The sequence below is a fragment of the Artemia franciscana genome, chromosome 21, assembly GCF_032884065.1.
Source record: "Artemia franciscana chromosome 21, ASM3288406v1, whole genome shotgun sequence".
Taxonomy (NCBI): domain Eukaryota; kingdom Metazoa; phylum Arthropoda; class Branchiopoda; order Anostraca; family Artemiidae; genus Artemia; species Artemia franciscana.
Window position 1 is genome coordinate 21,328,587 of NC_088883.1, and position 63,378 is coordinate 21,391,964.

A 63,378-nucleotide genomic window follows, 5' to 3' on the forward strand; every position below is an offset into this window, starting at 1 on the left:
AAAGACAAATTAATTGTAAGAAGATCGTGGACGGAAAAATTCCTCGGCAACAGCCGAGGAAGCTGCTCAAAGAGTCTATGCCAAAAAACTTGCTGCTGATAGAGAAAGTAAGAAAAGAAAGCGTGCCGAGGAATCACAACAACAGCAAGAAAGCAGGCTTGCGGCTGATAGAGAAAGTAAGAACAGAAAGCGTGCCGAGGAATCACAAGAGCAACGTGAAAACAGGCTTGCGGCTTCAAGAGATAATGCCAGATTAAGAATGTGCAATTTCCGTCAACTAAGGCGTGTCGAGGAACTACCAGAACAACGCGTAACCAGACTTGCTGCTAAAAGAGAAAGTGAAAAAAGAATGGCGTGCCGAGGAATCACAAGAGCAACGTGAAAACAGGCTTGCGGCTTCAAGAGATAATGCCAAGAGAAATCGTGCCGAGGAATCACAAGAGCAACGTGAAAATTGTCGCATGGCATTCAGGTACAGCCCAGTCGATGATTATAGTAGATGTGTTCAAATCGGGACTATGTCTAAAATTTGTCCCTACTGCAAGGCATTGAAATTTAATGGTGAAACAATGGGAATGTGTTGCGCCTCAGGAAAAGTTAAACTTCCTCAACTGGCTGCACCCCCAGAGCCATTGAAGACTTTGCTTACTGGAACTACGTCAGAATCTAAGCGTTTTTTTTTTTTTTTATCAAAAATCAGAAAAATATAACTCATGTTTCCAAAAGACGTCGTTTGGTGCCCAAATCGAAAATCCAGATCAATTTATGCCTACTTTCAAAGTAAAAGGGAAAATTTATCATAGAGCAGGGTCCTTTCTATCATTCTCAGGCGAGAATCATAAATTTTTACAATTGTACTTCATCAGTGATGGAAATTCTGAATTGAATGCACGTTGCGAAATTTCTCCTGGCGTTGAAAGGACAATCGTTTCCCAATTGCAACATCTTTTCCACGAAAATAATAATTTTGTGCGTCTATTCAAAACAGCCATCGATGTGATGCCTACTGATACGCAAAAAATTGTTATTTCCGCTGACAAAACGCCTCTTGGCCAACATGTGCGTAGATACGATGCTCCAACTATCGACGAAGTGGCAATCTATGGTTGGTGATCAGTTTTTACCTCGAGATATTATTCTTCATAAGCGAAACGCTCAGTTTGTAAGAATTGCTGAAACTCATCGATGCTACGATGCCTTACAATATTCTATCATTTTTTGGGATTGAGCCGACGGCTATCACTTTAATATTAAATTGATAAATCCAGCCACTAACAAAGAAATGAATAAGACATAGTGTAACAGACATAACACACATACCACTTATTTTTATACTAGCTATTGGGGTGGCGCCGAGCGCCACCCCAACACCTAGTTGGTGGGGGCACTTTGCGCCCCCCAAGCCCCCCCCCCACGCGCGTAAGTCGCTACCCGCCATTGTAGTTGTGTCCCTGTGTCCCACCTGTGAATATAGATATATATATATATATATATATATATATATATATATATATATATATATATATATATATATATATATATATATATATATATATATATATATATATATATATATATATATATTCAACTACGTAAAACTCGCGAATATACAACATTCTTCGCTGTCCCATTGTCTGTACATATAAATAGATTGTCAGGTTTACCGACTCTTGAACATGCAACATATAATTGTCCATGGGAAAAACAATCAGTGTTCAGATCTATACCTCATTATTCTAATGATTGTCCTTGAGCTTAGTTAATGGTGATTGCTAATCAAAAATTCCCCGTGTCCCCATTGTCATTTATATATCCCCCTGTGCCCCCCGGCGTCCCCGTTGTAGTTGTGTCCCTGTGTCCCAGTCGTCATTTATAGTCGACAAACATGACGTCAGTCGACGCACAAAAATGACGTCAGTCGACACACACGTCCCAGTCGTCATTTGTGTCCCAGTGTCCCAGTCTGTAATTTCTCTTTGAGTGTCCCGGTCGTCATTTATATTCCCTGTGTCCCGGTCTGTATATACATTCGTTTTTGAACATTCGTTCATACATTTTTGAACATTTTGTATATACATTCGTTCTTTTTAGTTTTTTTTGTTTATACCTTTTTTTAGCTTTTTAGTTTTTTATTTTTTCTTTTTAGTTCTTTTTGTAGTTTTTATCTTTTTTATTTTTTTTTATTTTTATTTTTTTTAGTTGTCTTTTTCTCCTTTATTTTTCAGTTTTTTCCTTTTTTAGGTTTTTTTTCTTTTTCAGTTTTTAGTTTTTTTATTAGTTTTTAGTTTTTTTCTTTTTAGTTTTTTTGCTGTTTTTACCCTTTTTTGTTTTTTTTAGTTTTTTTTCTTTTTTAGTTTTTAGTTTTTTACCTTTTTTTTAGTTTTTTTAGATTTTTAGCTTTTTTAGTTTTTTTTAGCAGTTTTTACCTGTTTTTTTTTAGTTTTTTTTTCTTTTTCAGTTTTTTTTCTTCTTTTGTATTAATGCTAAAGCCAAGGTTCGAACCTGTAACCTCTCGGACCTAGAACCTGGAACATAACGCTTAACCAACTCAGCTACTTCGGCTTGAATACATTTACCTTTTTTATTATTTTTAGTTTTCTTTTTCTCCTTTATTTGTAGGTTTTTTTCCTTTTTTTAGTTTTTTTTCTCTTTTTCAGTTTTTAGTTTTTTCAGGTTTTTTTTTTAGTTTTTCTTATTAGTTTTTAGTTTTTTTTCTTTTTAGTTTTTTTTGTAGTTTTTCCTTTTTTTATTTTTTTTTTTATTTTTTTACTTTTTAGTTTTTTACCCTTTTTTATTTTTTTTTTTGTTTTTTAGCTTTTTTAGTTTTTTTAGTATTTTCTTTTTAGTTTTTTTGTAGTTTTTATCTTTTTTAGTATTGTTTCTTCTTTTGTATAAATGCTAAAGCCAAGGTTCGAGCCTGGAACCTCTCTGACCTAGAACCTGGAACATAACGCTTTACCAACTGAGCTACTGTATTTGTATTTGTATCGGATTGACGACACTTCTTGACTACTAAGGTCCCTGCGTCGGCCCTGTAGTGCATTCCTGCAGCATGGTTCGATCTTTGGGTCCCGTATTACCACGCTAAGGTCAAACCCACTGCGCCAACACAGGTGGTTATATAACTGAGCTACTTCGGCTTGAATACATTCGTTTTTGAATTGGTATGTGATGAAATAATTCAGACGTCATATGCGGACAGTGACGTCACTCGACAGACACACAGACAACTTATTTATATATATATATATATATATATATATATATATATATATATATATATATATATATATACTAGCTGTTGGGGTGGCGCTTCGCGCCACCCCAACACCTACTTGGTGGGGTGCTTCGAGCCACCCCCAAGCCCCCCCCCGCGCGTAAGTCGTTATGCGCCATATTAGTTACTCGCCATTGTAGTTGTGTCCCTGTGTCCCACCTGTAAACAGATATATATATATATATATATATATATATATATATATATATATATATATATATATATATATATATATATATATATATATATATATATATATATATATATATATATATATATATATATATATATATATATATATATATATATATATATATATATATATATATATATATATATATATATATATATATATATATATATATATACAACTAATTGGGGGGGGGGGGCTAGGGGGCGCAAAGTGCCCCCACCAACTAGGTGTTGGGGTGGCGCTCGGCGCCACCCCAACAGCTAGTATAAAAATAAGTGGTATGTGTGTTATGTCTGTTACACTATGTCTTATTCATTTCTTTGTTAGTGGCTGGATTTATCAATTTAATATTAAAGTGATAGCCGTCGGCTCAATCCCAAAAAATGATAGGATATTGTAAGGCATCGTAGCATCGATGAGTTTCAGCAATTCTTACTTACTTACTTGTACTTGTTTCAGGACACAAGCTCTTCAGCTCTCCCTGGCGCTATGATCTGGCAGACGGTTGAGTGCCAAGCCGCTCGGTCGTGTGTGTGTGGTGCACATATTTCAAGCCACTGCTTGTCCCATCTTCGGCCTTGTCGTCGGAAACCACCAATCGGCTCTAGGTCCGCCTTGAGTGTGTTAAGCCAGGTCTTGACTTGTCCACCTCGCTTCTTCTTCCAGTGTGCGAGGGGTTTGCAGTATAGCGCCTTTTTAGTGAGGGTGTCATCTGACCTCCGACAAACATGGCCAAACCAAGTTAGGCGGCGTTTTTTTATTAGGGCTTCAATGTCATGCTTCTGGTGGCATCGTCTACGAATTTCGACGTTGCTAATTCTGTCTCGGAGGGAGACACCGAGGATTTGTCTCAGGCAGGAGTGGTCGAATACTTTGAGAGCATGAACATCCGCTGCTTTCAGGGGCCATGTCTCGCATCCGTAAAGGAGTACGGAGCGGACGGTTGCTTCAAAGATCTGGATTTTTGTTTTTAGTAGGACGTCTCTTTGTCTCCACAGGTTCTTCCTAAGTTGAGCAAAGACTATCGATGCTGATGATATTCTGCTCTGGACTTCCGTACTGCGGCCGCCGGAAATGTCGATGAGGGATCCCAGGTACTTGAACTGGTCAACGACCTCTAAACGGGAGTTGTCGATAGAGATGCCCCTTGTGAGTACATCCTCAGAATTTGTCAGAATTTTGGTTTTATCCTTACTGATCTTCAGCCCAACCAAATCTGCAGTAGCAGCAACATTACACAGCATTGCTTGCGCATGATCTATATCGTTTTCTAGCAAGGCAATGTCATCCGCGTAGTCAAGGTCTTTGATGGAGAAGTCAGGGCTTACTTCAACGCCTCTGGGCGATTGCATGGCGCGCTTCATGATCCAATCGATAACAAAGTTGAAGAGGATGGGGGACAGGATGCAGCCCTGTCTCACCCCGAAATCGATGTCGAAGAGGGAGGACAGCTCTCCATCAGCTTGTATACAGGCACGAACGTGTTGGTAGTATGCCTGAATAAGGCGTATCAGCTTATCAGGGACGCCGTCCTCTTGCATCGCAGCCCATATGCCATCTCTAACGATCGAGTCAAAGGCCGTTATAAAATCTATGAAGACGGCTATAGTAATCTGATAGTGTTTCATGCGGTGTTCGAGAATTTGCCGGAGTGTAAAGAGCTGATCAATGCAGCCCATTCCTGGCCGAAAGCCCGCCTGGTTTGGGCGTGTGGTCGTGTTTCTGATTGAGCTGAAGCGGTTGAGTAAAATCATGGCAAATATTTTGGCAGCGATGCTTATGAGCGATATCCCCCGGTAATTCTTGCATTCAGCTTTATCCCCTTTTTTATACAGGGGGATGATAATTGAAACTTTCCAATCGTCTGGGAGAACCTCCTGTACCCAAATTTTCTTGAGCAGTTTTTCTAGGTTCTGTGCAAGAAGCCTGGGGCTTGCCTTGTAGATTTCTGCTGGTATGGCGTCAATTCCCGGCGCTTTATGATTCTTCAGCTTCTTTATTGCTGCCAGGATTTCCTCTTCGTCAGGGAGCTCTATTTTGACTCCTGCGTATTGGTTAATGAGCGTTGATGAAGGAGGTGGGGGAGGTTGGGTCACTTGAAGATTTGGAGCAGGTGATGAAGGGTCGACTTGGGGATTTAGGAGTTTCTGGAAATGGCGCTTCCAACGGTCAACGACTTCGTCACGACTCGTTAGGATGTTACCGTGTTCGTCTCTTACAGAGGCCGAGTTCTTCGACCTCTTCCCAGTGGACTCTTTAAGCAGCTGATACAGTTTCCTAGTATCAGACAGGCTAGCTGCTTTTTGCATCTCCACCGCCATATTCTCCCAGTACTTCCTTCTGTCTTTTCTGCCCGACTGGTGACATAGCTTGCGTAGCTGTTTGAATTCAGCTGAGTGGCGTGATGGTTTCAGCAATTCTTACCAACTGAGCGTTTCGCTTATGAAGAATAATATCTCAAGGTAAAAACTGATCACCAACCATAGATTGCCACTTCGTCGATAGTCGGAGCATCGTATCTACGCACATGTTGGCCAAGAGGCGTTTTGTCAGCGGAAATAACAATTTTTTGCGTATCAGTAGGCATCATATCGATGGCTGTTTTGAATAGACGCACAAAATTATTATTTTCGTGGAAAAGATGTTGCAATTGGGAAACGATTGTCCTTTCAACGTCAGGAGAAATTTCGCAACGTGCATTCAATTCAGAATTTCCATCACTGATGAAGTACAATTGTAAAAATTTATGATTCTCGCCTGAGAATGATAGAAGGGACCCTGCTCTATGATAAATTTTCCCTTTTACTTTGAAAGTAGGCATAAATTGATCTGGATTTTCGATTTGGGCACCAAACGACGTCTTTTGGAAACATGAGTTATATTTTTCTGATTTTTGATAAAAAAAAAAAAAAAACGCTTAGATTCTGACGTAGTTCCAGTAAGCAAAGTCTTCAATGGCTCTGGGGGTGCAGCCAGTTGAGAAAGTTTAACTTTTCCTGAGGCGCAACACATTCCCATTGTTTCACCATTAAATTTTAATGCCTTGCAGTAGGGACAAATTTTAGACATAGTCCCGATTTGAACACATCTACTATAATCATCGACTGGGCTGTACCTGAATGCCATGCGACAATTTTCACGTTGCTCTTGTGATTCCTCGGCACGATTTCTCTTGGCATTATCTCTTGAAGCCGCAAGCCTGTTTTCACGTTGCTCTTGTGATTCCTCGGCACGCCATTCTTTTTTCACTTTCTCTTTTAGCAGCAAGTCTGGTTACGCGTTGTTCTGGTAGTTCCTCGACACGCCTTAATTGACGGAAATTGCACATTCCTAATCTGGCTTGAAGCCGCAAGCCTGTTTTCACGTTGCTCTTGTGATTCCTCGGCACGCTTTCTGTTCTTACTTTCTCTATCAGCCGCAAGCCTGCTTTCTTGCTGTTCTTGTGATTCCTCGGCACGCTTTCTTTTCTTACTTTCTCTATCAGCAGCAAGTTTTTTGGCATAGACTCTTTGAGCAGCTTCCTCGGCTATTGCCGAGGAATTTTTCCGTCCACGATCTTCTTACAATTAATTTGTCTTTGAACGAATTTCTTAAATACCTTCAATGACATCATCGTCATAACAAACATGACGACAACTAACTTCATGACGACATGATGACATGACGTCACTCGACAGATATAACACACATACAACTTATTTTTACATATATACTTATTTTTATATATATATATATAGATTCTAAAGAAAGATGTTCCAATGAAGACAGATATACTTGCCCGCTTTGGAGAGTTTAAAGGGATTATTTAGTGCATTGCTTGAGCCGGTGCCAGGGGCTCTCTACGATAAGGGAAGGGGTATTTGGAAATAATAACTTGATACTTCCAGGTGTCTTTAATAGTATATCGCCTCAGTTTATTTTTAGAGTGGCAACGTATCTGGAAATTTTGTTAAATAAAAAAAAATAATAAATAAATAAATAAATAAAAAATGTCAGCACAAAGTAAATGTAATGTTTTATTTATGTCTTTTTCGGAGTGTTAAGCTTTTTTTTCAATGACCTTTTATCAAGTATTAAGTACTAATATTAGATTAATGTAGTTTCATTTAAGTGTTTGATGATGATCGCTGATTTTATGTTATTCGTGTCTTTCGTTTATATTATTGTACTGTGTTCATGGCTGTAAATTTGGCTTTAAAATACACTTATCTATCTATCCATCTATATTTCAATTTTATTACTGAAAATTAATTAAAAAATAAACTTTTTCAACAAAATACGTTTTTCAAGGAAATTGAAGAGCTCCATTAAACCTAAAATGAGCAAAAATAAAATAATCTACAAGCGTAAACCTACCACAAATCAGAATCAATAAATAAACCATACCAAAAACTGACCGAAATTGCAATAAATAACTGAGTCGAAATCAAAACGAGCAGAAATTAACATGATTAGGGCTCAAAACCCCTATGACTTTTCAAGGCCAGAACACAATTTGCACTCTACTGAAAAAAATATAAATGAATGTGTATCGTCAGTTTAATATCCATATATTCATATTCATTCTTTAAATCTTAATGATTTCGTGTTTATTAAAGTTATTACTGTGAAAACATTAAATTTTTTCTTTAAAGCGCAAATTATGTTCAGGTCTTTGAGTAGGCATAAGGGTTGTGAGCCCTAATCATGTTATTTTCTGTTCGTTTTAAGTTTGACTCGGTTATTTATTGTAATCTCTATTTGTTCTGGGTTTCATTTACACATTGATGCTGATGTGTGGTAGTTTTACGCTTGGTAGATTATTTGATACTATTTTTGCTAATTTTTGGTTAATGGAGCTCTTTACTTTTCCTTGAAAAACTTAATTTGTGGGAAACGTTTTTTAGTTAATTGTCAGTAATAAACAAATATTTATTGGGAGATAAAATATTTCTTTGGATCCTTTTTATTATAGAAACAATAAGACCTATGCTTATCAACATCTGTGAAGGGTGGGACAGTTTTTTTTTTTACCATGAACATATAAAAAACATCATTTTCAAAATTGTTTCTGGTGTTCCTGTAATTATTCTGTACTTGAGAGTTTTTTTTCCATTTTTTAGTTGGAAACCTGGAAAAATTACACCGAAGTTTATTTTTCTGTGAATCAGGGTGTTTGGAGTATATATTTTCGGAAGGTGCAGGGCATATTGAATGTCATTTTATTTCTGAAATTGTTCTCACAATACAAAGCTTGGTCTCCTAGTAATGCTTATTAAGACTAGTGAGCATAGAAAAAGAGCATAGGTTGATACCGCTTATATATGCGTATAGTTTTGGAACCTTTCAACTATGCTGAACAAATGGCTATCTCAAAAAAATATTTTGGAAAAAGGGGGTGCGTGACGGGGGCTAATAGCCCTCCAATTCTGTAAGTCACACAAAAAAGAGAACTAGAAATTTTAATTTGCATTCAAATGAGCCCTCTCCTGGTGTTCTAGGACTATTGGTTCGATGCAATCATCCATGGTAAAAAAAAAACACAAATCCATGATCTTTCTTCTGGCAAAAATGCAAATCCAGTATTTTGTGCATCTAAGAATTTGGAACCTATATAGAATAGGAAGTTATTCGTGCTTATTAGGCATTTCAATTACAAACAAGAGAATTTAGAGAATTATTTGAAATTGATTAGGTATTAGAAGCAAAATCTAAAACCATTAAACTATCCCTAGATACCCCATCCCCTTAGTCCCTACCGACTTCAATGATCGAACTATAATCTATTAAACCTATCTAGTTATATTACACATCCTATTGTGAAAAGTACTAAGTCCTATTTTCCTTTTCAATAATTTATTGTTTTTCGTTCGGAAAATTATATGTAATTTACACCTACCTTTTTTTCAATGACTCCATTTCTGATCTGTTTGCGGATGTAGAGGGTGTATTCATATCCAATCTACTTTCAAAGGTTTCAACAGAAGAAGATCTAATTTGGAACTGATAGATTATAGAGAGTAATAAACATTGAATATGAAGAAAAAAATCGACCCTAGCAAATGTTGTGAAATAAGAAGTATAGAACATATTTGCAATTTTTGTTTCACTATGTTCGCTTATCCTCTTAATGATAACGCTCTGAGATCTATATCTGATATAGTGAGAAATCGGAAGTTTCAAAGGCGGTATATTTGCATAAATGCTAATTTGGCACGTATTGGGAGGTGTAATGGACCACTATTTAAAAAAAAAATTATAGTTAGCTTTCTGTATGATGTATTCGATTGAATTTTTTTTTTAGTTAGCTTCCTGTATGATTTATTCGATTGAAAAATATTTGTTTTAGTTAGCTTCCTGTATGATTTATTTTATTGACTAATGAATCTATGAAAATCGCTATTATATTGTGGAAAATCACTAGATTTAGAAAAAAAAGTAGAAATTCCTTAAAACCTCCAAGACTTGCATAAATCCCTAAAAATCCCCAAATCCCTAAATGAAAAAGTTTGCCCTTAAAAGACCTCAAAAATCCTAAAATAGGGGGGAAATCCCTAGAATGGAAACACTGGTACCATCGGCTCCGAGCAAAAATAATCTTTTATTCGCGTCACATCTTTCTCCACCCACTCATATAGTATTCTTGATTTTACCAAGGCAGTGCTACCCGTTCCTGTTCCAAATGTCTGATACTTAAGTTTTTCTCTTTTCCGCTGATTTTACTATTATTTGTAAACTGAAAATAAGAAATTAAGGGAAAATGGTCAGAACCAGCAAAATGCACTACCTCAAGGTTTGGGGACTCAGGTGCGAGCCTACTGTCCACCAAAACATAATCAATAACACTAAAATTCATTCCGGAAATACAAGTAAACTCACAACGTCCCACATCATTTTCAAACCTTCCATTTCCAATGACTAGACCAAATTCTCCGCAAATGCCCAACAACTTCCTTCCCCATTGGTTAACTTTTCTTTTCACATCTTGGCTAGTTCTTGGAATTTTGTAGCTTTCTGGAATCCTCCATAAAACTATGTTTAACACTATGTTTCCTCCGTAACTGTTCTAACTCATTTTCAATCCAAGTCTACGTATCTTCTTTCCTATAACTACTATTCTGTGGAGCAACATATATGCAACCTAGGACTATCTTCAATCCATCATGACACTTAAGGTTTACCCAAATAATGTTCTCAAATTTACTTTCTATTCTATGACAAACTTCGAAACTCTGTTTTTCATAAAAACCGCGACTCCAACGTAAAAACGTACGCTATGGGAAATTTGCCGGTCAGCACGAAAAACTGTGTAATCTTTAACCGACAGATCCTCCGAAGGCGGGGACAATGTCTCAATTAAACATGTTACATCACACTTCAAAAAAGACTCATTTAGACACTGTTGTTTTCTACTCATTAGGCCTTGGACGTTCCATGTCATAAACTGAATTTGTTGTGCACGGCCTACTTCCTATTCCTCGAAGTTGAAAGGGCTCTATCGTCTATTTCTGAGTGAGCGGCGGGGAGGTTCTCGACCAAGGCCCCGATTTGGTGGGTCACGAGTTACGTTCCTACGATCCTGCCTGTGACGATCTTCGGGGCTGATTATCTCTTCTAAACCTCCTTTGCTGGTGACTCTGCTACTTCCGGGTTTCTTACCGTCTGCCTGGCTAACAGCCTGGTTGTGTGTGAAACTATCGCAACGAATATCCGAGTTTACCTCTGATATTTGATCCTCGCCTTTGCTTTCCATTTCCGCGTTAGAGTCAGTGTACTCTTGCACTTGAGATCGTGCTAACTCTTTTGTTTTATTTCTTCCATTTTTTCTAACTTTTCCTGATTCATGTTCGCACGTGAACAATTCGCCGTCCACAAATAAATGAGGGCCCCTGAATTTCACCTCACGGTCCTCTTTGATTGCTTTCTGCAAAAGGGGTTTCAGAGGGTTGCGAGCGATTCTCTAGGCCCGTGTTTAGCCCGGAGCTAGGGAGATACATCAACTCTCGAAGCGAACCGAGTTTCACAAAATCAAATCTCGCAAATATCTTGTTGTGAACTTCGCGAAAACTGGAAGGATTTCTCCCTGTTTTTTAGTGTTCAAGCGGAATGCGTCATTTATGTCCCATCTCCTGATCTCAATCTGTGGCAAACAGCCGGAAATAACCTCATTTATTTTCTCTGCGAGTGATCCGCTAGGTGGGTTGAGGGGTTTAAAGTTATGAGAAATCAGGTTTGCCTGTTTTGCTTCTTTTTCTAACCACTCTGTGCACCTCTGTGATTCATCTATCTTTTTTTTCTGGATGTACTCCGTGGTTTTCGATTGTGACGCCTCATTTTGCTCCATTTGGAAGGAAATAATCTGCAGTTCTTCCGCTATCGACGCGAGCTTAGAAGGGCCCCCAAGCTGATTTTCTATATTTTTAAACGCTCTAAAATATTCAGTTTTTTTTCCTGCTGAACATACATTTTCGCTATTTAAAACTAATACTTATCTCGAATAGGGACAGACCTACGCAAGCAGTGGCAATCACTTTGTGGTCAGTGGCTCGATGGGACGTTGGACCTGCCTGGCTTATTTCCCACCATACTCCGACATCCAACAAATCTGGTCTAGAATTTCAGAATTATTCGGAAACAGAAAAAGTCGTTCTGCAATTTCCAAGCCTTCTTTATTACGTATATATTTCACTTGTTGCGAAACTTTAATAATCACTGACAGTCACCGTATTCCAAATGTAATTTATTCCAAAGTTAAATCCTGTTTAAAAATTATATTGATGCTCACAGGTCAAATGCCAAACGATAACTGGATAACAATAGAATTTTTCAAAACAATATCTCCCCTCTTGCATAACAGGCTAACTTCTACGAAACTTTAACTTGTAAATAAGATTATATTTTAGATACATCTTTGTATAAGAGAAAAGGGACATTTATCTGAAAAGAAAGGATCACGGGCCCCAATACCCCTCTATAGGATACTTGGCTACTCATTACATAAAAATCAAGATAAATGCCAAATTACTAACAAAAGGCCCATTTCAGTTTTATCGGTAGTTTCTGAACTATTTGAAAGAGTAATTCATAATTGAATGACAAAATTTTTAAATAAATATATAATTTTGCTATTTAGCAATACGGTTTTTGTGAAAGTCATTCCACTGCACATGCTGTATATCATTTTATTATCAAGATTAAGGAATTTTTGAATTTCGGATTCACGACGTCGGCAAGTTCTATGGATTTATCAAATACTTTTGATACTGTGAATCACCAGGTATTTATATCAAAACTGAATAGAATGCCTTTTCTGGATTTTGATAGTAAAATGGTTAATTGCATTTGGGAGATAGACTGCAAACTGCAGTTGTCAGATCATTGACAACACTAGAAAGAAAAATAGAAAGCATGGTTCCTCAAGATTCAATCCTAGGGTCACTACTTTTCTTATGTACGTTCTGGAATTAAAATGATTTGTAATTAATTGTTTACTTATAACATATGCTGATAACACATTAATGTTGTTTAAGTTATATACGGTGGATGACTTATTTGCTGTTATGGAGACCACTTTAGCTCAATTGTCTAGTTTTTTACGAATGAACCATCTATTATTGGATGTTTCGAAAATAGGATATATGATTTTTTCGAATCTACAACATTTTAAAACAAATAAAATACTTTCAGTTGGAAATTTAGTGATTGAAAGGATAACCAGTCTCAAGTATTTGTGAATGGTTATTGATGAAATGATTACATGGAAAGATCATTTGAGGGTGCTATCCATTAAAATTTCCGGAGTGACAGGTAGTGTAAATAGACTAAAGTACTTTTTCCTCATGGAGCACTCAAAACCCTATAAAATACTCTAGTTTCTTAATATTTAGAGCCGGGATGCGCTCTCCAGTCTAATTTCTTTAGTTACAACCAACGCAAAATCCATATAAAAAAACACAAGTTGAGGTAGCAAAAACTCTATTTTCAAAAAAAAAACTCTAGAAATGATTCATTGCGCCTGGGGAAAGGTTTGAATGTTTCCAAAATCTCTATGGTCCAAGTTGCAAGTTTGGTTTACTCTTGTAACTTGCTTATATTAGAAATGCATCAAAGTCATAGAGGTACATTGTCATTACATTGTTGGTGCAGAGGTACATGTTGGTGTAGAGGTGTGGAACATGTTGCCCAACTATATAAAAGAATCATTTTTGTTAATTTCGTTCTGAAAAAAATGTAAAGAAATATCTTATTGAGCAGATTCAAGTTTTTTGCTTAGTTTTTTTTTTTCGTTTAATATTTCGTGAATAAGATGCATACGATAATATTGGGGAGTGATTTATTTCCTTTTGTGAATAAGGCAGTGTCCCGTTTGACACGATAATCAATTAGGTCACTTGTGTGAGTAAATTGTAATAAATAACCATCAGATTTAACTTTTAAATCATTTACTTTCCAGGCAAGACACTGCACAGCGTATTATTTATAATTTTAAGTCAGGCAATGCGTAAGATTAATATATCTTTATACAGAAAATAGGTTATATTCGAATGATTAAGTAAGGTCTAGAAACAAAATATTGTTTAAAAAATGTCAAACTGCTAAATTTCAGGTAATACCTTGGGACTATTTCAAGCAAACCTCCCTAAAAACTTAAAACTTCTTTGAAACAATCAAAAATACCTACTTGGCTCATGCCTAAAAGTGGATTGCCTCACCTCACTCCTTCCTTTAAGTACACAGCCCACTTTACGTCTTGGCATTACATTTTACCGTAGCGAATGGCGAACACTAAAATAGTGGTGAACAGTAGTAAGCGGCGAGGAGAAGAGTAACGCTATTGTCAAATATAATAGCAAGATATAAAGTGGGCTATATACTAAGCCATTAGGTGGATAAGGGTAAAATAAGGCTGTGCCCTTAGAAATAAGATAAATAAATATTTTTTGTTGTAAAGTTTTTTCAAAATTTTTAGGGTTTCCTTCAAATGGTCTTAAGAATTACTAGATCTCAAATTCTCAAGATCTCTAGATCGTCAATTTCTTTGTGGAAACATGAAAATACATCCAATGAAGTGATACATTCAGTGAAGTGATTTATTTCTGTTTATTAATTACCGTGCTGGTCCTTTATAGCCTCTGGCAAGTTAGCAGTACGAAATATTGTATTCATTGTTTTATTTTGTAAGTAAATCAAGTCAAGTCAAAAATTAATTCAAAAATTCTTGAAATGCGCTACACCCACAGAGGTGCAATGTCGTTGCGACTCATTGGTGTAGAGTGTGGAATGCTTGAATATTGCCCAATTATACAAAAGAATTGATTTTACTAATTTTGTTCTGAAAATATTAGTAAAAATTTCCTATTGAGTTGATGAAAAAAATTGTCTATATTTTTTTTTTTTTTTATTTTGTTGTTTGTTTAGTTTTTCTGCTTAATGTTATCTGACAAAGGTATGTTTTTGTTCGGTGTGTATTTCTGTCAAATGATTGATTTTTCAAATTCACGTGTTGTCCGTTGCCTCTGGCATGTTAGCAGAACTGGAAAAAGTGTATGTATTGTTTTTTATTTTGTCAATAAGTCAAGTCAAGTCAATTTATTAAAATTAAAAAAGAGAAAACGTTTAAAATACATTTTGTTTTCAGTAAAGTGCAATTTGTATTCTGGTCTAAACTTTTAATAGTTTACATAGGCCTCTTAAAAATCTGGAAATTTTCGATGGGGTTCTAATCAGAATGTTGCCCCTTTAAATATGTGCTGGATCAGTGGGCCACAGACTACATGTGCTAGACAGGGACGTCAATTCATGTAAACTTAGGTGGGAGAGGGCCAAAATGTACTTTCAAAAAGCTAGGAGAGAGAAAATTTTATTGTTTTATTATCTTTTCAATTTAAATATAAAAAATGCCCCTCAACCTCCAATTTCCTACGATTTACCTCAATTTGTAATTTTCTACTTGTACTTAGCCTGTTTTCACAATTGTTTTCAAAGTTTTTTTGTTTTTTGGATGTACATTATTTTTTGTTCTTGTTTCTTTATCAACTGTAGGGTCATAACACCAGTGAAACCATTTCGAAAACTAAGTCAGTAAAATGTTTATATATAATGGCAATATTCAGCCCCATTATAAGGGGGGCTGCAACGCAATTGCAGGGGTAGTTATCAACATATGTATAAAGCGCGTTTGAATCAAAATATGATAGTATATTTTTTTGGTTCAGATTTTTGTTTCATATAAATTTATCCGAAACAATTTCGCACTTAGGTTGTAAGCGGCATAAGCCTGATCATGAACACGCGAGACAAAACGGGCGGAACGAAAACCATATCAACCTCTGAGAGACAGTTTGAAAACACTGGGGGATCAAGGGGGCGTTTTACCTATGTTCAATTTTACGGTTCTGGATGTCCAATCAGACTTTGAAAGACGATATCCACCGACATTGTTTCAAAATCGACAAATTCTCAAACATCATAAAGCTACGTTGGTTTGGACACGTTTTGTGTCGCCACTACGAACGCCTCATTAAACAGAAATTTCTCGTTGAACCCTTATCAACATGGCACAGAAGAATAGGAGGACATTTAAAAACTGGTGGTCATCTGTTAGGCAAGATCTCGAGTCTGCAGGACGTTTCCTATATTCGACCAAAAATGGGACAAGCAATGGCTAATGTCCACCGCATTCAAACGAAACAGAAAAAAAATAACAAAATTCAAGCTTTCAAAGCTAATCTTGCTTTTTTGGAAGCTAGCCTCAAAGGGCCTTTTGTAACAGGCTCAAAACTATCATAAATTGGTTTAATAGAATATTTTGTTATATCACTTTTAAATAAAAAAACGTGTTTAGACCTACATAAAAACCTAAAAGACCTGTTTAGCGTAAAGAGCGAAGTGTCTAGGTGGGTGAGATTGACTTGAGTTGAGCCGCATTGCAGACTCAGATTTTCCCTTTTGTTTACAAATCATCAGTCGAGTACACAAGCACTCATCATCACATAATGAGTTCAATTTTCTGTACTGGATTTGATGATTGGAAACACTTGCATTAAAGAATCGAAGAATATCAAGCCTAAAGAGCACATTTAGAGTCAATCGCTTGATTCATAGCCATTAAACAAATAAAAAACGATTTACTTCTAAATAACCAGAAAAAGAGTAGAAAAAGGAAAACAAAAAGAAAGGGTTACCCCCTCTTCAACACCTTGCTCTTTACGCTATACAGGTCTTTTATGTATTTTGTATAGGTCTAAACAAGTTTGTATTTAAAAATGATATAACAAAATATTATAAAAGCCAATTTATCAAACAGTTCGTGGTAACGAACTGTAGTAAGGAGCGACCCGGCTCAATAGTAACCAAAACTCTAAAAAATGGAATTTTGATACCAATAGCTACATCAAAAGAATCGCATTTTAATGCTGGTTTCAAATATATAAGTTTCATCAAGTTTAGTCTTACCCATCAAAAGTTACGAGCCTGAGAAAATTTGCGTTATTTTAGAAAATAGGGGGAAACACCCCCTAAAAGTCATAGAATCTTAACGAGAATCACAGCATCAGATTCAGCGTATCAGAGAACCCTATTGTAGAAGTTTCGAGCTCCTATCTACAAAAATGTGGAATTTTGCATTTTTTGCCAGAAGGCAGATCACGGATGCGTGTTTATTTGTTTTTTGTTTTGTTTTTTTTTCCTAGGGGTGATTGTATCGACCCAGTTGTCCTAGAATGTTGCAAGAGGGCTCATTCTAACGGAAATTAAAAGTTCTAGTGCCATTTTTAAGTGACAAAAAAAATTGGAGGGCACCTAGGCCCCCTCCCACGCTAATTATTTTCCCAAAGTCAACAGATTAAAATTCTAAGATAGCCATTTTATTCAACGTAGTCGAAAAACCTTATAACCATGTCTTTGGGGACGACTTACTCCCCCACAGTCCCCGTGGGAGGGGCAACAAGTTACAAACTTTGACCTGTGCTTACATATAGTAATGGTTATTGGGAAGTATACAGGCGTTTTCAGGAGGATTTTTTTGGTTGGGGGGAGGGGTTGAGAAGATGGGGATATGCTGGGGGAACTTTCCATCGAGAATTTGTAATGGGAGAAGAAAATTTCCATGAAGGGAGAGCAGGATTTACTAGCATTATTAAAAAAAAAAACAATTAAAAAATAAATGTGAAAAAGCTTTTTCAGCTGGAACTAAGGAACAGCAATAAAACTTAAAACAAACAGAAATTATTACCCATATGAGGGGCTCACCTCCTTCTAATACCTCGCTCTTTACGCTAAAGTATTTTTAGTAATTTCAACTACTTATTCTACGGCTTTTGTGATTCAGGGGGTCATTCTTAATGAATTGGGATAAAATTTAAGCTTTAGTGTAAAGAGCGAGGTACTGACGATGGGGCGAATCCCCTCATATATGTAATAAAAACATGAGAATACAAAATTTCTTTACGTAAGCTAATTTATAAGTTACGTAAATCTTTTACCAATAAAAAGATTCGTAAAAAATTAAAAGTTCTAGTTGCCTTTTTAATTAACCAAAAGATCGGAGGGCAACTAGGCTTCGTCCCCCGCTCTTTTTTTCTCAAAATCATTCGATCAAAATTATGAGAAAGCCATTGAGCCAAAAAAAAAAAAATATGCAAATTTCGTTTTGATTATTCCTCTGCGGAGAGCCAAAATCAAAACATGCATTGATTCAAAAACGTTCAGAAATTAAATAAAATAAACAAGTTTTTTTAACTGAAAGTAAGGAGCGACATTAAAACTTAAAACGCACAGAAATTACTTCGTATATGAAAGAGGCTGCTTCCTCATCAACGCCCCGCTCTTTACGCTAAAGTTTTTTACTGTTTTAAAAAGAAGAATTGAAAGAAAGAGTCAAACTTTAGCGTAAAGAGCTGGGCGCTGATGAGGAAGCAGCCTCTTTCATATACGAAGTAATTTCTGTGCGTTTTAAGTTTTAATGTCGCTCCTTACTTTCAGTTAAAAAAACTTGTTTTTTTTTTATTTAATAATAGTATTGAACCCGTTACAAAAAGGAATTTGAGGCTTGCTTCCAAAAAACAAGATTAGCTTTGAAAGCTTGTAATTAGTTATTTTGTTCTGTTTCGTTTGAATGAATTTATTATCTAAAATCATTTTATTTATTAGTCCTTGTTGAATTTCGTTGAAATAAGGATGCTAGGCCTGTTTTAAAAGGTTTCTTAAAAATATTTCTTATGTTTTTAAAATATACATTTTTTTGTGTTGTGCCCTTCAACATAGGTCTTCCACTGTCTTGAGAAAATTTCCAATTTCCCTATTGTTTCTAAGTTGTGTTTGTTTCTTACGCTATAGTTTGAACTTCGTCCCAATTCTTTAAGAATGGCTCCTAAAACACAAGGGTAGTTTAACTAGAACAATGGGGAGCTTTTTTAAAAGTAATAAGTGCTTCTAGTGCAAAGACCGAGGTGTTGAAAAGGGGGCAACCCTTCTTCATATACGTGCCTTAACATTATATTTAGAGTCAATCATTGTATTCATAGCCACTAAAAAAAGAAGAAAAAGAAGGATTTAAATAGGGACGAAGACCGCACTGACTTTCCACATCAAAGAAACACAACTTAGAAACAACAGGGAAATTTTCTCAAGACAGTGGGATTCAATTTAGTAATTACTTTGGGCCTTTGTCCAAGGGCTGTCTTCAGCGCAACACCAAAAAGCAATATATATAAATACTTACATTATATTGAACGTTAAAACTAAAAATGTTTTTAAAAACTTTTTACAACAGCCCTAGCATCCGTACTTCAACGAAGTTCAACCAGGACTGATAAATAAAGTAATGTGAGATAATAAATTCATTCAAACGTAACAGAACAAAATAATAAAATACAAGCTTCCAAATCTAATCTTATTTTTTTGGTATCTAGCCTCAAAGGTCTTTTTGTAATGGCTTTAATACTATTATAAATTGGTAACAAATTTGTAATAGCAATGGATCGTTACATAGTTTGGTTAATTAGAAGGTGACGCATCATTTAGAATCATAAATATTAAATGGTGAAAGTACACGACAAATAAAGGGGGTGAATAAAAACAAGTGCTCACAGTCGCATATACAGAATGCACTGCCCCCTGCTATTGAAGTAATGCAATAGCAGTCCAAACCGAGGATGCATTGGTACGCTTTGAAAGTCTTTACTACATTTAAAAAATGGTTTGGCTATTGGACTTTAGAGACTCGTGGTGCCCTAAGCCTTTTTTGGTCTGCGTTCTTTTAGGGTAACCAGTACGGGCTGCCCTTGTGCTTCTGGAGTCATTCTTGCAGAGTTGGGACAAAACGTTAAAGTTAAGCGGAAAGGGGAAGAACAGGATGAAGAGGTAGTTCCTCTCATATACGGAAGTTTATGAGCCCCCTTGATGTAAATTTATATATTTGATTTTGTTATTATTTGATGTTTATGTTAGCGCAGTGTATAATTTTTGATATTAAGGTGTTTTTTTTTGTTTTTTTTTATTGTTTCTCTTTTCCTCTGTTCTTTGCAGTATTGTATAATAGGTTTCAATAAAAATTAAGAATATTTTTTAGGTTTAAGGTTTTAACGTTGCTTTTCACTTTCAAGTATTGAACTTAGATACTGTGTGTGTCCCAGTTGTTAATAGGCGTAGCTGCCGTATCTCAGGAACAACTAAGAAAATTGAGTTTAAACTTTCCAGAAATGTTGATATGAATGTTGAGCTAAATCTCAAAGACATTATGTGTATTATGGTTGTCAAAAGGGCATGTCTGCAGTATTCTAGGCATAATTAAAGGCGTTAAATTGAAACTTTTAGAGAATCCTGAAGGAGATGTTGAACTTTATCAAAATACTTCTATGTGTTTCCTGGTTGTCAAAAGGGTGCATGTGTAATATCGAAGGATCGGGTAATGTTATCTTGATGAAACTTACAGCCCTTTCAGGGGAAGTTAAAATAAATAAAAACGATACTAGCTTATTAAAATCTAAAGGAACAGATTTTAAACTAATTAAATCTATTAAATTTTAATCTATTAAATCTATTAAATCTATTTTTAAATTTAATTTTAATCCATCAAAATCTAAGGAATTGCTAAGAATATGAATTGAAACTTTCACAAAGCGTTTAGGAGGTGTCAAAAGGGCGTATCCTACAATTTTTCAGGAACCACTAATACCATTTAGTTGAAATTTTCTGGGAATGTTGAGTGGGGTGTTGAAACAAATCAAAAAACCCTAATTAGAACTAATAAAACAGAATTAATTATTTTAATTCTTAAGGCAACTACTACTAGTAACACCAACAACTCACCCCAGCACCAAGCTATCTGAGGCGTACACAGCTACACAGGTTCCTTCTCCATCCCAATTTATTCAAAGCCTCCCTCTGTACAATCTCCAGAAAATTCCAATTTCCTTTAAACTTTTTCATGACATCCTCCCACCCCAAGCACGGACGACCTGCATTCCATTTAGCCCTAGACAGTTGGCCAAAAAGGACAATATTTGACTATCTAGCATCCTTCATCCGAAGAACTTGCCCTAGCCATTTCAGTCTTTCTCTCATTCTTGCCCTAGAAAGTGGGATTGAACCACATTTTTCGCACAGCCTTCTGTTTGAAATAAAGTCAGTCATCCTGGTACCCAGAAAAATCTGTATATAATTTCTCTGGAAAACATCTAGCAAATCTTCATCCAATTTTCAGAGTGTGTGTGCTTTAGAGCCATATTTGACCACCGCCGTCACTGTAGCTTCCAAAATTCTAATCTTGGTTTGGTTTGTTTGTTTGTTACCCAATATCACCTTTTCATCTTCACTTATTCCTAGTCTTAGTGACTTAGTCTTCTTAACATTTATTTTCAAACCTATTCTAGCACCCTGAACTTGCGAAACCTCCAAAGGTTCATTCATTTTGCCCGCACCTTCATCTAAGATGCTTAAATCGTCACCATAATAAAAGTCCATGAGAGATTTCCCCCCTTTTTATTTCATAGTCTCCCATTGCCTTTCCTGTGCTTCTTAAGATAAATCCATCAACTTATCCATATAAAAGGGGATACATTATAATAATGCCTAACTCCTTATTCATTTCGAAACTAGCTGCTAACCTCATTTCCTACCTTAACCGTACATAACAATAATCACTTTAATGTATTTGTCTGGTATATCATGCAATGGAAAGACCTTTGCTAAAGCTTTTGTATCAACAGAATTGAACACTGGATCTTAATCTATAAGACTGAGGACCAAAGGTGATTGATGATTGAGGCACTTCTCAATTATCAACCAAAGAGTGAAAATTTGGTCGACAAATCCTCTATCTTTTCAAAAACTGTATTGTTCTTATTTTAAAAGTTTGTCTACACCATCTCTCAGTCCAAAAATATATCCTATCACTAAGTAATTTGCTACCTACAGAGACCAGACTTATGTCTCGACAACTACCACACTCACTCTTGCCACCTTTCTTACGCAGTGGTTTAAATAATGTCTTCCTAAATTCGCTAGGTACTCTCCCTTTTTCAAAAATCCATAATCTCCAGTAACCTATTTCTAATCTCAGCACCTTCCTATTTAAGAAACTAATTTCCCACTCTATCAACAGAGCCTTTTTATTGTTTAATCCATTTAGTACTGTCTCTAATTCTTCCTTATAAAAGAAATCTTGCTTCACATCAAATATATCACAAACTTTTTATTTTCCTCAGTGTCTTTTCCTGCAACTCTATCTCGGTTTAAGTTATTCTCAAAATGTTCTGCCCATCTCTCTTTGACTATTTGCTTGTCACTAATTGTTCCCCGGTCCAATCTTTTACAAGGACGAATCCAGGTTGACTTCTCTACTTCTCAATTTATTAACATGCCAATACAATAATTTACTATTACGCAGTCTGGCTGCATCTTTCAGATCTTTGGCTATTTTTGTCCATGGCCGCCATTTCACAAGTCCTCAGTTAATATTTTCATACTTCCTCCACTTTCTTTCAAATCCTCTTATTTTCATATGATCTATCACTCAGATAATTCTTTTACAAGCCCATTCTCATCTGCATTGAACATAAAAGTTTTTATTAATATTCCTAGCTGCGGTACTAACTTTCTTCCCTGAGACATTTTCAGCAACTCTTCCATTTTTTTTCTAAAATTATTCCATCCATTTTCCACGTTGTCAAATTTTAAGCTCTTCAGTTTAATAATCAACTGTTCCTGGAAAGTTTATCTTAAATTCTCATCCTTGAGTCTACAAATCCATCAAAAATTTGAAAAATAATTGTTATTTTAGTCACTAATAAAAATTTCAAATTAAAAGCGAAAATAAATTAATATAAAGCAAAACTTTCTGATAAAAAGTCTGAATTTCTGATAAGAAAAACAAAACAAAACAAAAATTCTGACTAAAAATTGTGAAATTTCTGTTAAAAGTTATAAAATCAACCGTAGAAATACAGTTATAAAATAATTCAAACTCGAAACGACCAAAAACTACCGTTATATAATAAATGAAACCTAAAACGAACAGAAACTAAAAAAATAACCATATCGAATATAAGATAACGGATACTAATACAAATTAATAAACTCATCTTAAAACGCGTCAAATTAAATTCAACAATCAAGTCAAACCTAGAACAAGCAACAGAACAGGATACGAACATGGAGTATACGAACAGGAGTTTACTGTTAAATACGAATAGGAGTTTGCATGCTGTTCTCTTACCGCTCGCCTAGCCGTAAAAGTTCTAAAGCCTATTGTGTCATTTACGCTTTCCTAAAAAATAAAGCATGTTCTGCAAGTTTATTATGTATTCATGACGTTGAATAAAAAAAATACAGTGAAATAAAATCTTCAGTTAGTGAGATTTTTAGGAATCATTATCATTATATACTAAATATTATATCTATTTTCATTAGTTCTTCCAAGTTATCTTGATTACTATATTAATATATTTTATTTGTCACAGACGTCTAAAAAACTGAAGCAAACTGTTCAAAACGCAAATATTTTTCAATAAAACACAAATGACGCAACAGACTTAAATTAATTCCAAAATTAATTGGAATCGAAAAAGAGAGGCAGAGGGCCATATTAAGCTTAAGACGAGCAGAAATAAATTCCTATAATAATTCAGACTCTTTACAACCAGCAATCTAACTATTCGTGGTAACAAACTGTAAGACAGTATGGGCACTATAAAACCAAAACCCTAAGAAAAAGAATTTTGGTGACAATTAATCCATCAGAAGAATTTAATTTTTATACTGATTCAAAATATATAAAGTTGATCAAGTTTACCAGTTGATCAAAATTGACCAATCAAAATTACGAGCCTGATAGAATTTACCTGATTTAAAAAAATTAGGGGAAATAATTCCAACAAGCTAAGGCGTTTTAATGAGAAACAACCTATTAGACTCAGCACATCAGAAAACACTTTCGTGGAGGTTTCAAGCTCCTATTCACAAAAATCTGGAACTTTTTTTTTGGCCAGAAGAAAGATTATGGGGGATAGAATAAGATTTATTCATTTCAAATACACATACAATAGTACATTTTGCTATTTCGACAAATGAGTCACTTACTTATAGAAGCAAAAAAACAAAAAAAAATTAAATAATCAGTTACTCACAGAAAGAATAGAAATAAAGGAGGAGAAAGGAAAATATCAATAAAATAAAAAATATAGAAAACAAAACTAAACACATTGAATAAACTGAAGTAAAAGTAACTTCTAAGAACCTGCGGAATTTTTAACAATTTTATTTGAACAAACCTTTATTGGTGGAACCTTTGACCTGATTCCGACAACTTATTCCATATTCCATAGAACTCCTATAAAAGGGACTCCCATATTCCTCCCGTATTCCTCCCGTATTCCCATATAACTCCCATATTCCTATAAAAGGGATTAAAATCTGACATTACTCAAGGAGTAAAAGGAACTTGAATAGGATTTTTCGTATTGCGAAGATTATAATTAATCTAATCAGAAGAAAAAAAGGTGGAAAACTTAGGAGCTGGGGGGGAGGTCATCATGAAGCTTAGAAAAAATAAACATGCACATGAAAGAATATGAAGTTACTCCATACCAAGTAATGGGAGGATAAATCCTGAACGGTTTGTTTCCTGATTGACGTTTCCAGCTTTAGTGTAACCCTTAAAAAGTGGTTTTAGCAGTGAAGTAAAGGTTGACATCCATATTTTTCGTCATTACTCGTCATGTCATTACGAAATCATTTGCAAATCAGAAAAATATTAACAAGTCACACAAAAATGTATGCATGTTTGTATGTATTTATTTCCCATCAAAAGAAACGGATGGAGAATAAGATAAAAAAGCAAAATACACACTACAAAAAAATACCCAAAATCAAGAAAAATGAAGAACAAATGGATATCTTACTACAAAAAACAAAACTTATTACCTCAAAATAATTGCCCAAGGATGAGTAACAATATTAGTGTTATATCTGGCGATCTGGGCTATGGTCGTTTCATTAGGGTCGATAATCCCATACCGACTTGTCAAGAATACATTCATACGAATAATTTATTTTACGTATACAAGATAGAACTTGTTCAAGATCAGACCAGTTACTTCTTGGGCCGAAAATGCTACGAGCCACGTTTAATAGATCACGACGCGTTCCCTCTAGGCTTACAAACACAAACATACCTGACTTAGCCGGCTTACTTATTGCTGCAAACAGTTGTCAAGAAATATCCAAGCTTGAAAATTTTACTAGGACGGGTGCAATTTTCATATTCTCATTTTAAGTAGCCGGCATACGAAATCGATTAGATTGTATGAGCTCCATTTATTCTTAAATATTCCAAGTCCATTATTTGTGTTTTGCTTCATTAAGACTATCCATCAATTCCACATTTGGGTTTAGTTTCACGCCATAAGAAATTAGGGGATTAAGTAATATGTCCTGCTCAATTTGTTCAACCCTGCCTTCCATTTTAGAAATTTAATTTTAAAGCACATTCACTGAATTATAAGGTTATTTAAAGGTTATATTAATATTTCCAAGTTTGGAATTATATTCAAGGGAAATGGAATTATAAACTTCGTTCATAATATCTTCTCTGATAATTTCCGAAGCTCGGCGATCATTCATTGTCTATAATAAAAATAAAGAAGAGATGTCTTTCCTTAGGTTTGATTTAGTATTTTTTAGTTCCTTTTGATTTCCATTTATTATTTCCTTCAAAGTTGATGCTGTTGCAGAAGTCAGAGTTGACGGCGCTAGGCCATATTTTGCTTTAGTATTATTGGGCAGTGTTTATAAGTAGGTTTTATTTAGAGTCTTGGAAATATCAGGAAATTATTGCTGCTCTTCAAAAGCCATTTAACATCTTTATCTGTCCTTGTACAAGCTCTTTAAAGTTTTACAAGCTCCAAGTAAGTACTATAGCAAAAGAAGAAATATCTACTTGATTTTTCTGGTCTTTGGTGGTTTTATTAACCAGTGATAGCCATAAGGGTTTTTGTTGAAAAGAAGCTTAGACAAAACCAACAATTAGTTTTTCCATTTTATGATATACATTTGCGGGGGGGGGGGGATTGACTCTCTTCTAGTAAAAAAATTCAGCAACAAAATGTTCCTATTTACCAGCCCAAAGTTTTAACGTTTATAATAAGCGCTTGGTTATAAGTGCAGGCTCGTCAAACTTCAATAAAGACAATACCAAATTCGATGGAAAACTTGTATAGCTCTTTATTCTTTGAACTCTGTCGGTGAAAAATTTGTTTGTTTTTGTTTTTCTTAGGAGTGATCCAAAGATTCTTAAAAAAAAACGGCTTTAGGTTGATTCAAGTATACCAACCTTTGCGTGATTAAACACACGTTTGAAGTCATAGATGGCAATTCACTAAGTAATTTTCAAAAATATGTTTTCAGGCAAAATTTCGAACTTAAATACACAATTAAAAAGATTTGTATCTACAGCATGTACGTTATGGCTTGATTCCATCAAGATTTCTTTAATGTATTGGGTATTTTAGTGGTTTTATCTGTCTTGAAAAGTTTTTGAGCTTGGCTAATATTACTTTAGGGAATATAGGCTATTCACAGTAAGAGTAGGGTCAAGGTTAATTACAGGGCAGAGACATAAATAAATAAAAAAATCATCAGAACTTTAATGAATATATTTCAATTCAATTTATTAATATAATATGCATAACACATAAAATACACTGGGTCACCAGGGAGAGACAGAGCTTGTGATTGTGGTGACCCCATCAATATTTACAGCATAAATAATATTAGTCGAAGATCTAATACCTAAGTCAACATCCCACCACACAAAGCAGAAAAACAAAATAAAAATCGCAATAACAAAACAATCAATCAAACATGCATGGAGAATGACATCATGAGCAATCAGACAATGAATAAAAAAAGTGTTGGAAAAAAAATAAATAAAAAAAAAAAATCTATAGAGAAAAAAAGATTAAAACAGATTAATGGTGAAAAGTTTCTAGGAAAAAAGTTAAAAGTTCATGTTTTATTATATTAAATGAGTTAGTATTATCATAAACAGTATGAAATTTTCTCCATGCGCTTGTTACCATGTTCCTTGGTGAAAATCTTGATTGCTCCATTATAAATTGAGAAGAAATACGCTGGTCTTTATGCCAAGTCTCATAATGATGAAGTTTGCCCTTTCTCCCAAGCATATCAATGGACTGAAAATAAACTGGGAGCATTTGATGGTCATACTGAATTTTAAAAAGCACTGAAGAAAAATTATATAGACAAGAAATAGGAAGAATATGCATTAACAAATAAAGAGTTTCTGTCATTGTTTTACCAGGGTATGATGAAGGTGATGGTACATACTTATGTAAAATCCTTAGAGCCCAGTTTTCCACAATTTGTAATGGTTTAAGATGGGTTTTAAATGTTGCCAGATAAACAATAGGACAATATGATAAATGGAAAGGGAAAAAAAAAATTTAGAAATGGGTAAAAAGCCTGCTGAAATGATAGCAATCATATTTTAAAAATTAGGGGTGATTAAACAGAGGCTGACAACCAGAAGTTAAGGTTAGATATTTTCTATCAAATCTTTGGTAGGTCACCTGCCATCTATACAATCTTTTAAGCTTTAGGAGGGTAAAATTCTAGTTGATTGACTTTTGGCTATCTTGGAAAGGGGTTAGGTTAGGAAAATGGACTATCAGGGATGGGTCTAAAGGCTAAAGTATATCCCAGGAAGGTATTTTGGAATACCCACCTCCACTCCTTCTCCCTCTAGAGGGCCCTGAATCTTGCCTACATGACAGGTCTATACCCATTGAAATTTTGAAAAAACAACATTTTACTTTAATTTTCAGATACCAGTTGCCTTTTCTCTGCCTTTAGTTCTGAAACTGCAATTCGTGTTATTTGAGTAGAATTGTGAGCCATATCAAATGTTTTTTTTTCTTCAAAATTTAGGAAATGTATTTGTATATCTTTAAAACCTTATAAATTGGGATTAAGCAAAGTTGTGAAGCTGAAAACGATTTTATTGTACTTCATTCAAGCATAAAATCTATTTTGCAAGGTTTCACTTTTATAATACATATTTTTTTAAAGGCCAGAGCCCTCTAGAGGGAGAAGGAGTGGAGGTGGGTACTTCAAGATACCTTCCCGGGACATACTTTAGCTTTTACACTCATCCCTGAAAGTTTCATTTTCCTAACTTAACCTCTTTCTGAGATAGACAAAAGTCAATCAACTAGTATTTTACCCTCTAGGAGTAATAACAAGATAGAGATAACTTGTGGATTAGGATCATTGCTGTATTGGTCTCTGAAAGCTACAGTAAGTTGTTAGTAAGCAGTAGCACTTGTAGCAACTAAGGATTAGGATCCTCCATGTTTGGTAAAATCATAACAGTTCATATACCTGGCTTACCAATAAAGTAAATATACCACTCAATGCTTTTTTTATGTTCTTTATTAAATGCTTTTTTGGGGATGTTTAAGGTAACCTAAGTTTAATTTTTTTTTGGATTTATAATTCTCATATTTTCCTAACTATTTTTCTTATATGACCTCCAATTTTCCTTTTGAAGGTACTGCAATAGTTTAAAGCTAAAATTTTTTAAAAGATGAATAAAGAAATGATCTGTTGAAGAAATTAATAACATATGAATAATTCTCTCTTTATTAGTATAGAGTTTGGAGTTTTTGGAGTTTTGAACATGAATTTAGAATTTATTTGTACTGCCCTTGTTTCAAATGCTTTATGCTTTTGCTTGTTTTTTATGTAACTATTTCAAAAAATATGAAGCTATGGCTTAACATTTATGTGAGGCTATAAACAATCATCAGTAAATCAAAAAGAATAATTGTTATTATTATTGCATTGTATGCTGCTCATGGAGAGAATTCAAATCAACAGCTACTGGTAAAGGATTCAAAAATTTAATATGTCAATAAGTGGTGTCAAATATCAGGCCCTGGGCGGAGTAGCTGGAACATCTCTGTCACTCTGTTGTAGAAATGCAGAATTTTGATTGAATTTTCTTCATCAGTGCTACTTCTGAACTCAATATTTTTGTTAAATATTATAAATATTTTTGTTATTGAAGTCTAACTATTTTGAGAACAGACCAGAGACCATGTCATTCCAATCACTTGCCTTTACCTTCTTTATTTTTAATACAATCTTTTAAAACTTGTAGCCATTATGATGATTTTTATCATACCTTCTAACATGATTATTTTAATGGTAAAGTTAAGTTTTTAGCACCTATTGAGTACAAATTAGCATATTTTTGATATAGTTCTTGAAAAATGAACTAAGCAACAAGTGAAGCATTATCTTTTAGTTGCTTGTGGGAATGTTAGCTTACTTAGTATGTGGTATGTTTTTTACTATATTTCTCACATAAATACTTGATGGTTTAAATCTAAATTTTCATTGCTTATGTTTAATTTGTCATTCTTAAAGGGGAATTTGTCATTCAGCAAAAAGGGGAAAAAACAATACAATGTACAATGTTGCTTTGTTAATTTTGAAACTTATATACAGCTTAAATGTGTATATAAAGTCTGGATGTGGTGTTGAAAATTAAAGGAGTATAATGGCACTTTGAAAGGAACAAAATGTCAAGTACAAGTTTGTTTTTTAACAGGGGCTTGTTCCCTGGTTTTGCTGGCATAAGGTTTACATTGTTTTTGTGGGAACAACTTCTTTTCTTTGGAGTCTTTTGTAAAAAACAAGTTCAAAATGAAAGTTTGAAAGTGATTAATCTTGCTTCATTTTATTTTATATACCTTGTCTGCATTAGTGTTGGCAATTCCAAAAAATGTAGGGGGGGGGGGATATATTTTCAAAATGTAGCAGGAATTCTTTTTTTTCAATAAAAATACCTAAAAAAAGTATTTTTCAAAATCTTTTAGGAAGACTACGTACTCCTCCCCCCCCCATTGGCAATTCTGCATTGCACATGTTTTATATATATATATATATATATATATATATATATATATATATATATATATATATATATATATATATATATATATACAAAAAGATACCAAAATGCCACTGCTTTGTGAGCCTTCTATTCATTTCATTCCTGATTATTCTTAAGCACATACAAAGTAGACTTTTTTTTATATCAACATGTTCTAGGGTAATCTCATTAAAAAAAAATTGTATCTAAAAAGTGATTTTGTATTGTTTTTTTTTATTCTGTTATTATTGCATCTTTAATTTTGACAGAAATGCTGGTCCATTTTCAACAACATGAGATAATTGACCAGAATTCAGGAACTCTGTTATCAATGACCAGAAGAGTTACCAGCCAAAATGTTCAGGTGGGATGGGTTGAAGGATTTTACTGACTGGCTGGTCATTTTTACTGACTTTTTTTTTTTACTAATAATTAGTATAGCCTCATGTCCATTTCAAATACAAAACTTGAGATCACAGTTGAGCCCAAAGGTGAATTGCTCACTAGTCCATTAGTTCAAATAGCTCATTAGTTCAGTTTTATGTAAGAAGCATGTGTACACCTTGTTGGCGACCTAGTGAAGGAAGGAGTAACATAAGACAAAAAAAGCAGTAATGTGATTTATATACAAACAGAACTCAGAAATGAGAAATTGACAATTTCTATTGTGCCGAAGCAGTAATTGTGCCGAAAACAAGGTCAAAAGTGAAATAGAAAGGGGGAGGGGGTATTGTTTTTAAATTTCAACTATGTGAGGGATGAACGTTCTACTATATCTTTCAGTTGAAACTCTTATTGGGGCAAAAAGGGGATTTTTCTTGAAGCAAAACGCGGGGTTGAGTACGGGGGGGGTAAATGATCACTAGGGAAAAGTGAAGTAGTACGAGGGTTATAAAAGGCATTGTGGGTAAAACGCAAGGAAATTTTTACGCTCCTTTCCTTAAGGGTGACTAGATTTGCTCTCAAAAGAAGGGAAATGTAAGGCACTTCACCCTCATTGAAGATAATTCTTAGGCACCTTTTTTGAAATGCCTTTATTTGGTCCCACAATTCATTGGAGATGCCAGGATGCCAAACAGGACAAGCGTATTCGAGGGTAGGACGTACAAAAGAGAGAAAACTCATCAAACAAAGTGATTTAGGGCATTTCAATTTATTATGGAGTCTGAGGAGAGAAAATGCAGTATTTGTACGTTTTAAGAAATCATTAACGTTGCGATCCCATTTTAAGTCTCTTGAGATGGTAACACCCAGTAATTTCATAGTATTAACAGACATTTAATTGGGGATAGGACAGGAGAAAGAAGGGGGAGTTCTTAGGAAACTAATTGTTAAAACTGTTGACTTTAAAGGGTTGACTCTCACATCACCAACAACAGCTTCTTCTGATATTGACTCCAAGATGTCCATTGGGTTACTTTTTATATTTTTGATACATGTTTTTAAGACAGTTAAATCGTCAACGAATTTCCATCTATCAGGGAAATCGACACCAAGATTGTTTATCATGGTAAGAAATAAAATTTCTTTATAAGTCCCGTGGCGGATAGAATCTGTGGGAAGTGCGTATAGCCTACTCGAATCGCCTATCCCCATCAGTTTAAGGATTTAAAAATCCCGCCGGTATTACGGCACTTAATGTTCGCTATTGCTCCCTTCCGTACAGTTTATCTCCGACAATACAAGAAAAATGGCTTTAAACTCCTGAATTCAATCCGGTTTAAATGCAATAACTAATCATTCAAGATATGTTAGAATGATATGTTTTTGAAGGGAAATGACCAAAAAATGGCAAATGTGTGATATTGCTTGCCAGAAAGTACTATGTGTCAGCCATTGAGTGCCACAGGCTTGGAGTTGCTTAGACTACCTTGTTCTACAGCTTAAAGTTAAGTTGGGAGGTGATAAAATAACTTTTCCGACTGACGGGGAGTGAGATCTAACAGTCAGTCAAAGAAACGATTTATTTTCATCAAAAACCCTCAAGAATATCTTAATGTTGCATAATTTTGTCTAATTTTTTTTTATATTTTACCCCTTAGAAGCTTTTTTCTAGTTTGCTTTTTCTTTTGTCGTGTTTTAACTGGTTTTTCTGTGATTTACGGGGTAGTCACATAAACGATGGTGGCGTTAATTGCTTGGACTAACTTTTCTGGAGCTCAAATTTAAGGTGAGTGGTGTTGAATGAATTTTTTGGTGATGGAGGGACTGAAATCTAATCCTCAGTCAAAAGAAGCGAGGGATTTTCATTAAGACCTCTGAGAAATAGCTCATAATAGGGGTTACATTTCTCCTCTTTATACTTGTAATAACAAGCCCACGCCCTTGGAAGAATTTCTTGCTAGACCATCCCCCTGGTGGAATTGTTTGATAGGGGATCTGTGGAATTGGATACTAGGAGACCGTTGGGATTGAATGCCGCAATTCTCACCTTTCTTTAATTCTTGGTTCTGTTTGCTTATATTTTACCCTTATAAGCTTTTTTTACGTTTTTTCGTTTATTGAGTTTTAATTGCTTTTTTCTGTGTTTTACGGGGCCGCTACATATTACGGGGGCCATGGTGGCGTGAATTCCTTGGACTAGCATTTTCTACAGCTTAAAGTTAAAGTGAGAGGTGTTAAATGAATTTTTTGGCGGTGGGGGGGGGACTGAAATCCAACAATCAGTCAAAATAAATGAAGGATTTTCATTAAGATCCCTCAGAAATACCTCTTATAGGGCTTAAGTTTACCTCTTATATCAACCCCTCCCCTTCTGTAAGTGGTTGCTAGGACCTCCACCTTTCTTTAATTCATGGTTCTTTTTGCTTATATTTTGTCCTGTGTCATTTCTTTTCACGTTTTGTTTTTTCCGTTGTTGAGTTTTAACTGCTTTTTCTGTGTTTAATAAGGCCTGTAAATTTGTTTTTATTACGAAACTTTGTATGTACAATAGAAGTTTTTATCCTTTAGATTTATTGATCCAGGATAAAACTTCAGTATATTTCACTAATGCAATTTAAGTATCTTGTAGCCTCGTTACATAGGTATGCTCATTCAAAATGCCCTTAATAAGTGTAAAATTTGGTGTAGTAGAGGAAAAGGAATAACTTTTGATCATGCATGAAGGTGTAGCATATTCTAGCTATAACGGTTATCTCGCTTTTATTTCATCTCTGATAGTAATACTATTTGATAGCACTCTTTAAAGCATTAGTTAACATGCAGGTGCATACCAAATGCATGCATTTTCTAGTAATCGATTTCCCCCTCTGCATCTTAATTATTGCAGTAATTGGAAACACGTAATCAATTGCTTAATCATTCTTTTAAGTGGGATAGGGATTTCTCTATGGGTCGAATAGGTTATACCGTAGAATCTATTTCCTGTTTAAAAATAATAAGAATGGATTGTTGGTGCACCTGATTAAAATGCCTTTTCAAATCCTTATAGGGACAAAACTCTTTAGAATATGAAGGCTCCCTAAGAAAAACGCATTGAAAGAAAGTGAAATCTGTTAAAGGATAAAGTAACATCCCATGTGTGCACCGTCATTACGAAGCACACACGTGTGTGTCCTCCCCAGTTACAAGCGGGGATCCCCAACGGGGGCCTGAAGAAACAAGTCGGATGTTAATGCGTCATCTTTAACATAAGTAAACATTCCCCTATTATGGTAAGAACTGAAGAGTTCATGAAGAAAATGTCTTAGTGTCTTGAAACGTCTTGAAAAAAAATGTCTTAGAAAAACTTCTTGGGATTTCTTTAAACGTCTTGAAGAGAAATGTCTTAAAAATGTCTTGAAATGACTTGAAAAACGCCTTTGTCATTTTCTATGTTTGTTGGTGTTTCCTGAAAAACATCTGTCCTATTCTAACGTGGAAACCGAGTGATTCCATTGTGTCCGGGGAGAATATAAAAACAGCTATTATAAAAGGGTTCCCCTTCAGTTTTGTTTTAGATCTTGTACGTGTCACATCATTTTAAAATGGACGCTCCCAGAAATTCGAAGAAAAATTGGATTTCTGCTCATATGCTGGTAAGTCCCTCTTTCTGTATATCCACCAACCTATCAAATTTTAGCCATATAACTCTCTATATTAGATACATATCTAAAGCCCCCCTTCCCCATAAAAGTTTTATCACTGATAGAAAAGTTATCTGTTTTCCTGCAAAACTCATTAGAAACGCTTTCAAGCAAGTTGGTGAATGGCATAAGGTGTGTTAAACTGTTGATGGTGTAAAGGCGTATTTCTGCCCAACATCTGCTTTTATGCTTGTGACTCCCTCTTACTATACAACCCTCCTTCCACCAAATTTGAGTTACTATGTCTCTCTTCATTAGATAAAAATCTAGAATCCATATTCATCCCCTCATAAAAAAAGTTTTATTACTGATAGAATAATCTTATTTTCTCGCTAAAAGTTATTAAAACCGCTTTCAAGCAGAATGGTAAAAAAGGCATAACCTGAGTTAAACCGTTAATGGTTTAAATGGATTATTTTGTATCTGACAGCTGCTATTATACTGGTGACTCCCCTCCTTCTATACCGTTCTTCCACCAACTTAACCTACTATAACTCTCTATATCGAATTAATAGCAAAAACCCATCCCCCCATACAAAATATTATAACTGATAGAATAATATAATGTTCTCACAAAATATAGACTTTTGTCGTCTGTTATTTTAAAGCACTTTTCTGATAATCGAAGTAGCCTGCTAAAAGTTATTAACAGATACGATAGTTCAAACCCTTAATGACATCTCTCCTTCATGTAAGGTATTAATTTCTACTGGATAGCTGATCTTCTGATAATTGCATGAAAGGGGATTCTTACCAGCAGGTAAATTTGAGCACTATGTTATTACATGCGAATCGCAAAATTTGGGGTACTATGGTTGAACATAATAAACTACTTCCATGTTAAGTGGTCAATGCAACATGTTATTGCTACTTAATCTTGAAAAAAGGGACGCATATTTTCTTTAATATATTATAAAGAGAATGAAAAACGCATTATCCTCCCAGGATAGGAAAACAAACGATTATTCATCTTAAATTTATGTGGGGACATGTCAAAATTAGGTTCAGGTTTTTTATAAAAAAATATTGTAATCGTATGTATGAGGGAGATGAGCAGGAATGCATGAGCTAGTAGAAGCTCAAGAACGAAATATGTATGAAGAATTTTTTCTTTAGTATATTATAGTGAGAATAAAAACGTAAGTTCATGTTCTATGATATTCGCTAATTCTCATTTTTTTTGTTCCCTTACTACGGTTAAGAAAGTTTAAAAGTCCTCACAGAGCAAAGGGTTACAAATCGAATTTTTGAATCGGCGTAATTTTTTTGCCTCGTTAAGGTGGGTGGGAAAAAGTGGGGTGGGTTCGTTTTGAAAATTAATCTCCACGTTTCTTTAATGCTCATATATTTCTTTAAAAAATAAGATGTGTTTTAACCGTGTAGGTTTCTTTTTAGAAAGATTTAGTTTCCATAAATGGTCAAAATAAGATGTTTTTTTAACATCATGGAAAACTAAAAATTAATTTATTTTTACGGATAATTTGAACATTCCACCCCCTCAAAAAGGGCAAGGACAGAAGCTGCAAAAACCACCGCACTGCAAAGTCTGGAGACGGTTCCTTCACCCCCAAGAAATGTGAAGACTCGAGGTCTTCTTCACCCTTCAAGCCACATACCAGTGAAGTTGTAGGGCCTTCAAGACCTGTACCCTACGTGCAAGACGAGAATACGCCCCCTTCAGTCCTCGAGCATGAGGAGAATGCCATACAAGATACTGATTTTAATTTCAGTAAAATTATTGATATTCTATCATAAAGCTTATTTACTAGTGGTAGAAATGTAATGTTTTTTTTAGCTAATGTCCATTCTTTTTAGTTTAATATTGGGGGACCACTCTCGTTGTTTTTGAGGGAAGAATCCCTCGAACTCCTCAAAAAATAGCTAAACAGTCCATTCTTTTAGGAATAAGTATTGTTTTGAAAATAAGAAGTTTTTAAGACGGAGATTCTAGGGGTCCTAATTCCAAGACTAATAATGAGGGAAAAGATTAGGAGCCCTCCCTATTAGGGAAGAGCCCAGGGAAATAGCTAAAGATTAAGATATGCTTTTCAGGAATTAACAAAAAAAATAATCTACTCTAGCGTTGAAAATTTTTCGAAGAGAGGATTTGAGGATCCTTCGGTTAATATTCATATTCAGCATAATAACATGCTCTGCTCCGTCAGTTCTGAAGAAGATTCGAAGGTCCTTAGATTAATGTTCTTTTCACAGCTTAAAATCATAAATGCATCTAGAGAGAAATTTTTTATTCTTTTTTCAGGCTGACAATGATGGTCTCCAAACCTGGATCAAGGCTCTACTGGCCTATGTCATATAAGAAGAAGAAAAAGTAGTTATGGAAACCAACACCCCCTCAGTAAGCTCAGTAAACATTATAATACCTGAAACGTAAAGGGGGACAACTTACACGGTAATTTCCAATATCAAATTTATAGCTCACAGTTTGGCAGAATACGGACTCGATGGGTCCATATATGGTCATTAAATTTATAGTTTGTACACTGGCAGGCTATGGGCCCGAAGGGTGCATGTATGGTCGTAAAATTCAGTTAATACAGTGACTGACTAATGACCCGAGGGGTCCATTTATGGTCATTATGTTTATAGTTTGTAGTATAGTGGGCTATTGATCCGAAGGGTCCATGTATGGCCATTAAATTTATAGTTCGTAGTGTGGGGGGCTGTAGACCCGAAGTGTCCATGTATGGTAATTACACCTTTAGGTAGTAGTATGGTCTCAATACATCCGAAGGGCCCCTTTGGAGGCTCATGTATTCTTTTTACACCTTTAGGTAGTAGTCTGGTCTCAATACATCTGAAGGGCATTCTTAACTATAATATAAATTTTCTAACTGGATGAAGTGTTTCAATGAGCTAATAAGCTTCTATTATTTTCTAGGCTCCAATACCTGCACCATCATTGGAGCTTCGTGTCAATTCATGTACTCTTCCGAAGAAAAGTGAACTCGAGGAGGATTATAGCGTGGGGTAGAGTCTTATTACTATACCTCTCTCAATTTCTATGTAGACTCTGTAGCGAGGGATCTCAGCCTCGACACTGAATTTTTAGACAATCTATTGAACCAAGTGCCAACAAGTGAGATAGAGAGGGTGCTGGAAGAACGGCCACTGAATTGTATTTAGCATAATCTGCTTTGCGCCATATTTATGTTTTTACTAGCAGTTGGGGTGGCGCTTCGCGCCACCCCAACACCTAGTTGGTGGGGGCGCTTCGCGCCCCCCAAGCCCCCCTGCTTGCGTAAGTCGTTACGCGCCATATTAGTTACGCGTTATTGTAGTTGGGTCCCTATGTCCCACCTTTGAATATATATATATATATATATATATATATATATATATATATATATATATATATATATATATATATATATATATATATATATATATATATATATATATGTATATATATATATATTTTTAACTACGTAAAACTTGCGAATATACAACATTCTTTGCTGTCCCATTGTCTGTGCATATAAATAGATTGTCAGGTTTACCGACTCTTGAACATGCAACATATAATGGTCCATGGGAAAACAATCCGTATTCAGACCTATACCTCATGATTCTAATGATTGCCCTTGAGCTTTGTTGATGGTGATTGCTAATCGACAATTCCCTGTGTCGCCGTCGTCATTTATATATCCCCCTTTGCCCCCGGCGTCCCCGTTCTAGTTGTGTCCCTGTGTCCCGGTCGTCATTTATACTCCCTGTGTCCCGGTGTCCCAGTCTGTGATTTCTCTTTGAGTGTCCCAGGCGTCATTTATATTCCTTGTGTCCCGGTGTTCCGGTCGTCATTTGTGTCCCGGTGTCCCGGTCTGTATATACATTCGTTTTTGAATTGGTCTTTTTTTTAGTTTTTAGTTTTTTACCTTTTTTTTAGTTCTTTTGGTTATACCTCATGATTCTAATGATTGCCCTTGAGCTTTGTTGATGGTGATTGCTAATCGAACATTCCCTGTGTCCCCGTCGTCATTTACATATCCCCCTGTGCCCCCTGGCGTCCCCGTTGTAGTTGTGTCCCTGTGTCCCGGTTGTCATTTATATTCCCTGTGTCCCGGTTGTCATTTATATTCCCTGTGTCCCGGTCGTCATTTGTATCCCGGTGTCCCGGTCTGTGTATACATTCGTTTTTGAAATGGTATATGATGAAATAAATTTTTGTATTTTTCCCTTTTTTTTTCTTTTTAGTTTTTTTTTGGTTTTTACTTTTTTTTAGTTTTTTTAGTTTTTTCTTTTTTAGTTTTTTTAGTTTTTTGGCTTTTTTAGTTTTTTTTTATTAGTTTTTAGTTTTTTTTCTTTTAGGTTTTTTTGTAGTTTATACCTTTTTTTAGTTTTTTTAGTTTTTTTTTTACTTATGTTGTCATTTATACTCCCTGTGTCCCGGTCGTCATTTGTGTCCCGGTGCTTTGTTGATGGTGATTGCTTATCGAACATTTTTTGTGTCCCGGTCGCTTTCTCTTTGAGTGTCCCGGTCGTCATTTATATTCCCAATGTGCCGGTGTCCCGGTCGTCATTTGTGTCCCGATGTCCCGGTCTGTAATTTTGTCAGTCGAAAACATGACGTCAGTCGACGCACAAACATGACGTCACTCGACAGACACACACACACACACAGACAACTTATCTTTATATATAGATAGGCAAGTTTGATATCCATTCAACTCCCTTACAAGTGGTAGTATCGATACGGATCCAATGGACGTAGCACACTCCTATGTCAACAATATTTGGGCACACCTCGAAAGTAAATTAGGGAGGCTGATGGACGGGATAATGTGAAAGCATCCATCGCACAGAAATATTTTTTTAATGAAAAGATAGATGATGTGTACTCGTGTCACCTGCAAATGGAAGTGTGGGCGCTTCACCCAGACTTGCGGTTGTTAATTTTGTTAATAATTTTGAGGGTGTTTTTTTTTGTTGGATAACAGGGCGGAAATTCATGATTAAAATAGGAATAGGTCAGTTGTTTTATTCATCGAAAATTTAGATCTTAATGTAAGGAAATTAAAAAAATAATTCGTTTTAAGAGGTGGGAGGGGGTGGGGGCTTTTAGAAAATATAATGCAGATTTGAGGGCTTATGGAGGTGTGCAACACTTTCATTTTGATACGAGCTTAGAGTGCTTCAAGTATTCAGTCATTTTCGCGGGACACAAACCTCTGAAAAAGGAAGCAAGTAAGACAAACTTTGACCTTTGGCAGTGAATGGGGGTATGGAGTGTCCAAGTTTCCAAAAGTTGATTTTAATTGTTTAAAGGGACATTACACTGTAACGCTTAAGGGGATAGATATTTTTGAGAGGGTCAACGAGCATTTAATGATTGGGGTTTCAGTGTTACAGTATGATCCGGAGTATGAAAAGGGGTAACTTAAAGATAAAGGGGGGTTTTATATTGAGTAAGGACTCCGTCCATTGGATTAATGAACTGGGTATGACTTCTATGCAAACCTGCAAATCACTTGAGGTACTGCAAGCGTCACGGGTACCAGTCTGTGGAAACGGTTTGGGCGATAATGCTATCTTGCGATTCAAAAACTTTCAGAATTCGCTCTTGCAGAGCGGCAAGTTGGCATTCGACATTTAAGTGACTCTTATCACCAGAAGACAAGTTAGCCATTAAAAATAGTTACATATTAGGTGTACAAGAAAAAATTTGTTGAGAATAATGGGGATATTAAAGTCCGCGATCATGATCATTTAAATAATCGTATTTTATCGGGGAGGGGGGAATAAACTTTTTGGGGGATGGAGTATCAATCGTGAATGGGGGTATGGAGTGTCCGAGTTTCCAAAAGTTGATTTTAATTGTTTAAAGGGACATTACCCTGTAACGCTTAAGGGGATAGATATTTTTGAGAGGGTCAACGAGCATTTAATGATTGGGGTTTCAGTGTTACAGTAGGATACGGAGTATGAAAAGGGGTAACTTAAAGATAAAGGGGGGTTTTATATTGAGTAAGGACTCCGTCCATTGGATTAATGAACTGGGTATGACTTCTATGCAAACCTGCCAGTAAATCTGATGCAATTTAACCTTTTTTTCTATTACTAATATTAGTTGGGTTTTGAGTGAGGGTTCAAAATATAATAAATGGAGGACCTGCTACTATTGTTCATTGTGATTTTCAAGATTCCACACAGAATTAAAATTAAAACATTACTTGAGGTACTGCAAGCGTCACGGGTACCAGTCTGTGGAAACGGTTTTCTAGTCGCTTTTGCCCACGGGCAAAGAGACTCGTGTAATACTATGCAATCGGTAGATGTATTTGAGACATTGGGCGGGGAAGATTGTTTAGTTGCAGATTTAGTCGTACCTATTAAAACTGCCAATGCTTTAATTTCACGGCTGCGAAATACATATTATCCAATGACTCTTATCACCAGAAGACAAATTAGCCATTAAAAATAGTTACATACTAGGTGTACAAGAAAAAATTTGTTGAGAGTAATGGGGATATTAAAGTCCGCGATCATGATCATTTAATAATCGTATTTTATCGGGGAGGGGGAATAAACTTTTTTTTTTTTGGGGGGGGGTGGAGTATCAATCGTGTAATTTAAATGCTAGGAAGTAATACTTTCTACAGGTTTCCATGCACAATTCCAACTATGATTTGAAATTCGTATTACCTGCGATGGCACGTTTTGAGAAAGGTGGAGTTGTAGATGGCGCATGGTTAGATGGGTCTTCTTCTCATAACATGATACTCAAATGATCTGAGAAGTTGCTGCTCTTAGAAATCAAAGTGAAAATGATTTAAAATGGTAATACGTACTTAAATAAAATCTGTTTTTAGACTCCTATAGTTTTTCCCAAATACTCAAGCCAGCTCATTCAAGTACAAAAAATGATGATTTTAATAGTTTCTCTGTCGTCAGACAGCACTTCCCAGATGATGAAATGTAAAATTTATTAACGTGTAAGGTTGTATACCCGCACGAGTACTACAACTCCATCTCAAGGCTACGCGAGGAGAAATTGCCACCCATCGAAGTGTTTTATAATTTACTTTACGATCGTCAATGCACCACTGCCGACTATGAATTTGCTAAAAAAGTTTGAGCCAAGGAAGTGTGTAAACATGGGGAGGATTATTGTAAAATGTACCTTACAAGTGACATATTGACGTTGTTGGATATTGTCCGTTAAAACACAGAAAAATAACGATGAATTTGGGTTGGATTTGGGCTATCATTTTTCAACTCCTAATCTGCTGATGGGTCTAATTTTTAAAATCAGTGATGGAAAAATAGGTCTGATGATAGAAGGGGATCAGCACTTATTTGTTGAGATCCTTTAGGGTAGGATATGTTTTCCATGAGGATCGTATCCTGGAAACCGACCCGACTGGACAACACACCAGTGATAAGTTGAATGCGGGTTTCTTGGATACGAGATCCCTTCCTCCTTTGACAATGTCTCATTTCTCTTTGCCGCGTGGGAGTTACGATTTTCTCGATGATTCTTCGGCTCTAAATTTCCCCGACATTACCGCTGTTTTGGAAAATGGACCACAATGATAGTTTTTTGAAATTGGTTGTAAAATACCAGTGGAACTTCAAGACTCGGTGAATCACTTTGTTTTCCCGTGCATAAATAGACCAGTGCCTAGGGAGTCACCCTATAATTTATCTTTGGTAGAGGATGGGGATATGCACTGGACACCTTCAAAACAAAAGCTTATTGCTGACCTTCATTCGAAACAGAATTTTGTTATACACCACAGTCTTTTGCGGGGGATACTGGCCAACGGTTTCAACGTCATAAAGATTCTTAGAGCCTTCGAATTCGACCAAAAGTTTTATATGAAGACTTTTGTTGACGCTTATGTCAGTAAACGACCTGAGGCAAAAATGAAGGTCGAAAAAGAAATCTTTAAACTCATTTTAAATTCGGCCTTTGGTAAGATGTGCGAGAGTTTGCACAATAGGAGTCGTTGTGACCGACCCAAAGGAATGTGTTCGATTCACTACAGATCCGAATTTCGTATTCTTCATGATCGTAGACTCCAATAGGGTCTTCTTACGTAGAAAAAAGAAGTGTAAAGTTAGATATAAACATTGCCACTGGCAGTGCCATTTTCGAAATTTTCAGAAAACTCATGTTGGAATTTTATTACAATGGGTGTAAGCTTAAACGACTGGGGAAGGGACAAGTTCAAGTTTATTATGATTATACAGATTCATTATTGTTAAAAGTTCAAATTGTTAAAAGTTTATTGGACGATTTGGAAAATGGTGAGCGTATTAGCTCTCGAATGGACTATACCAACTGGACGAGTCCATTTACCCGCAGCTAGCTAAGCGCCAGGCCGCAAATAAGTTGTTATTTTTAAAATACAAGACGGGGAGCGACTTTGTATCCCACGACGCAATGAGGATATAAAAAGTTAGCAAAGGGGAGCCTTCACACAATTCAAAGCAAGATTTTAATTTGAGTGTTTATAGGAACTTTGTTGAAAATAATTTAGTTCCAAGAGCGAGTGTCATGACCATTCGCTCTTTAAAATTAAAAAAAAACAATTCTTTTAGAGTCGAAAAAATGCCTTTTCGGCTATATCATACAAAGTCTATCTATGCGTGGACGGTGTGAAGGTATTACCACACAGTCATTATCTTACTTCTGATCGAGACGTATGTGTAGAGTATAGGAAGAGTCTTGGTCTGGAGAAAGCTCATTAGTTGGTGGGTAGAGGGCCCCCTTTTTTCTATCCCAGTAGAGTTCAGCTCAGCAATGTTTGTTTTTATATGTGGTATTTTTTTATAGACGTTTTTTATATGTTTATTTTCTAGTCGTTTTCTAGTCCTTTTTGTATTTGTATATTTTATTTATTTATATATTTTCTGCGCAAAGGGGAATCGTTGTTATAAAATGTGCTTGATATTATTCTACTGTTTTGCATGCTGTTAACCAACCCCGTTTCGCGCCTTCCGTCCAGGCCCGGCCTCTCAACCTAGTGGTATGTCGAATTGTTTTTTAATGTAAATATATTCAAGTGTCTATGTAAATATGTTTTGTAGTGCATTTATTTATGTATTAAAGCAACCATGTATTGAATTTTCTGAGTATTTATTCAACCAATTGAGGTTAGGTTCAGTTTGTTGTAATTTGAGTACGAGTGGAGTAACATGTATCAATTTAAAACGCCATTCAGATCATTTCTTTGCGGACTACTGTGTCTTGCAAAGAATACTTAACGAAAATTATTCAAAGTCGTGATAACATGTTTTGAGAAAACCCGAAAAATATCTATTATTTCTCTAGTTTGTGGCAATAGTCCTATGATAAAATAAAGAGTATTATACATGACATAAAATTCATGTGAGGACTTGACGTGTTTAATATTTGTGAACCAAACTCGTAGTTGATTATTGATGATTTAACTGAGTCCATTGAAGAATGACCTTAAGAGATGTTTCATTATTCACGGTCCGGTCTCATCATGAAATTTTTCTCGTAACTATTGTTCTCCATGAACTCTGTCATCAGAGTCAATGTGTGAGAATGCATTCTTTGAATTTTACTTACTATATCATCTATAAGGTTGTTTGTGATTCAAGTTCTCTTATAGCTTTAAACAAGTAATAGTCAGGGAGCCAGACGAGAGAAATGTTGATATTTAAGGATTGAGGTGATCAGCAAGCAGCAGAAGGTTTGAGTGTGCAATCTAATGCAATCGACCATGCTGAAAACGAAAATCGGCGTTATATAGTCGACAAATGGGTGCGACATCCACATTTCTTCAAATTCCCTAAAAATCCATCTTAACTGGCAAAAATTATATTAAAATCGATAAAAAATTACAGGTTACTCCAAAATTGTTCAGCTATACCTCAGATCGAAGGTAATTAAATAAAGAATCATATTCTCTTTTCAAAACATTTTTATCTTTTGCCGTTCAGTTGGAATCACAAAATTTCGACGAAAAAGTTAACACAATTTATCTCTCTTTTGGATTAATCTTGATCCATCTTGAAAATTTGCCTGACTGAGGTGTATTTTTTTTTAATGGCTTCTGTAGGAAATTTATTGTCCTACAAAATGACTGATCCAGAAATTCTCTAACTCCTCTCGTTTTTGAACTATTGACAGAAAAGCGGATTGACCCAATTTTTAGCTCGGATAAGCAGCGGCATCTATCCAGTGTGAATGCGTCAGGGTTCACCCGGCCAGATAGATTTTCCAAGATAAGCTGAATAGAAAAAGTCAAGCAAAGGAGTCTAAACACAAAATTATGGAGGACCTTAAACTTGATTTGCACTTGAGTGGAGCTTGATGCAAGAGGTGTAGACACTGAAGGTAGGCTTTCCTTGTGAAACATTTTTACAGTACAAAGGTTGTTGATATGTCCTATACGCTCAAAAACCCACAAGTTCTGGAAGCAGTACAAAGAAATGGTACTGGTTTTGTGGCAGTTTTTGTACAGTGAAAGATCTGGTGACTGGGATGGCCATCTTGAAGGAGCTAGCAAAATGCTTCCTTATTTAGTTGCATGTGGTCACTATAAGTATGGCACTTGCTTGATTGAGTACCTGGCTGAGATGCAGGGCTTACCTCAAGAAGTAGATCAGGCATTCCACAATGGACTGTTCAATGTGAAGAGGAGGAATGCAAAATTTAACTGCATATCCCCAGACCATGCTGTAGAATCTACCATTAATTTAGATTCAAAAACGGAAGGTATAATGACGGGTATTACCATGAATGAGTTGGCACTGGTGAAGTGGACTTTAACTCTTCCGTTCTGTGCCTCAGTCTCGTCTACATTCACTGAGATGCTACGCATTGTTCCCCAGACTGAGTTTGACTCCTCTCACCACGAAGATCACCCTTCCTTCGTTCTGCGGCAACACATGGCTGTTGATAAAATTAAGTCTGTTCTGGAAGCCAGGCTCAATCCCTTTCGATCCACTGACGAAGATATGCTGAATATTTATACGCTTGAGACAGTTGATAGTGAGATAGCTGACAGTCTCCTCAGTGTGCGATCTGTTGGAAGCAGAGCGGTTGATCGCTACTTGGACGGTGAAAAAGGTGCCTTTAGCAAAGTAAAGGTCATGAATAATGAGAAGGCGAAACAGAAAAAAGCAACCAATACTTCTAGTGCTGTAAATAGCCTTACCAATGTTGAACTTCAAACTGTCAAAAGGGTATTGGTGAGTGTTGACTTTACAGGCGAAAGAGGACTTCACCATCTAAAGAATTTGCTTTCCCATGAGCTTCTTCCATATGCACCTTCTATATTCCAGAGAAGTGCCATATCTGGAATGGTTGTGCTTCGGACAGGAACAAAGTCAGCTCTTCTAGAGTATTTGAAAACAAAAATCAGCTTGAGCGAGTGGCCCGTTAACCTCGAGATTAGCAGTGAGTCGACTCACTCAAGGGTGGTAGACTTGATGCCCTACCTCAGAAGCCATCCACCAAATCCATCGGAAACCGTTGAGAGCTATGGAAAACGGACATTTTCTACGCTTGTGTCTTTCAACAGCAACGTTAAGGAGCTGCACGTCCTTGCAGATAGATATGATGGGATTTTTGGATATTCCGACGAAGAAGGCAAGGTGATCTGCCTAAAGGAATGCGGTGGTTGCCATGAGCAGCGAGGATGTTCAAACAGGTCTCCGGTAGCTCTAGGTAGACGCTCAAACCTAGATGACTGGAACTCGTTGCTCTCAAATTCCAAGACAAAGGCAAGACTGATTGAGCTTCTATTCGGTGAGTTTGAAAACTCAGTTCACCTGCTGCAAGCAGGGTTCACTGTGTACCTCTCAGGAGGCTTTCGAGACCGGATGAGAGTGGTGATGCTCAACAGAAGTGGAAATGCTGATACAAACTTTGAAGAGCGTTTGAGCTGTACCCATGAAGAGGCCGATACAAGAGTTGTGTTACACATATTGGACTGTTTGGAGAGGGGTTTCGATGTCGTTTTGGTCGATGCGAATGACACAGACATAGTTGTCGTCTTGCTATATCACTACAAGTTATTCCTTGGGAACCACCCAAATTGTGAAAAGCGGAAAGTTTATGTCAGGTTCCACAGCTATTTAGTGCCTATACATCGGCTTTGCAGCAATTTACCAAACGATTTTGTTCACTCCATCTGCCTTCTTCATACGCTTTCAGGGTGTGATACCGTGGGTTTCATGTTTTCTAAAGGAAAACGAGTGGTGGCCAAGGCTGTCGAGAAATGGGGATTGGAGAAACCGATTGCTTTGCTTGTCCAAAAGGTCGTTGTTGCCTCATACGGAAAAGACCCAGAACACTTTACCTCTCTTAATGAATTAAGATTGCATTTGTACCCTCGAAAGCGGGAGCTTAAGTATTTGCTACCATCATACGCTGCCTTTGAGTGTCATGCTAAGCGCGTGTACCTGCAGTTGGACATTTTTTTGCAAGCAAATCGAGCAAAGCCACAGTTTCTGGATCCCCTGCAATTTGGCTGGATGTTTCAAGACGGTGGGGTTAGGCCAGTTGTGTCTACCCTTCAGGCATTTCCAGAAGGTGTGGTCCCCCAGTACTGCTCGTGCAAGTGCTGTACAAAAAATGGTCATGTGCTGGAAATAGACCTTGCGATTTACTTTGTGGCTGTGGTGGGAAGTGTTTTATGGACGAGTTTGATATGCTTGATGGATAATTTGATATGCTGAGCTACTTTTTAACTTTTGTAGTAACAAGTGCCGTTCACGAAATCCGTAGCAGGTGTTAGTATAGAAATTTTTTTTTTGTTTATTCAAACTTATTGAATAATAATCTTGTCAAGTTTACTAATAATTCTGATTAGGAATGAAAGAGAATTGTAATCAAGGTCATTGTTGAGTATAGTGGCAATCTTCCTGTCTGAGATAATAAAACTATCCGCTACCAGCTGAATCTAGGCGTGAAACCTTTTCCAGCGCGAATAAAAAAAATTAAAATTGCAAGTTTCAAGGTCATTCGCGATGGTCCCTACTGTACTCGTCACTTCTGGCATCAGTTACGAAAGATTTGGCGATCATTGTGGAAATTTTTCCGAAACGTGATTTAATAGTAAAAAAAACGCGAAATTTTCAATTTTCGGGGTCAAGCACCCCCCGGCCGAGTATATAACGCCCATTTTCGTGATCAGCGCTATCGATTACCCCATATTCCGTTGTCAAACCTTCTGCTGCTCACTGATCACCTACCCGACACATTTTCGTTGAGTGGCTCCCTGACTATAAATATATTCCGACGAGCCGAAATTTTCACTCTCGGCATACAATCATGCTACTAATAATTATTATGGATACATTTTTAGATCTTAATCAAAATACGCCCCAAGAGTTACGTGTATTCACGGATATTTTTGATAATGAAATTACTGTATATCTACCCGTGAATAGTAAAAAAAGGTTATTAGTCTCCATCATGACGCTGAAGAAGCTACATGAAAATAGACATTTTTTTCCGTCATAAGTAATTCAAAACAACGGTTTAGGAAAGCTATACTCAAACATGGTATTGACAATGAATTCATTAATCTTCTATCTTAGCTTTGTTTAAATTCAACTTGAGGCAATATTCAACTATCAGAATATTTTAGGCAACAGACAAAGCGAAATCGTTCACTTGTACGTGCTCTAGCTTGCAAAAAGAAAGGACAGGATTTTAAAAGAAAAGGGCTTGTTCAATCGGGCTGTAATTTCTTTTCTTCGATGCTACTAGTAATCGTGGGACTTGTAACCCTATAAATTAACACCCTTTGAACTCGCTGTTTCACCAAATGAGCACCTTGAAGATAATCGTGATAAATTTATTAGCAATGAAACAATCGCCGATGATGTAAAATTAATTTTGCTTCAAAATACCATTCGACGCGTCGATAAGTATAAACCCTACAGCGAAAAACCGCGCAAAGTAATTGACATTGATTAAGCACAAACTTTTGAAACTTTGAAAACGCCAAAACAAGAAGAAAACTTATCTAAAGTTTTGACAAGTGTTGTCGACCTAATGTTCATTCATATCGTGAGCAAAGTAAAAGACTCTTGACTTATCTGGTCGAAAATGAACCTATACAAATTGGTAACACAAAGAATGAAGTTTTAATCCACGGCAAGGCCTACAGTTTAATTGATTTGGCAGAAGATTTAATTGCAAATCGTAAAATACTTGAATCATTCGATAATCATTTATATAAATTTTTAAATCATCAAAGTTATCAAAAAGTCTTATTGGGATTAAACGTGTTTTGAAATGATTAAGGGAATTTGGAGAAATATCAAAAGAAATATCAAAAGAAATATCGTTTTCGGATTGCACCCCAAGTGGGCTTGACGATTTAAAGGGTCTTTCCACCTCAACGAAACAAAAAAGGTCTTTTCTCCACATTTAGAAAAACAAATATTGAAAAACTCTAATGCTCATTTTGTTCTTACAGCTTTGGTTTTGACAGAAAATGTTGGTCCCGTGTTAACAATAGGAATTAATCGACCAGAAGTCAGGAACTGCGTTAATAATGATACAGCTAAGCAGCTAATCCATGCCTTTGAAGAGGCAGAAAAAGATGATGCTGTGAAATCTATAGTTCTGCATGGATTTGGAGGCAGCCTTTGTTCTGGATATGACCTCTCACAGTTGAAAGACATGGATGGCGAAGCAGATATACCGCAAGACTATGGACCAATGGTTTGTATTCTCCCCTTCTACCCCCTGAGAGCTCCTTTATAATTGGGGGGTATAGTAAACCCTAATTAAATTTGGTATATGTGGTGTATTTGATGTTGTATGAGTATACTGTTCTGTTTTTCAGAAAGAATACGTCAAAGAATCTGTCTGCATTTCTGCCACAGCTTTCTTTTTCTGGCCCTTTCAAACAAAGAGTATCTTGCTTATTGTTTAAGAATTTTAGAACATTGACACCAAAGGAAGAAGATTTGTTTGGTCGAGCTATCATTTAGTATTTCTTGTTAGATGGAAATGCTCAAACCTGTGTAATAAGTGTTTCACAAATGAATTATTAAAAACATTTAGTTTTGTCAAGTCATGCTATTTATAGATTATATCTATGCTGATTAAATATGGCTATTTTTAACTTGAAGATGCTCTGTTTCTCGAGTCTTGAATGAGATTCGGATACAGCTATTCTCTCTCTCTCTCTCTCTCTCTCTCTCTATATATATATATATATATATATATATATATATATATATATATATATATATATATATATATATATATATATATATATATATATATATATATATATATATATATATATATATATCTTAAGACAAAAATGCAACTTTCGTTGCTGTAAATTCGCCAAATACTTTGTTTACTCATCTGAGTTGCTTCATTTTCATCTTTAAAAATGCTTGTGAAATTTGACCCAAAAGTGTTGCAAAAGTTGTAGCTAGATTATGTGACAAAATATCTGTTTTTGACTGTTTTAAATAAGTTAAGAACTGACTGTGTAAGTTTTGGCCTAGCATATTAATACAATAACGTTTCATTTTATGAAATATAAATAAAATCAAAATAAAAATCAGACAAAATGTATCTTTCGTTGCAGTAAATTCCACAGATACTTTGTTTCCTCGTTTCAGTTGCGTGTTGTTCCTTCAAACTGAAATAATCCACCTCAAATCCTTTTTATTCATACCCACTTTGAGATAATATGTAGGCCTAAATCTGTTCTTCTTTGTGAAGGTTTTATTGTTCTTCTTTATCTCAGGATTTTGGCCTCGACCGAGTGCGTTGATTTTTGAATTAAAATGGAATAGTTGTGGGCATTTGTCTTTGGGTATTTATTTATCTTACTTTTTTTGTCTCTCCCTGACCATGGTTGTGTGTCTGAGTGTCATTTTGCCTTTCCCTGTGTCTGTCCTTGTGTTTTTATGTGTCTGAATCAGTGTGTTTGTAGGTGTGTTTGTCTCTCTCTCGCTTTTTGAATTAAAATCGAATAGTTGTGGGCATCAAGTCACGGCTAATTGTAGAAAAAACCAAGACAGGTAGTCCAATCAAGTGACAGGCAATTCTGGCATTAATACCCCCTTCCCTTATTAGGATTAATAAAAATGACGACAGTTCGGTTGTTAATAGTTATGTCTATCTATTATCCGTCCATTTGTCATTTCTAGGGCAGTAGAACCAAGGTAGATAGTCATAGAGCTAAGATAGTGATAAAACCTATAGTTTTCCAAGTGTTTGGTTAACTGGCACGGGTAAACGGCGGGAGTAAGTGTGCCTCTCTTATTGGACCAATATTTGTTTGTTATCTTTTCGCAAGTCACGCTTGCCTAGAGTCTCAGGCAGGTTGACCAAGAATTTAAAATTGACATAGGACCGTTCAATAGCCTGGTATGAGAGGTAAAAATTTATGAAATGTATCAGGTTTATTTTTCTAATATTTATTAATTTGTCACTTATTTGTATGACTACAACTATTGCTTAGTTCAGTCGCAACAACATATGGATATAGCAACTTTTTAAAATGTTACTAATAACAGTCTTTTTTTTTGGGTAAACGGCTTCTCAATATATCTTACTTAATCAGTTCGCCGGAGTAGTTTTTAGCAGGAATATTTCTTCCATGAAAAAAATTGACAGTTTCTATTGATTTTTCTTGTCATCGGTGAAAACATTTTTTCAGGGTCCAACTCGGATGGAAATCACAAAACCTACAGTGGCGGCCGTCAGTGGTTATGCAGTGGCAGGTGGCCTTGAGTTGGCTTTAATGTGTGACCTGAGAGTAATGGAAGAAACGGCTGTAATGGGGGTGTTTTGTAGGAGATTCGGTATGACCCCTAACCCATTTTAATTATTGATTTATTATCCAGTTCCTTCTGTTGGAAGAGTAGGACTTATTTTACTATATTAAAGAATTCATTAATTTAGCTTAATGATTAATCAACGGTTAAAATACTATAGATTTAAATATTATTATTTAAATATTAATCATGATCAATGATTTAAATATCAAATATTCAAATTTTATGATTTAAAATTTATTTAATGATAAATTTTTATTTAATTTAATAGGACTACGTTAAATTATTCTCATTGAAAAGAAAGTTTTACTAACAGCTGACCAAATTTTGAAAAAATCTCATATTGTAAGAAAAATTTATGACGGCTGTGTAAGAATAGCTGACCAAACATATTGTAGATATAGAATAGTTTGTGGCATAGATTTTAAATGGGTATCACTTTCATATTTCAAAAGAGCTTGTGAAATTTGGCTCAGTGTTGCCAAAGTTATAGCTAGATTATGTGACAAAATGTCCGGTTTTAACTGTTTTGAATAAGTTAAGAACTGGTTGTGTAAGTATTGGCCAGGCATGTTAATGCAATCTTTTTTTTATTCACGAAAAACTTTTTAGGGGGCGGGGTACACATTTGAGAATAAGAACTGTGAAATAATAGTGTTCTATGCTTGGCTAATGAGAAAATATAGGGAAAAGCGTACTTTTACTTTGTTTTTTTCTTGGGGGGGGGGGGGGGTCAGGAGGTCAAAGAATCTTCTTTCTTTATTTTAACTTTTGTTTTGGAGTATCTATGTATAGGTATTAGCATAGGTATTGGCGTTGCTAAGTAAACATGATTTCAGAAACAAATTGTTGTCAACAAAACCTTTAACTCATTAAATCAAAAGTCTTCATATATATTTATAAGTTATTTTCCTATGTTTTTAGTAAAAAACACAAGTTTATTAGTTTAATGGGCAAAAAAGTTTAAGTGATAATCACAAAACTTGCGGATTAAAGTTTTTATAATACAAATTAATGAAACGGTGGAGTAATTATAATGAAATTGTTTTAATATTTTATATAATATTATTTACAATTTATTATGAACGATTGTCAAAACTGCAGCCAATCAACTACAAGGAAAATTCAAAACAAGTTTAAGAAATTAAAAAACCCTTCATTAAAAAACAAGAGCTAAGGCACTTTTAAAGTGTCTGACGTTTAAAGTGTCCCATGTTGAATCACTTGAACTTAAATATCGAGTTGAAAGAAAGATACTATTAACATATGGATAAACGGAGAGTCAAGTCAATGCACTAAGTATTGTCCTGGAAGTAAATAGACTGACGTGGGATCGACTGGAAGAGAAACGGTTCTTCCCAAGAAAAGAGGAAACAAACCGACTGATTTCGAATCTTTAATACAAAATGAAGTACATTAATCCAAATTGAAGTTGACTTAATCAAAATAATGACCGCCGGAAAAGTAACCAGGAAAATGAATTTTACTTGTGAATGCTCTTTACATGTGTTTTATTTATTATCTAATTTTATTTTCATTATTACCGTTTTATTCTTTTAGATCTATAATTAACATAATTCACCAATTTATGGTCTTCATCGGGGTTCAAGGGATTGGTCTAAGATTTGAGTCAAGACTTAAAAAAGAATGTTAGTTTGTTGATTTAAACACTAAATAACTTGAAGGACCATTAAAGAATCAGCTCTTTGAATTTGAAAAAAGGATATCTAGCTTCCAGTAAGTACGTAGGCTGCTTTAATATATTAACTGACCTGTAAATACGTAGACTGCGTTCACTGAGATATTTTAACAATCCCATTGGACTTTTGAATGGTGTGGACTGCTCCTAAAGAGGAAATTGACATATTTGTAAAAAAAAAAAATATTAAGGAATAAAAGAAAAAGCAAGACTAAGAGAAATTATTTAACCTTTTTCAACAAAGGGCTATGGCATAGACGCTACTTTTTAACGAACGGAAGATGATAAGTATTATATAAAGCTAAAAAATGATAAGAATAAATTATCTGGAAGTCATAGGCTTAAAAAAGTTGTTTCCGAGGGTGTTTGGTTGAAAAAGGGAGATATTTAACTTTTAAGCCTTCTTGTTTCTGGGACAGGGTCCTTGTTCTATACTAGGGGCCTCCTTCTACCATTTTCATTATTTTTTAGAAAAGAAGTTCTGTCGAGCCAATGTGTTCACATGAAGATTTTTAAACAGTGTCTTATTTATAATATTATGAATTGAATCATATGTCTTCAGTCTCTGCTGGGCTCTCCCTCAGTTTATTCATGCCACAATTTTGGGTCCATTACTGGAATGGACCATTCCTATCCATTTCATTTCTGGAATGGATCGAGGTTGAAAATTGAAAAATACATCATTGCATTCGTCATCATCTACATCCCTGGGCAGGAAATTTTGCATAAATAAAAAAGGCTAAAAAGTCAAAGGATACGGCACTGGACCCTTAAAGTCAAAACCGGCGGTGCTGATCTAATTATATATAAATACTGAAAGATTAAATGATTTATTTTATGATAGGTGGATTTAATTGAATTAATGTAACCTACGAGTCGCAGTTTAACTCCCCCTGACACTCAATGACTATTTTGTATTTTACTTATATTTTATATCTAACCAACGAGGTTGACCTACTGGGTCCTATATATTGATCGCCCTTTTGTTTCTCTTTCACAGCCATTAAATAGTGTTGTTTTATTTTCAATGACCTTGTCTTGAATGTCCTGTCTGTTCTACTCTTGTCGAAGCAGCAAAGTCACCGTCTTAGGTGGGTTGACTAAACGCTGCTCTTCTTTTTGAACGTTGTTTATGTCCTCTTCTTCCACATTCTCGTGGCTTGGAGCCATTGAGTATAAGTATATTTTATCTATTTACATCCTCTGAGAAGCTAGTGTGCCTCTTCCTGCACATTCTTGTGGATTGGTGCTACTGAATATAAGTATATTTTATCTATTCACATCTTCTGAGAAGCTATTGTACCTCTTCCTCCACATTCTCGTGGATTGGAGCCACTAAATATAAGTATATTCTATCCATATACATCCTCTCAGAAGCTATTGTACCTCTTCCTCCACATTCTTGTGGATTGGTGCCACTGAATATACATATATTTTATCTATTTACATCCTCTGAGAAGCTACTGTACCTCTTCCTCCACATTCTTGTGGATTAGAGCCACTGATTATAAGCATACCTTATCTATTTACATCCTTTGAGAAGTTATTGTATCTCTTCCTTCACATTCTCGTTGGTTGAAGCCACTGAAGATAAGTATATTTGATCTATTTACATCCTCTGAGAAGCTACTGTACCTCTTTCTCCACATTCTTGTGGATTGGAGCCACTGAATATAAGTATACTTTACCTATTTACATCCTCTGAGAAGCTATTGTATCTCTTCCTCCATATTCTTATGGATTGAAGCCACTGACTAAAGTATATTTCATGTATTTACATCCTCTGAGAAGCTACTGTACCTTTTCCTCCATATTCTTGTGGATTGGAGCAACTGAATATAAGTATACTTTATCTATTTACATCCTCTGAGAAGCTATTGTATCTCTTCTTCCACATTCTCGTGGATTGAAGCCACTGAATATAAGCATATTTTATCTATTTACATCCTCTGAGAAGCTACTGTACCTCTTTCTTCACATTCTCGTGGATTGGAGCTACTGAATATAAGTATATTCTATCTATTTACATCCTCTCAGAAGCTATTTTACCTCTTCCTGCACATTCTCGTGGATTGGTGCCACTCGATATAAGTATATCTTATCTAATCACATCCGCCGAGAAGCTATTGTACCTCTTCCTCCACATTCCCGTGGATTGAAGCCACAGAGTATAAGTATGTTCTAACTGTTTACGTCCTCTGAGAAGCTATTTTACCTTTTCCTCCACATTCTCATGGAATGGAGCCACTAAATATAAGTATATTTTATCTATTCACATCCTCTGAGAAGCTATTGTATCTCTTCCTCCACATTCTTGTGGATTGGAGCCACTGAATATAAGTATACTTTATCTATTTACATCCTCTCAGAAGCTATTGTACCTCTTTCTTCACATTTTCGTGGATTGGATCCACTGAATATAAGTATATTTTATCTATACACATCCTCTGAGAAGCTATTGTACTTCTTCCTCCACATTCTCATGGATTGGAGCCACTGAATGTAAATATGTTTTATCTATTAATATACTCTGAGAAGCTATTGTACCTCTTCCTCCACATTCTCGTGGACTGGAGCTACTGAATATAAGTATATTCTATCTATTTACATCCTCTCAGAAGCTATTTTACCTCTTCCTGCACATTCTCGTGGATTGATGCTACTCAGTATAAGTATGTTTTATCTAGTCACATCCTCTGAAAAGCTATTGTACCTCTTCCTCCACATTCTCGTGGGTTGGAGCCACAGAGTATAAGTATGTTCTAACTGTTTACATCCTCTGAGAAGCTATTTTACCTCTTCCTCCACATTCTCGTGGATTGGAGCCACTGAATATAAGTTTATTTTCTCTATTTTCATTCTTTGAAAAGCTATGGTACCTCTTCCTCCACATTCTCGTGGATTGGAGCCACTGAATATAAGTAAATATTATCTAGTTACATCCTCTGAGAAGCTATTGTACCTCTTTCTCCACATTCTCGTGGATTGGAGCCACTGAATATAAGTAAATATTATCTAGTCACATCCTCTGAGAAGCTATTGTACCTCTTCCTCCACATTCTCGTCGATTTGAGCCACTGAATATAAGTATACTTTATTTATTCACATTCTCTGAGAAGCTATTGTACCTCTTCCTCCACATTCTCGTGGATTGGAGCCACAGAGTATAAGTATGTTCTAACTGTTTACATCCTCTGAGAAGCTATTTTACCTCTTCCTCCACATTCTCGTGGATTGGAGCCACAGAGTATAAGTATGTTCTAACTGTTTACATCCTCTGAGAAGCTATTTTACCTCTTCCTCCACATTCTCGTGGATTGGAGCCACAGAGTATAAGTATATTATAACTGATTACATCCTCTGAGAAGCTATTTTACCTCTTCCTCCACATTTTCGTGGATTGGAGCCACTGAATACAAATATACTTTATCTTTTTACATTCTTTGAGAAGCTATTGTACCTCTTCCTCCACATTCTCGTGGATTGGAGCCACAGAGTATAAGTATGTTCTAACTGCTTACATCCTCTGAGAAGCTATTGTACCTCTTCCTCCACATTCTGGTGGATTGGAGCCACAGAGTATAAGCGTGTTCTAACTGTTTACATCCTCTGAGAAGCTATTTTACCTTTTCCTCCACATTCTCTTGGAATGGAGCCACTGAATATAAGTATACTTTATCTATTTACATTCTCTGAGAAGCTATTGTACCTCTTCCTCCACATTCTCGTGGATAGGAGCCATAGAGTATAAGTATGTTCTAACTGTTTACATCCTCTGAGAAGCTATTTTACCTCTTCCTCCACATTCTCGTGGATTGGAGCCACAGAGTATAAGTATGTTTTAACTGTTTACATCCTCTGAGAAGCTATTTTACCTCTTCCTCCACATTTTCGTGGATTGAAGCTACTGAATATAAGTATATTTTGTCTATTTACATCCTCTGAGAAGCTATTGTACCTCTTCCTCCACATTCTCGTGGATTGGAGCTACTGAATATAAGTATATTTTATCTATTTACATTCTCTGAGAAGCTATTGTACCTCTTCCTCCACATTCTCGTGGATAGAGCCATAGACTATAAGTATGTTCTAACTGTTTACATCCTCTGAGAAGCTATTTTACCTCTTCCTCCACATTCTCGTGGATTGGAGCCACAGAGTATAAGTATGTTTTAACTGTTTACATCCTCTGAGAAGCTATTTTACCTCTTCCTCCACATTTTCGTGGATTGAAGCTACTGAATATAAGTATATTTTGTCTATTTACATCCTCTGAGAAGCTATTTTACCTCTTCCTCCACATTTTCGTGGATTGAAGCTACTGAATATAAGTATATTTTGTCTATTTACATCCTCTGAGAAGCTATTGTACCTCTTCCTCCACATTCTCGTGGATTGGAGCTACTGAATATAAGTATACTTTATCTATTTACAATCTCTGAGAAGCTATTGTACCTCTTCCTCCACATTCTCGTGGATAGAGCCATAGACTATAAGTATGTTCTAACTGTTTACATCCTCTGAGAAGCTATTTTACCTCTTCCTCCACATTCTCGTGGATTGGAGCCACAGAGTATAAGTATGTTTTAACTGTTTACATCCTCTGAGAAGCTATTTTACCTCTTCCTCCACATTTTCGTGGATTGAAGCTACTGAATATAAGTATATTTTGTCTATTTACATCCTCTGAGAAGCTATTGTACCTCTTCCTCCACATTCTCGTGGATTGGAGCTACTGAATATAAGTATATTTTATCTATTTACATCCTCTGATAAGCTATTTTACCCATGGCTGCCAAATTGACACATTTTGTGTCAAAATGACACAATTTGATGTTGCGTGACACAGTGACACATTCAGACGAAATAATGACACAATCGACGAAAATGACACATTTTTCAATAAAAAAATGACACAATCGACAAAAATGACACATTTTTCAAAAAAATGACACACTTTTCAAAAAAATGACATATTTTTGTCATCCTAGTCTTGATTTTTAAATGGTAATAAAAGAAAAGTAAAATTTCAATTTTCTACCTCAAGAAAAGCTACAAATTAATGGAAGGGAATAGCGCTGCCTAACGGTGGCAGTAGTACACAAACAGTGCACAATACAGGACAGATACCATCACCGTATTTAAAATTTAAACCATGTGAAAAAAACAGCCATAGGTGGAAATTTCAGATCAAAATGCACCCTGAATACTTCTTGATTGAGTATTTGATGTAGCCAACTGGTACGTACTTAATAGTAAAAATTAAACAGCATGCAGTATACCAGAGCTGTGTGCATAAGCAGCAACTCCCATTTTTAGGAGTACAGGAGGGGTATCCAACCTCAGACAAGATTACAAATTTCCAGAGATGTCTTTCCTTCAGAATAATCCATCTGGCCTAAAAAGGCACCAAAAAATATGACAAAAATACTAGGTTGAAGCTGATTGAATGGCTTACATATTGAGTAAATAAAAAGCTTAGCCAATAAAGCTGATTATGTATAGAGCCGATTACGATTACAACGTCATACAAAAAGTTTATTTTCAATTGGCTGTCGGAATTGATTGTCCCTAAAACTTTTATAAATGTAAAATTGCCTCGTTGGCCGCCCAGACACAAATTCATAGTGTGTAACATTAATTTAATCGAATGTTTCTATTTCTTTCATGACGTCACAAAAAGGTCATGATCCCAAGATTTAGGATAAGGTTAAGTTTACTCCTTTTTGAACTGATTTGGAAAAGATTACATATTCAAAACTCTAAATAAAGATTTGACAATTAAATATGATACCACTTGTAGGAAAAAAATATGACACATTTTGTGACACATTATGGAATCTGAGATGACACAAAAAGCACATTTTCGGAAAAAATATGACACACTCCTTAAAAAAAATTGGCAGCCCTGATTTTACCTCTTCCTCCACATTCTCGTGGATTGGAGCCACAGAGTATCAGTATGTTTTAACTGTTTACATCCTCTGAGAAGCTATTTTACCTCTTCCTCCACATTCTCGTGGATTGGAGCCACAGAGTATAAGTATATTATAACTGATTACATCCTCTGAGAAGCTATTTTACCTCTTCCTCCACATTTTCGTGGATTGGAACCACTGAATACAAATATACTTTATTTTTTTACGGTCTTTGAGAAGCTATTGTACCTCTTCCTCCACATTCTCGTGGATTGGAGCCACAGATTATAAGTATGTTCTAACTGCTTACATCCTCTGAGAAGCTACTGTACCTCTTCCTCCACATTCTGGTGGATTTGAGCCACTGAGTATAAGTATGTTCTAACTGTTTACATCCTCTGAAAAGCTATTTTACCTCTTCCTCAACATTCTCGTGGATTGGAGCCACAGAGTATAAGTATGTTCTAACTGTTTACATCCTCTGAGAAGCTATTTTACCTCTTCCTCCACATTTTCGTGGATAGAAGCTACTGAATATAAGTATATTTTGTCTATTTACATCCTCTGAGAAGCTATTGTACCTCTTCCTCCACATTCTCGTGGATTGGAGCCACTGAGTATAAGTATGTTCTAACTGTTTACATCCTCTGAGAAGCTATTTTACCTCTTCCTCCACATTCTCGTGTATTGGAGCCACAGAGTATAAGTATGTTCTAACTGTTTACGTCCTCTGAGAAGCTATTTTACCTCTTCCTCCACATTTTCGTGGATAGAAGCTACTGAATATAAGTATATTTTGTCTATTTACATCCTCTGAGAAGCTACTGTACCTCTTCCTCCACATTCTGGTGGATTTGAGCCACTGAGTATAAGTATGTTCTAACTGTTTACATCCTCTGAAAAGCTATTTTACCTCTTCCTCCACATTCTCGTGGATTGGAGCCACAGAGTATAAGTATGTTCTAACTGTTTACATCCTCTGAGAAGCTATTTTACCTCTTCCTCCACATTTTCGTGGATAGAAGCTACTGAATATAAGTATATTTTGTCTATTTACATCCTCTGAGAAGCTATTGTACCTCTTCCTCCACATTCTCGTGGATTGGAGCCACAGAGTATAAGTATGTTCTAACTGTTTACATCCTCTGAGAAGCTATTTTACCTCTTCCTCCACATTTTCGTGGATAGAAGCTACTGAATATAAGTATATTTTGTCTATTTACATCCTCTGAGAAGCTACTGTACCTCTTCCTCCACATTCTGGTGGATTTGAGCCACTGAGTATAAGTATGTTCTAACTGTTTACATCCTCTGAAAAGCTATTTTACCTCTTCCTCCACATTCTCGTGGATTGGAGCCACAGAGTATAAGTATGTTCTAACTGTTTACATCCTCTGAGAAGCTATTTTACCTCTTCCTCCACATTTTCGTGGATAGAAGCTACTGAATATAAGTATATTTTATCTATTTACATCCTCTGAGAAGCTATTGTACCTCTTCCTCCACATTCTCGTGGATTGGAGCCACTGAGTATAAGTATGTTCTAACTGTTTACATCCTCTGAGAAGCTATTTTACCTCTTCCTCCACATTCTCGTGGATTGGAGCCACAGAGTATAAGTATGTTCTAACTGTTTACATCCTCTGAGAAGCTATTTTACCTCTTCCTCCACATTTTCGTGGATAGAAGCTACTGAATATAAGTATATTTTGTCTATTTACATCCTCTGAGAAGCTATTTTACCTCTTCCTCCACATTTTCGTGGATAGAAGCTACTGAATATAAGTATATTTTGTCTATTTACATCCTCTGAGAAGCTATTGTACCTCTTCCTCCACATTCTGGTGGATTTGAGCCACTGAGTATAAGTATGTTCTAACTGTTTACATCCTCTGAAAAGCTGTTTTACCTCTTCCTCCACATTCTCGTGTATTGGAGCCACAGAGTATAAGTATGTTTTGTCTATTTACATCCTCTGAGAAGCTATTTTACCTCTTCCTCCACATTTTCGTGGATAGAAGCTACTGAATATAAGTATATTTTGTCTATTTACATCCTCTGAGAAGCTATTTTACCTCTTCCTCCACATTTTCGTGGATTGGAACCACTGAATACAAATATACTTTATCTTTTTACGGTCTTTGAGAAGCTATTGTACCTCTTCCTCCACATTCTCGTGGATTGGAGCCACAGATTATAAGTATGTTCTAACTGCTTACATCCTCTGAGAAGCTACTGTACCTCTTCCTCCACATTCTGGTGGATTTGAGCCACTGAGTATAAGTATGTTCTAACTGTTTACATCCTCTGAAAAGCTATTTTACCTCTTCCTCCACATTCTCGTGGATTGGAGCCACAGAGTATAAGTATGTTCTAACTGTTTACATCCTCTGAGAAGCTATTTTACCTCTTCCTCCACATTTTCGTGGATAGAAGCTACTGAATATAAGTATATTTTATCTATTTACATCCTCTGAGAAGCTATTGTACCTCTTCCTCTACATTCTCGTGGATTGGAGCTACTGAATATCTATTTACATTCTCTGAGAAGCTATTGTACCTATTCCTCCACATTCTCGTGGATTGGAGCCACAGAGTATAAGTATGTTCTAACTGTTTACATCCTCTGAGAAGCTATTGTACCTCTTCCTCTACATTCTCGTGGATTGGAGCCACAGAGTATAAGTATGCTCTAACTGTTTACATCCTCTGATAAGCTATTTTACCCTTGGCTGCCAAATTGACACATTTTGTGTCAAAATGACACAATTTGATGTTGCGTGACACAGTGACACATTCAGACGAAATAATGACACAATCGACGAAAATGACACATTTTTCAATAAAAAAATGACACATTTTTCAAAAAAATGACATATTTGTGTCATCCTAGTCTTGATTTTTAAATGGTAATAAAAGAAAAGTAAAATTTCAATTTTCTACCTCAAGAAAAGCTACAAATTAATGGAAGGGAATAGCGCTGCCTAACGGTGGCAGTAGTACACAAACAGTGCACAATACAGGACAGATACCATCACCGTATTTAAAATTTAAACCACGCGAAAAAAACAGCCATAGGTGGAAATTTCAGATCAAAATGCACCCTGAATACTTCTTGATTTAGTATTTGATGTAGCCAACTGGTACGTACTTAATAGTAAAAATTAAACTTCATGCAGTATACCAGAGCTGTGTGCATAAGCAGCAACTCCCATTTTTAGGAGTACAGGAGGGGTATCCAACCTCGGACAAGATTACAAATTTCCAGAGATATCTTTCCTTCAGAATAATCCATCTGGCCTAAAAAGGCACCAAAAAATATGACAAAAATACTAGGTTGAAGCTGATCGAATGGCTTACATATTGAGTAAATAAAAAGCTTAGCCAATAAAGCTGATTAGGTATAGAGCCGATTACGATTACAACGTCATACAAAAAGTTTATTTTCAATTGGCTGTCGGAATTGATTGTCCCTAAAACTTTTATAAATGTAAAATTGCCTCGTTGGTCGCCCAGACACAAATTCATAGTGTGTAACATTAATTTAATCGAATGTTTCTATTTCTTTCATGACGTCACAAAAAGGTCATGATCCCAAGATAATAGGATAAGGTTAAGTTTACTCCTTTTTGAACTGATTTGGAACAGATTACATATTCAAAACTCTAAATAAAGATTTGACAATTAAATATGATACCACTTGTAGGAAAAAAATATGACACATTTTGTGACACATTATGGAATCTGAGATGACACAAAAAGCACATTTTCGGAAAAAATATGACTCACTCCTTAAAAAAAATTGGCATCCCTGATTTTACTTCTTCCTCCACATTCTCGTGGATTGGAGCCACAGAGTATAAGTATGTTTTAACTGTTTACATCCTCTGAGAAGCTATTTTACCTCTTCCTCCACATTTTCGTGGATTTTACTTACGTTATCTATTACTTTTGCTTTATCTATTACTTTATCTATTTACAATCTCTGAGAAGCTATTGTACTTCTTCCTCCACATTCTTGTGGACTGGAGCCACAGAGCATAAGTATATTCTAACTGTTTACATCCTCTGAGAAGCTATTTTGCCTCTTCCTCCACATTCTCGTGGATTGGAGCCACAGAGTATAAATATTCTAATTGTTTACATCCTCTGAGAAGCTATTGTACCTCTTCCTCTACATTCTTGTGGATTGGAGCCACAGAGTATAAGTATGTTTTAATTGTTTACATCCTCTGAGTAGCTATTTTACCTCTTCCTCCACATTTTCGTGGATTTTACTTACTTTATCTATTACTTTTGCTTTATCTATTACTTTATCTATTTACATTCTCTGAGAAGCTATTGTACCTCTTCCTCCACATTCTTGTGGATTGGAGCCACAGAGCATAAGTATGTTCTAATTGTTTACATCCTCTGAGAAGCTATTTTACCTCTTCCTCCACATTCTCGTGGATTGGAGCCACAGAGTATAAATATTCTAACTGTTTACATCCTCTGAGAAGCTATTGTACCTCTTCCTCCACATTCTCTTGGATTGGAGCCACAGATTATTAGTATGTTCTAACTGTTTACATCCTCTGAGAAGCTATTTTACGTCTTCCTCCACATTTTCGTGGATTGAAGCTACTGAATATAAGTATATTTTATCTATTTACATTCTCTGAGAAGCTATTGTACCTCTTCCGCCACATTCTCGTGGATTGGAGCTACTGAATATAAGTATATTTTGTCTATTTACATCCTCTGAGAAGCTATTGTACCTCTTCCTCCAAATTCTCGTGGATTGGAGCTACTGAATATAAGTATATTTTGTCTATTTACATTTTCTGAGAAGCTATTGTACCTCTTCCTCCACATTCTCGTGGATTGGAGCTACTGAATATAAGTATATTTTGTCTATTTACCTTCTCTGAGAAGCTATTGTACCTCTTCCTCCACATTCTCGTGGATTGGAGCTACTGAATATAAGTATATTTTATTTATTTACATTCTCTGAGAAGCTATTGTATACTTCCTCCACATTCTC

At 35.7% G+C, this 63,378-nt stretch overlaps 1 protein-coding gene across 1 annotated transcript; it reads left to right on the plus strand.

Moving 5' to 3' along the window:
* The first annotated feature begins 26,315 nt into the window (after positions 1-26,315).
* LOC136040954 (short-chain-enoyl-CoA hydratase-like) lies at positions 26,316-52,612 on the plus strand. Its single transcript, XM_065725405.1, has 3 exons — positions 26,316-26,405; positions 48,404-48,651; positions 50,618-52,612. The coding sequence occupies exons 1-3, from the start codon at positions 26,345-26,347 to the stop codon at positions 50,783-50,785; spliced, it is 477 nt and encodes a 158-aa protein (XP_065581477.1). The 5' UTR covers positions 26,316-26,344; the 3' UTR covers positions 50,786-52,612.
* The last annotated feature ends 10,766 nt before the right edge of the window (positions 52,613-63,378 follow it).

Excerpts from the sequence above, each read along its gene's own strand:
- LOC136040954 (XM_065725405.1), top strand. The coding sequence starts at position 26,345 with ATGTTTTCAGGCAAAATTTCGAACTTAAATACACAATTAAAAAGATTT. Across the intron at positions 26,406-48,403 it reads AAGATTTGTATCTACAGCAT|CTTTGGTTTTGACAGAAAAT; the intron begins GTACGTTATGGC and ends TTGTTCTTACAG. Across the intron at positions 48,652-50,617 it reads CGCAAGACTATGGACCAATG|GGTCCAACTCGGATGGAAAT; the intron begins GTTTGTATTCTC and ends ACATTTTTTCAG.